We start from the raw sequence: 55,921 nt of genomic DNA, 5'->3' as shown, positions 1-55,921 counted from the left end.
TCTCCCCTATTTTCCCCCAACTGACCCCAGTGTGTGATGCTCCCCTCCCTGTGTCCATGTGTTCTCATTGTTCAACACCCACCTATGAGTGAAACATGTGGTGTTTGATTTTCTGTTCTTGTGTCAGTTTGCTGAGAATGATGGCTTCCAGGTTCATCCAGGTCCCTACAAAGGACACAAACTCATCTTTTTTATGGCTGCATAGTATTCCATGGTGTATATGTGCCACATCTTCCCTGTCCAGTCTATCATCGATGGGCATTTGGGTTGGCTCCAGGTCTTTGCTATTGTAAACAGTGCTGCAGTGAACATTCGTGTGCATGTGTCCTTATAGTAGAACGATTTATAATCCTTTGGATATATACCCAGTTATGGGATGGCTGGGTCAAATGGAATTTCTATTTCTAGGTCCTTGAGGAATCACCACACTATATTCCACAATGGTTGAACTAATTTACACTCCCACCAACAGTGTAAAAGTGTTCCTATTTCTCCACATCCTCTCCAGCATCTGTTGTCTCCAGATTTTTTAATGATCCCCATTCTAACTGGTGTGAGATGGTATCTCAATGGAGTTTTGATTTGCATCTCTCTAATGGCCAGTGATGATGAGCATTGCTTTCTAAGGCTGAATAATATTTCACCATAAATACACATTTTGCTAATCGATTCATCTGTTGATGGACATTTGGGTTGTTTCCACTTGTCCAGATTTGAGGAGCTATTTTCCACATTGTTCCCACTTGTCCAAGTTTGAGGACCTATTTTCTTTTAAAATTTTAAATTTTTGTTTTTGCCCTTTTTTTTTTTTTTGAGGCAAGTTCTCACTCTGTTACCCAGGCTGGAGTGCAGTGGCACTGTCATAGCTCACTGTAGCCTTGACCTCCCAGGCTCAAGTGATCCTCCCACCTCAGCCTCGCAAGTAGTATGTGCCACCATGCCGGTCTAATTATTGTAATTTTTGTAGAACAAAAATACAAATGGTTTAATCATGTTGCCCAGGCTGGTTTCAAACTCCTGGGCTCAAGCAATCTGCCTGCCTTGGCCCTCCCAGTGTTGAGACTCCAGGCATGAGGCTTCACACGAGGTGTGTTTTCGTTATTTAAGACTTTAATCTATCTAAAGTTGATTTTTGAACGTGGTATGAGATGTAGGAATCTGACACTTTTTTCTATGTGGGTAGCTGTTATGCTTTCCGCTTTTACATATTAATAAGTCCCTCCTTTCCCCAACTTAGACTTTCTATTAGTTGGTTTTTAACAAAGTCACAATATCCTGTGGACTAAATATGCCACAGGTAATTTAATTAACCATGAACCATCACGCTGATTATTCAGTTTGTTTTTAAGCTTAAATAATCCTGATATGCTCATTTTACCTTTTCCTTTTAGATTTTTATTTTGAGACAGAGTCTCACTTGGTCGCCCAAGCTGCAGTGTGGTGGCACGATGTCTGCTCAAGGGTTCAACCAATTCTCATGCCTCAGCCTCCTGAGTAGCTGGAATTACAAGCATGTGTCATCACACCTGGCTTTTTGTATTTTTAGCAGAGACAGGGTTTCACCATATTGGCCAAGCTGGTCTCGAACTGGCCTCAAGTGATTTGCCTGTCTCCACCTCTGAAAGTTCTGGGATTACAGGCATGAGCCACCGTGCCTGGCCTCCTTTTAAATTATTTGAGGGAGCTGTTTCTAAGACTGGAATAATTTGGCTAAAAAAGATTATGAATATTCTTTTTATTTTTTAAAGACAGGATCTTATCACCTGGGTTGGAATGTAATCATACGATCATAGTTCACTGTAGGCTCATATCCTGGGCTCAAGTGATCCTCCTGCCTCAGCCTCCTGGGTAGCTGGAATGATAGGCATGCACCACCACATGCACATAAATTTTGTACAGAGAGGGTCTTGCTATGTGGCCTAGACTTGCCTTGAACTCCTGGCCTTAAGCAAATCTCCCACCTCAGCCTCTTAAAGGGCTGAGATTAGACATGTAAGTCACTGGGTCCAGCTTCTTTCCAGTTTTAAACTATTATTTTTAATTATCTAAAATAAATGTGCAGTAAATAGTCTTTTTGTAAATCTTTGTTTTCCTGATTGTTTCCTTAGCATATAATCTCAGAAACAGAACTGATCAAAGGGTATGTGCATTTTCACGGATTTATAAGGCCAGATGCCTTCCAAAAGGTGTTACCAACTTACTGAACTGACAGGATATGAGGGTGCCATACAGTCATTTATTTATTTGAAAAACAAACAAATCTTTATTGTCTAGAAATATATACTTTTAAATCCCCCAGAAAAGATGCTATTCTCTCATTCCCCATCCTCTTTCTCTTCTTCCACACCTCTGAGACAGAGGACAGTATTATACTTTGGTAAAACTTCATCCAGATGTCCAGACAACACCCCAACTATGTATTCTTCTGTATTTGCAAGCTACATGTTCATATAGACATATTTGTAGATCTGGTTCACCTACAGATACCAGTTAGCCTCTGTAATCCATTCCCCACTTAAGTTTCACCATCACTGGCTTCTCTGTTAATCCCTTGAGGAAAGGTTTGGGACTAGGGGGTAAATCCTTTGTAATTTACACTGGAGAAGGCTGCAGGCTATTCACCATTGACCAAGCTGCCACCCATTTCTTGTGACTGCAGCAGGTACCCCCAGGCAGTCACATAAATGGACTAGGCCTGTGTCTGTAGTTCTTTGCTCTGAAAAGAGAGCTGTAGTAGCTTCTTCTTTTTATTTATCATTTTGTGGAAATAATAGGTGTTTCCTTACAATGGTTTTTTTTTTTTTTTTTTTTTTTTTTTGAGATGGAGTCTTGCTGTGTCGCCCAGGCTGGAGTGCAGTGGTGCAATCTCGGCTCACTGCAACCTCCACCTCCTGGGTTCAAGCAATTCTCCTACCTCAGCCTCCTGAGTAGCTGGGATTACAGGCATGCCCCACCATGTATGGCTAATTTTTTTTTTCTTAATGAAGACAGGGTTTCACCATATTGGCCAGGCTGGTCTAGAACTTCTGACCTTGTGATCCACCTGCCTTGGCCTCCCAAAGTACTGGGATTACAGGCATGAACCACTGTGGCCAGCCTATAATCATTTTTTATTTGGTGGTTAAAAGAACCTAGAAGCTGGGCGCGGTGGCTCATGCCTGTAATCTCGGCATTTTGGGAGGCCGAGGCAGGCGGATCACGAGGTCAAGAGATCGAGATCATCCTGGTCAACATGGTGAAACCCCATCTCTACTAAAAAATACAAAAATTATCTGGGCATGGTGGCATGCACCTGTGGTCCCACCTACTCAGGAGGCTGAGACAGGAGACTTGCTTAAACCCAGGAGGCGGAGATTGCAGTGAGCCGAGATTGCGCCACTGTACTCCAGCCTAGCGCTTGGTGACAGAGCAAGACTCTGTCTCAAAAAAAAAAAAGGACCTTGGACATTTAGACCCTGATATAAATGGTTGCATCTTCGAAGGAAAAGATGAAACTAGTTTATCACACTTCAGTGAAGAGGGATTTGGAGAATTTTGTTCTAGATGCCGTGTATTCTCCATAGAGCACTGCTGGGGATTCCCCCGATCAGTAGTACTAAAGGATAACTGAAGAGAACAGAGAGTGACATGTCAGATAAGAATCGGTCTTCTGAGGCCAGGTGTGGTGGCTCACACCTGTTAATCCCAGCACTATGAGAGCCCAAGGTGGGCTGATCTCTCAAGGTCAGGAGTTCGAAACCAGCCTGGCCAACATGGTAAAAACCTGTGTCTACCAAAAATTCAAGAATTAGCCGAGCACGGTGGTGGGCACCTGTAATCTTAGCTACTTGGGAGATTGAGGCAGGAGAATCACTTAAATCCGGGAGGCAGAGGTTGCACTGAGCTGAGATTGCTCCACTGCACTCCAGCCTGGGGGACAGAGCAAGACCCCATCTCAAAAGAAACAAACATGCCTGTAATCCCAGCACTTTGGGAGGCCGAGGCGGGTGGATCATGAGGTCAAGAGATCGAGACCATCCTGGTCAACATGGCGAAACCCTGTCTCTACTAAAAATACAAAAAAATAGCTGGGCATGGTGGCGCGTGCCTGTAATCCCATCTACTCAGGAGGCTGAGGCAGGAGAATTGCCTGAACCCAGGAGGCGGAGGTTGCGGTGAGCCCAGATTGTGCCATTGCACTCCAGCCTGGGTAACAAGAGGGAAACTCCGTCTCAAAAAAAAAAAAGAAACAACAAAAAAGAATCAGTCTTTTGAAAGTGGCAAAAAGGGCTGGGCAAAGTGGCCCATGCCCATAATCCTAGCACTTTAGGAGGTTGAGGCGGGTGGATCACCTGATCAAAAGTTCAAGACCAGCCCGGCCAACATGGTGAAACACTGTTTCTATAAAAAGTACAAAAATTAGCAGGGTGTGGTGCCAGGCACCTGTAATCCCAGCTATTCAGGAGGCTGAGGCAGAAAAATCACTTGAATCTGGTAGATGGAGGTTACAGTGAGCCACAATCGTACCACTGAACCCCAGCCTGGGTGACAAGAGTGAGACTCCATCTCAAAAATATGAAATAAAATAAAATAAATGTTAAAAAGAGTACATAGAGATATACTGTATATCTATGGTATTAAAATTTCATTAAAAGAAGAACTATTAGGGGGAAGTGTTTAAAAGGCTCCTCTAATGAGGCAATAATGAAAAAAGGTTGAGAAACAGTCCCCTACAGACCCTCTTATACATACGCACCAGAAAACATGTTTAAGAATGTTTATAACAGCCCCATTGATAACACAGATTGGGTATTCCTTATCCAAAATACTTGGGACCAGAAGTGTTTCAGATTTTGAATTTTTTCCAGATTTTGGAATATCTGCATATTCATGAGATCCCTTGGGATGGAACCCAAGCCTGAGCGGGAAATTTATGTATATTTCATATACACCTTAGACACATAAGTGTGCCTCAGCTTCCCAAAGTGCTGGGATTACAGGCGTGGGTCATGGCGCGCAGCCCATCCCACTTTTATGACTCAGAATGTTCCTGTATTTTTTACCTTAATTCCTCCCACTTCACTTTAAGACCATTTCCTGTTCTAAGGAGGCAGATAGTAGTCATCATTTACAGATGACCTTTACTTAGAACATAATGTCTGAAGCTTGCATCATTCCTAAATCTTTTCCCAAAGAATAATAATTGAAAAAAAAAAATCCCAAGCATTGAAAAGGAAAGTTGAGCGGACCCTCCCACAGCCTTACCTTCAGCAGGTTTAGGACTTTCTTGCCAAGATCCAGCTCGAAGTTGGCATAATTAGAACCACACATGTCATAGATAAACACCAGTCCATTCCTCTGAGTTTCAAAGCTGTAAATCAACCATTGAACAAAAACGTTTATAAGATGGATGAGGCAGGTGGAAAGCCTAATGCCAAAACAAAACCCGAGAGGATGGGACACATCTAGGATCAAAACAACTGCCTACCTGCACAATGATCTTACAAAAAGATCACTTATCTTTGGTATCTGCTATGTTTATTAATGCAGATTTATCCAGATTTACCAAATGCCACACTCCTCGGTTGAGAATGCGCTACAGCAACTAAGTTATTAAAATCTGAACTGTTTTCTCCCACCCCTCTGGATCTGCCTACAGAATCCTATAGCACATTCCATACTCGACCCCAAAGTTTCCTCTGCCATGAAAGTCTCCCTGATAACTGTAATCAAATATACTACCAAGTGTTTTTTCCCTTAAAGCCCCATAAATTTTCCTGTGGCCTTAACATACTCTGTGTAGCCATGTGATTCTCTCCTAGGGGACAAGAACCTGTTGTTCAACTCATTACCCCCAACAGTCCCTAGCCTGGCCCTTAAAAATAAATGGTCACTGAATTCTTTCTTTTTTTTTTTTTTTTTTTTGAGACGGAGTTTTGCTCTTGTTACCCAGGCTGGAGTGCAATGGCGTGATCTCGGCTCACTGCAACCTCCGCCTCCTGGGTTCAGGCAATTCTCCCGCTTCAGCCTCCTACTGAATTCTAATTCAGTAGACTAGAAGCCCATCTCTAAAACATATTTCAGACCTGTGGAAAGCTTTGTAGAACAAAATGCCTCTAAGCTCACTGAGAGTAAATTTGTTTTTTATGATCCAATGGAGGAAGAGAAGAAACCCACACATGGCCTTTGGAAAGCATTCTTAAAAAGTGGATTAAGGCTGGGCATGGTGGCTCACATCTGTAGTGTCAGCACTTTGGGAGGCTAAGGTGGGCAGACAGCTTGAGCCTAGGAATTTGAGACCAGCCTGGCAACATGACAATACCTCATCCTGTAGTGACCTGTGCCATAGTTCCAGCTACTCAGAAGGCTGAGGTGGGAGGGTCACTTGAGCCCAGGAGGTCGAGGCTGCAGTGAGATCATGCCACTGCACACTGCATTCCAGGCTGAGAGACAGTGAGATCTTGTCTTAAAGTAAGGCCGGGTGCAGTGGCTCATGCCTGTAATCCCAGCAGTTTGGGAAGCCAAGGTGTGCAGATTGCTTGAGCCCAGGAGTTCAAGACCAGCCTGGGAAACATGGCAAGACCCTGACTCTATTTTAAAAACAGAGAGAGAAAAGAAAGAAAAAAAGTAGATGAACAGGTATTAATAGTAAGTCATGGCCAGGTGTGGTGGCTCACGCCTCTAATACCAGCACTTTGGGAGGCTGAGGTGGCCTGAGGTCAGAAGTTTGAGACCAGCCTGGCCAATATGGTGAATTCCCATCTCTACTAAAAATACAAAATTAGCCGGACATGATGGCACATGTCTGTAATCCCAACTACTCGGGAGGCTGAGGCAGGTGAATTGCCTGGGCACAGGAGGCAGAGGTTGCAGTGGGCTGACATTGCAACACTGCACGCCAGCCTGGGTGACTGAGCGAGACTCTGCTTCAAAAAAAAAAAAAAAGTAAGCCTACTCCCAGATCAAACGGAGGAACATTTGAAGATACAGAAAGTATCCCTCAGACCACTTTTCCAGATTTATAAAGATTTCTCAAAGATGTACTTTTCCACCAAGCTGGATCCATACTTACATCTGATTTGCAGACCCAAATGGTCATTAGGAATAAATTATTTGATTGGACTACTCACAGATGACAGCAACAGTTTTCTCATCTATTTAAAACTGAGAAAACTGGCACAAAACACATTCCTGAAATCAGGAATCTCAGTGTTATTGTGGTTTTTTGTTTGTTTTTGAGAGAGAGTTTTGATCTTTTCACCCAGGCTGGAGTGCAACGGCACAATCTCGGCTCACTGCAACCTCTGCCACCCGGGGTCAGGTGATTCTCCTGCTTCAGCCTTTCAAGTAGCTGGGTCTACAGGCCTGTGCCACCACACTCAGCTAATTTTGTATTTTTAGTAGAGATGGGATTTCTCCATGTTGGCCAGGCTGATCTCAAACTCCTGACCTCAGTTGGTCCCACCCACCTCGGCCTCCCAAAGTGCTGTGATGACAGGCACGAACCACCGTGTGCTGCCTCAAATTTATTTTGTATCCTACTATTTTTGCAGCATCACCTCCTGGGAACCTTCGTATCTTCATCCCTTTAACAAATTCCAAGACAGAAGTGCCCACCCATGAGCTAACACTTCAAAAATGTCTAATTCTGAGGTACATGACAGTTTTTGCAGCAGACTTGGTTTCAACTGGCCCCTGGTGTGCTAAATCTGGACTCCTTTTTCTTATTTATTTGTTTGTTTGTTTTTAGTAGAGACAGGGTTTCATTCTGTTGCCCAGGAAGATCTCAACTTTTGAGATCCCCCTCGGCCTCCCAAAGTGCTGTGATTACAAGTGTGAGTCACTGCACCCAGCCTGTGACTCCTTTTTTGTAATCCCAGAGAGGCTATGATTCACAAAGAACCAAGATGCTGCTAAAATGTGTGGAACAGGCCAGGTGCAGTGACTCCCACCTGTAACTCAGAATTTCGGGAGACTGAGATATGAAGATTGCTTGAGGCCAGGAGTTCGAGACCAGCCTGGTCAACACAAAATTTAAAAATTAGACAGGTGTGGTAGTGCATGCCCGTGGTCCCAGCTCCTTGGGAGACAAAGGCAGGAGTATCATTTGAGCCCAGGAGTTGAGGCTGCTGTGAGTTATAACGATGCAACTGCACTTCAGCTGGAGCAACAGACACCCTGTCTCTTAAATAAAAACAAAAAAAAAAGTATGTGGCACAGTTATTGATCAGACTATCCAGATCGAGATACTTCCTGTTTCTCCATGAGCTCCTCAAGGTTCAAATTTAAATTATGGGTTTTCCCCTCATCACTCCAGCTGTGGCAGGGGACTAAAACATAAACAAGTCAGTGAAGGGGCAAAGAGAATTTCAGAAAAAGAAGCTTAGATGCATAATGAGTGATCCAGGTTCTGTATTCCCAGATCAAACTGCTCATCTTGTGAAGACACATAAAACACAAATGCAGTAAGATTTTCACACTTTTGGGTGTAGACTAAATGTGTGTTTGTTTATATATAAATGTGTTTTGTGTGTGTGTGTGTGAATGTGTGTGTGTGTGTGTGTGTGTGTGTATTTGGAGACATCTTTTTACCCAGGCTAGAGTGCAATGGCACAATCTCTACTCACTGCAACCTCTGCCTCCTAAGTTCAAGTGATTCTCCTGCCTCAGCCTTCCAAGTAGCTGGGATTACAAGTGCCCACCACCACACCTGGCTAATTTCTCGTATTTGTAGTAGAGATGAGGTTTCACCACATTTGTCAGACTGGTCTTGAACTCCTGACCTCAGGTGATCCACCCACCTTGGCCTCTCAAAGTGATGGGATTACAGGTGTGAGCCACCATACCTGGCCAGAATATATATATATATATTTTAAGACAGCATTTGACTCTGTCACCCATGCTGGAGTGCAGTGGCACCATCATGGCTCACTGCAGCCTTGACCTCCCAGAGCTCAGGTTATCCTCCCAGCTCTGTCTTCTGTGAGTGGCTGGGACTACAGGCACATGCCACCATGCCTGGCTGATTTTTTATTTTTTGTAGACACGAGGTCTTCCTATGTTGCACAGTCTGGTCCCGAACTCCTGGACTCAAGCGATCCTCTTGCCTGACCTCCCGAAGTGTTGGAATTACAGGCATGAGCCCCTGTACCCCATTTAAGATTGACAATGACAGCTGACTGATTCCCTTCTGAGTGTGATTCCTGAGCTACATGTTACAGAAAAAAACAAGAAGTTTAAACACAGTCCTTGACATTTGTTAAAAAAACAAACAAACAACAAACAAGCCAAGAGGCCAGATGCAGTGGCTCATGCTTGTAATCTCAGCATTTTGGGAGGCCAAGATGGTAGGATTGCTTAAGCCCAGGAGTTCAAGGCTGCAGTGAGCTACGATTATGCCATTGCACTCCAGCCTAGTGAAAGAGCAAGACGTGGTGTCAAAAAAAAAAAAAAAAGAAAAAGAAAAGAAAAAGAAAGAAATGGAGGGTAGGAGATCCATGAGGGGCTACCAGGAAGATGGATGATGGATATGTAGACGTTAATGATACCATTCTCTCTTGATGTACAGAGATTTGGATATTTTCCTTTATATATTTTAAAAAGAAAGTTCCCTGCTCTAAAGGAGCTCACATTCTAGTGGTAGATGAAAAATCTAGTAACAGTGTAAGATGAATGATATCACAAGACTATGTATAATGTAAGTACATAAAGACTGATATTCATAATAACTTCTGTTAAGGTCAGAGGGAACCTGATTTCATTTATGGCAGGTTGGAGTGTGAGGGAGCTAGTCATAGAAGCTGGGTTTTGAAGAAAGGGTAGAATTTAGTAAAGACGAAGGGAGAGGTAAGACCACTGTAGTTCAAGGTAACACAGGAAAACAAGATTTTCTATTCACTGGGGAGAATGTTGTGCTTAGAGAAAAGAGTTCACATTTATTTAGCTTATATGCTCCCTCTGGATAATTGGGAGTCACTGAGGGTTTTTAGGAAAGGAATGAATATCATAAAACCTAAGTTTTAACTATGTTTAGCTGTGTGGTCGCCTTGTGGGATCTAACACTCAAACGCTGAAAAAAGCACGATGTGGCCTCCTCCATGCATCCTGCCATTTTTTTTTTCAGGGTGGAGAAATATTGAATAAAATCAGCGTCAAGAGAAAGTCACTTGTATAATCTGTCTCCCACGTTTATTGCTGGCCAGACCAGGGGCACCTGGGTTGAAATCAGGCTGACCTCTGGACAGCTGCACTAGTGCACTGTGTCTCGGGGGAATCTCAGGGTGACTCTGAGGCTGAGCCCCAAAGGCCAAGGGAGCCAGCCCCACAGGCTGGGGAGCCCCAAAGGCCAGGGGAGCTGTGGCTGTACTGCCACCACCCTGCTGGGTGTGCGCTGCCCAGGCCTCACTCCTTCCGGAGCTTGTGCTTGGCTGTGCTGCTCTTGGAGCAGAGATGGAGGAAGAGGGTGCCGGCAGGAGGGCGGGCTCACAGCTCCTGCAGCTCGTAGTCATGGGCCCACTCAATATTGCCCCACTTCTGGATCTGACACTCCTCCAGGTGTGACAGCAGCACAGCCTGCTCCACCGTCAGGCGCAGGTCAATCAGGTCCAAGGTCAGCACCATGGACTTAATTAAGCTGGGTAGCCACAAACTTAATGCCTTGCAGAGCCCACGTGTTGTAAGAGGCCAGGTGGCTGACAAGCACCTCCCGAGTCTTGGCAGGGATGCTGGGTCCCATTATGCTGGTAGAGGAGCTGATCTCCACGCCATATCTTTTCGCAGCCCATTCTATGATTGGATCCCACTCATTCCTTTGAAGTTCCACTAATGTCTCTGGCTCCTCCACCCTGTAGCAGACGGTGTCCGTGTCCAGAAAGTTCACGGCTGCCCGGATCAGCTGATCCTTATTTCTCTGGGTTGGGTTGTCCAAGGATGTGTTGCACAATGTGGTCAGGTGCATGGTGTAGTACTTGATGGTATCCTGCTGGGAATCCCATTCAGTGGCCACTGCGATGGCCAGGGCCTCGCTGGGCACGGTAAAGAGCTTGGCTTGGGGAGTTTTCAGCTTCCTGTGGTCCAGGTTTATCTCAGAGCCACCTTCACCCTGTGTGATGCTGACATTCTGATAAAACCTCTTCCTTTCTGTCGGCGGGGCGTTAAGCTCGGGCTGGAGACGGGATGGTTGGCCTCGGACTCTTAGAAGCGCTGGGGCCACCCGCAGGCCGATTCAGGAGGCGGCGTCCCCCGTCCCACAGCCGGTGGCAGCTCCTCCACGTCGCACCCGAGGGTCTGGGAGGATGCGCGGCGCGAAACCTGGAGCAGGAAACTGAGCGAAGGGACCTCCAAAGCCGCAGGTTCGGGCTGTACGGAAACCTCTCACCGCCCGCTCAGAGCCCGCAGCCTCCCCTGGATGCCGCCATCTTCCACATGACCTTTTTTTTTTTCTTTTCTTTTTGGGGAGGGAGGGTGTCAGCGCCCTGAGGAACAGGAGGGCGGGCGGCGTCGGCCGGCTGGGGGAGCCCGGGTCCTCTCCTCGTGCCTCCATAGGGCGAGGACCTCGAGGCTGGGAGGGCCCAGAGCTGGGTCCCAGGAGCCGGGCTTCCTGATAGCGGCCTCGCGGTCCTACTGGGCTTCATTTTCCCGCCGGGTTTGCGCGGTCAAGGCTTCGGGTCCCTCTGTGCCCCTCATCTCTGCCATGGGCTTTTGGAGAAGGCGGGTGGGGGTTACACCTGTTTGGTGGAAGGGGACATGGGGGGCATTGCAGAATCTGCGGGGAATGCCAGGGTCTCTTCCCCCCACCCGCAGTCCCGGCGGGACGGAGGCCACAGCTCCCCCACCTTCCCGGCTAAGCTCTGTGCACCTAGCCACGGTTCTTGCCAGGGGCTCAGATTCGGCTCGGGGGTAAACTGGCTCAGGTGTGTGGGACGGGGGACGGCGTCCCTGCCGGCCTCGAATGCTGCAGCAGCGTCGTGTGGCCAGTGGGGACCTGCCCCGAGCAGATGGCGCTCACCGGCGACCTGCCCTTTTGCGTCCTGGCTGACGGGATCCGGGCCGTTCGGTCCCCGCGCGGGACCAGGGCGTGAGTCGGGCGCCATCCCCTCCCTGCCAGGCTTCATGGCGCAGGGCGTGGGGGCGGCCAGGAGCCGCTGCAGCTCTCGCGGCCCCGCAGAGCCAGCCGAGGCCCTCGGAGGACTGGCCCTTCTGTTTTACTGGGCTCGAAAACCAAGCCTGGGCCATTTTCCGCCACCGGAACTGCTGGGAACGCGGCGGGAAAGGGTGACTCGGTCGCTGCCAGCCTTCACCCTGCGTCTGAAGTTTGAGTGGAGTTCTTGGTGCCCAGGCCCCTCCGCCGCGGGAAGGTGACGGCCCTCGCTGGCCCGCTGCACGACCCTGGGCGCCCCGGGCCTGTCCACCGCAGCCTCTCGCGGGCCGGGCCGCAGCATCTGGCTGCGCGCTTCCGGGTCGGGCAGGGAACGGCCAGGGTGGGACAGGAATGGGCTTGGGGACCCGGCACTCCCCACCGAGATGGGGCGACGCCCAGCTCCCCGGCCCCTGCACATCGACCCCCTAGCTCCCTCATGCACTGGCTGCTGCTAAAAACAATGCTAGCCTAAAGATATAGGAATCTCTTTGACAAAATGACCTTCATGTTAAGGGGAAATGCTGTTTATCTACTCAGACATGCATCTGTGATGTTCATCGTCTTGTTTCAGTTATAATAGTTGTCTTGTTTCTTTTCCTTGATTTTGTTAATGTATATATACCTTAACACGGGGTAGGGAGAAGTGGCACAGTGTATTGCATTATATACATTTATCATTGAATTACCTAATGTTACATTGTAGATAAACACTATTAAGTGGTAATACTTGAAAAGGAGCCCTTATACAATAAGTCTTAAGAAATAATGTTTGTAATAAACTTAACTATGTTACATATCAACAGGCAAAAATATAGAATGTTACATAGTGTTATATGATTAAATTATAGTTCTTGCTGGAAAAAAAAAAAAAAAAAAAAAACAACCAACCTGCCTCTCTGCAGCCACCCCAACCGGCAAAAGGTGCTGATCATCGGGGGTGGAGACAAAGGTGTTCTGCGGGAGGTGGTGAAGCATCCCTCCGTGGAGTCGTGGTCCAGTGTGAGATCTTCGAGGATGTCATCCAAGCCTCCAAGAGGTTCCTGCCGGGGATGGCTGTTGGCTATTCTAGCTTGAAGCTGACCCTACATGTGGGTGATGGTTTTGAGTTCATGAAGCAGAACCAGGATGCCTTTGATGTGATCATCACTGACTCCTCAGACCCCATGGGCCCCGCCGAAAGTCTCTTCAAAGAGTCCTATTACCAGCTCATGAAGACGGCCCTCAAGGAAGATGGCGTCCTCTGCTGCCAGGGTGAGTGCCAGTGGCTGCACCTGGACCTCATCAAGGAGATGCGGCAGTTCTGCCAGTCACTGTTCCCCGTGTGGCCTACGCCTACTGCACCATCCCCACCTACCCCAGCGGCCAGATCAGCTTCATGCTGTGCAGCAAGAACCCGAGCACCAGCTTTCAGGAGCCGGTGCAGCCGCTGAGGCAGCACCAGGTGGCACAGATGCAGCTGAAGTACTACCACTCCGATGTGCCCCGCGCCGCCTTCGTGCTGCCCGAGTTTGCCCGCAAGGCCCTGAATGATGTGAGCTGAGCCCAGGCGCCACCACTGATGCCAGCCAGGACCTCGGACCAGGGAGCCTGCAGAGTGCCTGGGCCCCTCCAGCCCTGGGCCAGTCCTCCTGCCAAGTGTTACAAGCACCAGAATGCTGCCCGGCCTGCCCTGCTGGGCGGACTGTCTGTGTGTCTGTCTCTCGGCATTCCACCTCCTATACCAGCTGGTACAGCGCCATCTCTCTGCCTTCTGTTGCCCCTCACTCACCAAACACGTGTATTTATAACAAAGAAAAAAAAAATGAGAGTTCTGACTCCAAGCCTTCCATGGAGGAAGGCCAGTACTGGATTTTCTGGGGAAGGAGCCTCTCATTTTTTCTCCCGAGCTACAGAATTTCTAAGGAACCCATATACTGGAAATTATACCTGAAGGCCGGTCACAGGGAAGAAAGAGCTGAGAAGTCTACACTTCCGCTTGGAGAGTACAGCGCCACTGAGAATGCTGGTCCACACTCCCTGGAAACTTCTCCTCTTTAGAATAATGCTGTGTGTGTGCTGTAGGTCTATCTCCCACTGCGCATCAACAGCAGAAGCTACGTGCTATCAAAGTCACATCAAGAAGGCAGCAACGCATGCACCAGACAGGCATCCACCTCAGACAATCCCTTAGTGATTCCCAATATGTCAGTCCACAGTATCGATCAAGTTATACATCACTGTTTCTCACTACCTCAGGTCTCAGTCCCCAGTATGGCACTTTTTTTGGAGACAGAGTCTGACTCTGTCACCCAAGCTGGACTGTAGTGGCATGATCTCTGCTCACTGCAACCTCTAGCCCCCGGGCTTAAACAATTCTCATGCCTCAGCCTCCCCGAGTAGCTGGGACTACAGGCGCATGCCACCATGCCTGGCAATTTTTTTGTATTTGTGGTAGAGACAGGGTTTTATCATGATTCCCAGGCTGGTCTGAAACTCCTGAGCTCGGACAATCTGCCCGTCTCAGCCTCTCAAAGTGCTAGGATTACAGGCATGAGTCAACTTGCCCGGCCACAATATAGCACTTCTAATCCAGAGGGCCAGCCAAAGATGTCGAGAGCAGTAAGAAACTGTAAATTGCAAACACCAGGGAAAAAAGAATAGCAGAAAGACAGCATGGGAGGATACAAATAACTGCCCAAGTGAAGAAGCCAGGGTCTTAGAACCAGCTGGGCTAACAGGTGATGACTGTCAGAAACTTCCTGGGGCTTGAGTTGAATTGTCCCCTGAATTGTAACCATCCCATTTACCTTAGCAGGGGGAGTGATGACATGCTTATGCACGTGTTTTTATTCAGGATGATTTTTGCTTAACTTTATACTTTTGGACTTTTCCTTGAATTTTTGTTTTTGTTGTTTGGGGTGTGTGTGTGTGTGTGTGTGTGTGTGTGTGTGTGTGAAAGATCTCACTCTGTCACTCAGGCTAGAGTACAGTGGGCATGAGCACAGCTCACTACAGCCTCATCCATTTAGGCTAAAATGATCCTCTTCCCACCTCAGCAACCTCCCCCACCCCCGCCCCATCCCAGAAGCTGGAACTAAAGGGGCACGATACCATGGCCAGCTAATTTTTTGTATTTTTTTTTTATCAGAGACAGGGTTTCACCTTGTTTTCCAGGGTAATCTCAAACTCCTGGCCTCAAGCAGTCTACCTGCTTCAGCCTCCCAAAGTGCTGGGATCACAGGTGTGAGCCACCTCACCCAACCCTCCCCTGTGCGGTGTTCGCGCCAAGGGCTTGAGACAGCAGCGTGACTCACCCCATCTTGGCTGCTGGACCTATCTGCACTCCCCCATCTCGAGGGCTGTCAAGCTGAGACAAAGGCTGAGGGCTGAGTCACTGAAGCAAAAACAGAATACAAAGCAAAGGTCTGTGGTTTATGAGGACATTGTGTTGTCTGCTTTCATGTCCCCATCAGTCTCTGTGTAAGCAAAAAACTCACTGCAATTGAGATGCCTAAGAGGGACAAGAGACCCCTGCCCATATTTTCCCTGGAGCTAAGCCTTTGATCTAACTCCTGTTGGAAAACAGGTTTAAAAAGCCACCTTAAAGGCGCCATTGTTTGTTTGCACTGTGCATCTTTGAAAAACAAACTGCTTTGTAAACTATTATCACAAACCCCTTAAACTACTTTGTGAACGGTTATCACAAGCCCCTGATAACTATTTTTTTTTTAAACCTTTGCTTTTTCTTCTCTCCATCCAGCTTTATTCCTCACCGTCTCCACTGCCCTGATACAAATCCTAAACTCTCGCCTTGTCTGATGCCTTCATTTATTTTTTATTTTTTATTTATTTATTTTTTATTTTTTTTTTTTAGGGAAAAAGAGAAAAAGAAGGGGAAAAAAAGAAAAAGAGGGAAAAAGGAATATTACTTCATTCCTAAAATGGGTTTCAATAATGGCCGATCAATATTTTGAGTGTTTAAAGTGGTTAATGCATATTTTATGTGTTTAAAATGGAGACCTCTATTGTGTTTATTTGTTCTGGCTCTGAGTTCAAATCCTGGATATCGTTATCAATTTGTTGTCTCGTTGAATCTAAATCTCACTATGTGTCTTATATATCTGGGTGTTAAGATCTCTTATTGTTACATTAATCCTTTTACCCTTGTATCCTTATAGCTTTGAAATCTATTTTGTCAAATGTGAAAATTGCAACTCCTGCTTTTTATTTATTTATTTTTGCTCTCCATTTGGTTGGTACGTTTTTTTTTTTTCAACCCTTTATTTTGAGTCTATGTATATCTTTGGATATACCGTTGGATTTTGTCTGTATCTTTTGATTGGGAGATTTGGTTGATTTAACTTTAGGGTTACTGCCATTTGATATTAACTGGCTATTTTGTCCTTTTGTTGATAAAAATTCTTCTTTATGTTAATGCTCTTTACTTTTTGGTGTATTTTTAGAAAAGATCATACTGGTTGTTCCTTTCTGTGTATAATGCTTCTTTTAGAAGTTCTTGTAAAGCAGGCCTGGTGGTAATAAAATCTCTGAGTACTTGCTTGTTCCTAAAAGATTTTATTTTTCCTTCAAATGTAAAGCTTAAATTGGCAGGATATGAAATTCTGGGCTGAAAGTTTTGTTCTTTAAGTATATTGAATATTGGCCCCCACTCTCTTCTAGCTTGTAGGGTTTCCGTTGAGAGATCTGCTGTAAGCCTAATAGGCTTACCTTTATGGGTAACTTGATCTTTCTGTCTGGCTGCCCTTAATATTTTCTCCTTCGTTTCGATCTTGGTGAATCTAACGATTATGTGCCTTGGGGTTGGTCTTCTTGAGGAATATCTTTGTGGTGTTCTCTGTATTGCCTGGGGTTGAATAGTGTCCTGCTTTGCTAAATTAGGAAAATTTTCCTGGATAATGTCCTGGAGAGTATTTTCCAGCTTGACTTCATTCTCTCCGTCACATTCAGGTACACCAATCAAGCGTATATTAGGTCTTTTCACATAGTCCCATATTGCTTGGAGACTTTGCTCATTCCTTTTTATCCTTTTTTCTCTATTCTTGTCTTGTCGTTTTGTTTCATTAAGTTGGTCTTCGACCTCTAATACCCTTTCTTCTGCTTGATCCATTCGGCTGTTTAAGCTTGTACATATTTCACTCAGTTCTCGTGTTGTATTTTTCAACTCCATAAGTTCATTTGTATTCCTCTCTATATTGTCTATTCTTTTCAACATTTCATCGAACCTTTTTTCCAAGTTCTTAGTTTCTTTACATTGGGTTAGAACAAGTTCCTTTAACTCCCAGAAGTTTCTTATCATCCACCTTTTAAAGCCTACTTCAGACAATGGAACACAGTCCCCTTCCATCAGGGCCCGTTCAGTTACTGATGAGTCCCTTTCCATCAGGGCTTGTTCGGTTGCTGATGAGTCCTTTTCCATCAGGGCCTGCTCCGCCGCTGATGGGTTCCGACCTTGAGTATACTCGGCCTTCCTAGGCTGTTTTTTTCCCTTCATTATAGATGAACCGCCTTTCTAATTAGTTTTCTGAGTCGACGTCCGACTTACTGATTCCCAGTGCTGGGATCCGAGCCACCCACTGTGGCAGCCTAAATAGCAGCGATAAGACTGATGGTGCTCTTCTGCCCGGGAATCTGGTCTGGCTTCCCTCTTGAGTCCGCAACAAGCGGCTCTGACTTCCCGGAGCTCCAAACTCTGGTCAGATTAGGGGAAGCAGTCCCGTTGGCTCTGCGTGAAGAGCTGCTGCGCCGAGACGCTGGCAAAACCGCTGCGGCGGCCACAAGAGTCGCGCTGGCGACCCGTGGGGCTCCTCCACTGGGAATCGGCTAATCGGTGAGTGACAAAAATTCGTCTAAAGATGTGGCGTCGTCTCGTTCTCTGAGCTTTCACTGGGAGCTACAATCCTGAGCTGTTAGTGGTCGGCCATCTTGAATCGATCCTCGATAACTATTTTTTATGGAGTTTCTATTTCCTTTCTCTTTATCCCTTTTCTGCTGAGATAAAGTAAATGTAAACAAGAAAAAAGGTATAAAAGCTGTAACCCACAAGAATAAATTTGCTGCATTTTAACCATAAGTTACGCAGACCTCCAGACTCTGCTTTCCTTTATTCTTTCACTTCCGTGCACTCTCTCCCTCAGGTTGAACAAGACATCTACGTTGGCGGTCTCTGGAACTCCCGCAGGTCAGTAGCCCCCCGGCAGACGTGCCGGACCCCAACACTCCCCTGAATGTTGAGTCTCAAAATCCTCTAAGTGGCATTATTCCTGTTATGCAGACAAAGAAAATGAGGCCCTAGAGGGTTCTGATATGAACAAAAAGAACCAGCACAGGTCATCTCCTCCTCATTCTCTTTCAGTAAGTAGTTTTCCCTACACCGAAGACTGCTGGTAATTGACTTTCTCAGCTTCTGTTTTCCTGACCAAGAGCCAAGGTGGTAAAGAGACAGAACAGCCACTATCTTGAGAGTGCCTGGAAACACGCTGAGTCCTGAAGGACATGGACTGTTTTCTATTCATATCATTGCCCAGGGCACATCCTAGGAGAAGGATGAAGGCACTGCCGAATTCAATCAAGTCAAAAACTGTCACTTTCCTACCTGCATGTAGACCACCTAAAAAATAATCTCAATGCTTACCTATCCACAGCTCTGTCTAGCAAGTAAAACAGAGCCTGAAGTCCACATGTTGGACTGACTTGTGGGGATGATGCAACCTGGCAGTAAAGAGGGCAATGGAGGCTCCTGTTGGGTCCCGAACATTCTAAAGCAAATAAAACAAGAAACATTTAAAAATCAAATAGAAAACCAGAGCAGTTACTAAGACATATAGTGGATAAGGGTTTGATACGTGAAGAAAGCAGATGCTAACAGTAATTCCCTGACCTCACCCATTTCTCCCCAGAGGGAAGAATGTTAATATCATCCCTTGGCTGATTCTCTCAGGACTCCCTGGACCTTATTTCTGTGGTAAGAAAAAAAATCACATTCTCTTAGCTCTTCAACTGCTGACAGATCAAAAGATGACTTCCTAGCTAACTTCCCCAGCAGGATGGCCAAAGAAACAAGCAGCAGGAGAGAACCAGGCAACAGGACCATGATTTCCACCCTCTGCCATTAAAAAACTTGTTGGGGCTTGAGTTAAAAGTGCCATTAAATGTTTACTTGAAAGGCTGAGGTCTCAGCTAAGTGGAGGGCTTGTGTTAAATATGGAAGCATGGGTGTCTGACACATCGCACATCTATCGCAAAGACCACGACTAACCTTAACGGACAAAATGAAGAAACTTTTTAAAGTCTACTGCATGACTGACTTTCCATAATTCAGTTATTCAATTATCATTAGCAACTCTAATTACTAGTAAGTATTAGTAATTCAATTATTACTAAAATAATTTTATAACAAACTGCATGGCTGTTTCACATCTGCTCCTAACTCTGGAGACTCTCTAGATTCAGGATAACGTATGCAGGAACAAAGTCCAAACATGACACTGGTCAAAAAAAGGCAATAATGAAGCCCTACAAGATAGGTCCCTAAAGACTCACTAAGATGGTGAATTTTCCACTGAGGATCTCAGAACGAAGAGGTTCCTCATGAGGCTTCAGCTTCACAATGCCTTCCCTCCTTCGAGTTTCCTAAAAAGGAAGCACAGCAGAATGTAGTAATATGAAAATACTGTATATCCAGGACAGCTCCATGTAACCACCAAATCTCAGAGGGAAGGTGGTTATCAGTGAATGAATTATAAATTTCATATCTAAATAAATTTCAGAACTAATTTCTTAACTAATACTACTTCATTTAATTGAATTATAATTCAACTAAATGGGACAGGTATGGTGGCTCATGATTGTAATCCCAGCACTCTGGGAAGCCAAGATGGGCAGATCACCTAAGGTCAGGGGTTCAAGACCACTGGGCAACATGGTGAAACCCTGTCCCTACTAAAAATTAGCTTCATATTGTGCTGGGCACCTGTAATCCCAGCTACTCGGGAGGCTGAGGCAGGAGAATCGCTTGACCTGGGAGGTGGAGGTTGTACTGAGCCGAGATATCACCACTGCACTTTAGTCTGGGCAACAGAATGAGACTCCATTTCAAATTAAAAAAAAAAAAAAAAAGAATTCGGCTAAATGAATAATAAAGTCAACTAAATGAATTATGAATTTCTTTGTAACCTGCTTCCAAGCCAGCCAACCATTTTCAGAATTCCTGTCCGAAGATCCTTTATCAGCCCCTCAGGTAGGGTATTTTTCTCTGAATTAGTAAGAATCATAATCCTGAAGAGTAACCAGTGTGTTACATTGAGGTTCAGGATCAAGGTCCTTAAACACGCAGCAGCACCAACATGGTACCAGGACACTAAAATATGAACCTCAAAATGTCTGGATGCATTCATCGTCACACATCTTCTAGGTTTAGGCCTCTCCTATGTTTGAATAGGAGTCCTCTCTCCACCTGATATAGTCTCCAACGATAGCTACCATGACTTCATTTTCCTCCCTCTGATGGCCAGATTCTTTTCTTCCTCCTCTTTCTTTCTTTCATTCTTTCTTTCCTTCTTTCTGTCTTTCTTTCTCTCTTTCTCTTTCTAATAAGAGACAGGGTCTCACTATGTTGCCCAGGCTGGTCTCAAACTCCTGACTTGAAGCAGTCCTCCTGCCTCAGCCTTTTGAGTACCTGGGCTTACAGGTGTGCACCACCATGCCCAGCTTGATGGCCAGATTTTTATTTATATCTTTATTTTTTATTTTTTTGAGCTGGAGTCTTACTCTATCGCTCAGGCTGGAGTGCAGTGGCACAATCTCAGCTCACTGCAACCTCCGTCTCCCGGGTTCAAGAGATTCTCCTGCCTCAGCCTCCCAAGTAGCTGGGATTATAGGTGCATGCCACCATGCCTGGCTAATTTTTGTATTTTTAGTAGAGACAGAGTTTCACCATGTTGGCCAGGCTAGTCTCAAACTCCTGACCTCAGGTGATCCACTCACCTCAGCCTCCCAAAGTGCTGGGGTTACAGGCATGAGCCACTGTGCCCAGTCTTGACGGCCAGATTTTTTACTCATCCCCATTTCCCTAGACATAGTCCATTGCATTCTGGTTCTATCCCAACCCAACTGCTACACTGGAAGCTCCTGCTATAGTAACCAGGATCTTCAAGTCATTGAATTCACTGGACATTTCAGTCTTCCTTTCTTTTTCAAAAAAATTTTTATTGGCACTGAGTCTCACACTATTGCCGAGGCTGGAGTGCAGTGGCATGATGTTGGTTCACTGCAACCACCATCTCCAAGAGATTCTCTTGCCTCAGCCTCCTGAGTAGCTGGGATTACATGTGCATGCCACCATGCCTGGCCAATTTTTGTGTTTTTAGTAGAGACAGGCTTTCACCATGTTGCCCAGGCTGGTCTTAACTCCTGGGCTGAAGCCATTTACCTGCCTCGGCCCCCCAAAGTGCTGGGATTACAGGCATGAGCCACTATGTCAGCCTCCAGTCCTCCTTTTAAATGACAAGATTCACCACTTACATTTCCTTTTTCTGGAGACATTCTCTACCTTTGTATTCCATGATAACAAAAAAATATCGTGGTTTGTCCTCTTTTATCAACTGCTTGTTTTAAATCTTTTAGGCTGGGCATGGTGGCTCATGCCTATAATCCCAGTACTTTGGAAGGCCGAGGTGGGCAGATCACTTGAGATCAGGAGTTCAAGATCAGCCTGGGAAACATAGCAAAAGCCTATCTCTACTAAAACAAAAAATTAGCTATGTGTGGTGGTGTGTGTCTGTGGTCCCAGCTACTCAGGAGGCTGAGATGAGGCAGGAGGATCAGTTGAGCTTGAGAGGCAGAAATTTGCAGGGAGCTGAGATCATGCCACTCTATTCGTGTCTGGGTGACAGAGCAAGACTTCGTCTCAAAAATAGAAAAGTGATTCCACAGAATCCAATGCTGCCTTATCATAACATTTATATAATTGTTGACTTATTCTGTTTATTTTCTTTTTATTTTTTTAAACAGAATCTCAGCCGGGTGCAGTGGCTCACACTTGTAATCCCAGCACTTTGGGAGGCCGAGGTGGGTGGATCACGAGCTCAGGAGTTCGAGACCAACCTGGCCAAGACAGTGAAGCCCCATCTCTACTAAAAATAGCTGGGGGTGGTGGCGCACGCAGTTGCAGTGAGCTGAGATCGTTCCATGGCATTCCAGCCTGGCAACAGAGCTAGACTCCATCTCAAAAAAAGAGAAGAATCTCACAGAATCTCACTCTGTTGCCCAGGCTGGAGTACAGTGGTGTGATCCTGCCTCACTACAACCTCCACCTCCTGGGTTCAAGTGATTCTCCTTCCTTAGCCTCCCAAGTGGCTAGGAATACAGATACCACCACGCCCAGATAATTTTTGTATTTTTAGTAGAGACAGGGTTTTGCCATTTTGGCCAGGCTGGTCTTGAACTCCTGACCTCAAGTGATCCTCCTGCTGTGGCCTCTTAAAGTACTGGAATTACAGGTGTGAGCCACCACATCCAGCCCTATTATCTCTTTCTAAATACTAATCTCTGCACCTGGAACATAGTAAGTATAAAATAAATATCTGTTCAGTAAATAAGTGAATATTGAATGAGCTGGTCCACAAGACAGATGTAACTGAGCTTCAGTTAGGCTAATCCTAGTGCTTGTTATCTCATTGCTTTTTTAAATTTAGGGAGATTTTGTATCTCTTTAGGAGGATTCTGACCCCAAAGTAATGTGCTGTATAGTATTTTATCAAAGACACTACTGGCCAAGCATGGTGGCTCACACCTGTAATCCCAGCACTTTGGGAGGCTGAGGTTGGTGGATCACAAGGTCAGGAGATCAAGACCATCCTGGCCAACATAGTGAAACCCCATCTCTACTTAAAATACAAAAATTAGCTGGGTGCGGTGGCAGGTGCCTGTAATCCCAGCTACTCAGGAGGCTGAGGCAGGAAAATCACTTGAACCTAGGAGGTGGAGGTTGCAGTGAGCCAAGATCATGCCACTGAACTCCAGCCTAGCAACAGAGTGAGACTCCATCTAAAAAAAAAATTAAAAAGACACTACTAACTGAGAAAGCAAGCATAAGCACAAAACCAAATTCCATACCCCCTCAAAAAACAAAATTCAAAACAAGGTAAAATCCTGATGCAGCTACATCTGCATAAAGATACTTTAAGATAATGGACCTAGCTAATACACAGTTGCTCTTTTTTTCCAGGGTTAAAACTTCCCTTCCTGAACTGCCCACTAAGCTCAGCATTCATCTGAATGGCCTTTCTAAAAGCCCTAGACATCTGAAAACCAACAGATTTTCATGTGGCCAGAGGCCAATGAAAAGAGCTAGGATTAAAATTCTAGGAAGGTGGAACCCCTCTCCCACCACCAGGATGCTGTCAGGCTTCTTCCTCAGTCTCCATCAGTAGAAGTGGCATCCTGGTCTATAACCAAAAGTTAGGTACAAAAGTAGTGCCTTCCAGCAGCTGCCTTGCCCAGCTTCAGCTATCACAGGGGCTCCTGGATATGGATCCATTTTTTATGGGAGTGGAGAGGACACTTAGAGAACCAACGTGTGTGTTGAGCATGACAGAGAGAACAGCAACACTTTGCCCAACTGCCACAGGTCTGGTCCACCCCAAGCAACATACTCTGAAGGAGTGGAACAATTCTATGGCACGGAGCACATCAAACTTCCTGGCCATGAGAAACTTGACAGCCACATTCCAAGACAGCGGGGAGACATTGTACTGAGCTGTCCACTTGTTAATCTCTTCGAGAAACTGCTTGGTAGCCTGTTTGACAAAGAAAGAAAGAGCAATCAGTAAGAAGAGGACATATTTATGGAGTCAAAAAACAAACAAGGAAGTAAAAACTATCATTCCTCCCCCCAAGGAAGTCTGAACACAATTTACTACAGGGAGCAGGTAAAGACAAAATATATATAGAAAAGTAGCCAAATGGCCAGGTGCAGTGGCTCACGCCTGTAATCCCAGCACTTTGGGAGGCCAAAGTGGGAGGATCACTTGAGGTCAGGAGTTCGAGACTAGCCTGACCAAAGAGGTGAAACTGAATCTCTACTAAAAATACAAAACTAGCCCAAGGTCATGGCACATGCCAGTAATCTCAGCTGCTTGGGAGGCTGAGGCAGGAGAATGGCTTGTAACCAAGAGGCAGAGGTTGCCGTGAGCCGAAATCATCTCACTTCACTGCAGCCTGGGCAACAAGAGTGAAACTGTCTCAAAAAAAAAAAAAAAGGAAAAAAAGAAAAGCGGCCGGGCCTTCCGAAGGATTACTGCCTGATGCACAGTGTGGTACAGCAGTCTCAGCTGCTGCTTTGGTCCCACAAGCCAACTGGACACAGTAAAAGAATCAGAAAATGGTTTTGCCTTTGGAATTTGAGAGTAGCAAAACTATTAAGAATTTAACAAATCAAAAGAGCAAATATTCTTTGTGCTGACTGACCCCACTGAACAAAAGATGAGTCACAGCTTAGAAAATATTTCAACTCCAGGTCAGTGGTTTGAATCTGTCTGTGCTTATGAAACACACGTTGTTAACACCTGGCAGCTAAGGAAGAGCTGGAGTTCAAACAGCTCTGGTCTTCCTTTGGGATAAGGTCTGAACTGATATATGGAGAAACTAACATTACCACTTACAACCCTCCTTAACCAGCTTTTCAGGTAAGGGTAAGATTTGTTTTGTTTTGCTTTTTTGAGACAGGGTCTCGCTCTGTCATTGAGGATGGAATGCATTGGTGGGATCACTGCTCACTACAGCCTGGACCTCCTGGGCTCAATTGATCCTCCTGCCTCAGCCTCCCAAGTAGCAGAGACTACACAAATGCATCACCATGCCTGGCTAACTTTTGCACTTTTTAGTAGAGATGGGATTTCTCCATGTAGCCCAGGCTGGTCTTGAACTCCTGGGCTCAAGCAATCCACCTGCCTCAGCCTCCCAAAGTGCTGGGATTACAGGTGTGAGCCATTGCGCCTGGCCTCAAGGGTAAGATTTGTTCCTGCATAGTCAAAAAGCATATTATAATTACATACTTATCCCACAATCATGTTTAAATAAAGAAAAACAAGACTTGACTATGGCCATGAAGATAAAGATACTAGAGAACTTGCTATGAAACACCTGAGAAGGTTGTCAATTAAGCAGGGTATGCTCTGGACACCATTCACTAGTGTTGAAATAATGGTATCAGAGAGAATAAAACCAGCAACACAGACTCCATGTTACATCAAACTCCCAAGAGCAGCTATACTTTTGAGATGAGCTTTGGGCAAGGAGCTAGCCACTCAAGAGATCAAGAATAATGTGCTGACACTCTCAGTTCCACAGGTAGCACCTTAAATCCTGTGTCCCAAGACAACCTAGGAGAGAGTAAAAAGCCAGACCTATAAGCTACACCTGCTCTTAAAATAAACAAAAAACTTCTGTCTCCGGAGATGTCAGTCACCTAACCCCAAAGGAGAAAGTTTAGTGTGGTTTGGGATTTATAATTTGATGTTACAATGGTGCAAAAGTGGTAAGCGTTTAGCAGAAACTGTATTTTGAATACCCAAACAACTATTTCATTTTTTGCTTTCGGTATTTGGTAAACTACATGAGATACTCAACACTTTATTATAAAATCAGCTTTGTGCTAAATTGCCTTGCCTAATTCTAGGCTAATGTAAGTGCTCTGAAATGTAAGTGCTGTGAGCATTTTAAGGCTCAGATATGAGCTGAAAATCATAGCTCATATGATGAGCTATGCTCAGTAGGTTAAGTGTATTAAGTGCATTTTCAACTTTTACTGGATTTATTGGTACATAACCCAACAATTAGCCAAAAAGCACCTAGGCCGTCTTCAGTTCTCAGTGCTAAACTTATAAGAGTCACTGGCAAACTAGATATGGTCCCACAAAATATTTAGACAAGGTCACTGAGTCATGCTGACCATAACAGAAGGAAAGCCTCTAGCTAAGAGAACAAACATATAGTAAAAATAGAACACAAATTGGAAAGATCAAAACTGGATGGAGCAATGGGCTAGAATGGTACTCAGAAGCCACACAGACTTTGGAGTCAGACAGCCAAGGGTATGTACACCAGCTGTTACCACTCACTGTTCAGAATCCAGGTAAGTGACTTAACTTCTTTGAACCTTAGTTTTGACATCTATAAAATGGGGGTAATACTACATAAAATCACAAGAGGGGAGAAGAGGTAATATTTGTAAACTTCTTAGGACATAAGCCTCAACAAATTGTAGCACACATTAAATCTAACAAAATGAAATTTAAGGATAAGTGCAAGTAAATCAATTTTAGAAGCACCAGATGAAACTTAACAGGAGTGCGGAAGAAAGAAATGAGAAATCTTAGTTGGCTTCAATCTATGAGTCAAAACTTGCTAAGACTGCCAAAAATTATCATGAATTTGGAGCCCATTACAGAAGCACAATGTTCAAAACAAAGAGTCCTATCAGACTTCATTCTTGATACTATCTTTAGTCCCGAGTGCTAAACTTTAAGAGGTCACTGGCAAATTAGAATCAATCCAGGACAGATGAGAATGGTTAGTAGCTCTGAAAACATAGTAACTAGCCTCTTTCTTCCTGGCTCTGTTCCCTCCACTCCATCCAAACAAAGCTCCCTGATAACTGCTTCCATCTCTATTCCCCAGTAACACGTTCATGTTCACATATCCCCCACAACATATTCACATCCCTCACACTCAATTTTGCCTCAGTCTCAAAGCCCCAAATGAATCTGACAGAAGTGACTTGTTCACTTCTAGTCCACAATTCTAGGATGTGGCATGTCAGCCTTGCTGCTAATCTGGCCCTGGCCTGCAGATTAGACTCGATGCTAATCTGTACCAAATCTAACTGGCCCGCAAGTTCTTCCTAAGGCTGAGACCCAACCCTGTGCCCTAGGTAACTGAATCAATCCTGAGTCTGAGTCACATACTCAAGAAACCAGGACTCTTCCTGAATGTCTCCTTGACCCACACCTCCATTACTCCCTTAAGGGGATGCAGCTGGTCAGGAATATACAATTAGGCAACATCAGTCATCTCAGACATTGTAAACCTGCCAAACCAATGCTTCTTTTATGTTTTATGTTTTAAAGACAGAGTCTCACTCTGTTGCCCAGCCTGGAGTATTGCAGTAACAAAATCATGGCTCACTGCATCCTCGACCTTCCAGGCTCAAATGATCCTCCCACCTCAGCCTCCCAAGTAGCAGGGACTACAGGAGCATGCCAGCATGCCTGGCTAATTAAAAAAAATTTTTTTTTGAAATGGAGTTTTGCTCTTTTGCCCAGGCTGGAGTGCAATGGCACCATCTCACCTCACCACAACCTTCGCCTCCTGGGTTCAAGTGACTCTCCTGCCTCAGCCTCTCAAGTAGCTGTGATTATAGGCATGCACCACCACAGCCAGCTAATTTTGTATTTTTAGTAGAGACAGGGTTTTTCCGTGTTGGTCAGGCTGGCTTGAACTCTCAACCTCAGGTGATCCCCCACCTTGGCCTCCCAAAGTGCTGGGATTACAGGCATGAGCCACCGTGCCCGACCTTTATAATTTCTTTGTGTTGCCCAGACTGGTCTCAAACTCCTAGGTTCAAGTGATCTTCTTGCTTTAACCTCCAAAAGTGCTGGGATTACATGTGTGAGTCACCATGCCCGGCCTAGATCAATACTTTAAAATCCAAAAAGGCCCTCAGATAAACTCAGGAAAAAAACTTATATCGTCTAATGGTACCTATATTGTAAAATGGTACAAGATGAGGAGCTTATTGTACCTAAGAGACTATTTGCAAACCTACAAAGGATGAAGTCTTAAACAGCTGCCTGTCATCTGGACGTCCTCACTGCAGTGTCCAGTTCTAATTCCAGCCACCGTGCCCAGCCAGTGAAAATTTGCATGTTTAACAAGCTCCCAAATGATGCTGATGTTGGTGGTCAGGGAAACACACTCTAAGAACCACTGCTCCAGCCAGGTGCAGTAGCCCACACCCATAATCCTAGCACTTCGGGAGGCCAAGGCAGGAGGATCCCTTGAGTCCAGGAAATGGAGGTGGCAGTGAGCTATGACTGCACCACTTCATTCCAGCCTGGGTGACAAAGTAAAACCCTATCTGAAAAAAAGAAAAAAAAAAAGCCACTACTCTAGAGTGACTCAATTTTTTTTTTGAGACAAGGTCTCATTCTGCCACCCAGGCTGGAGTGCAGTGGAATGTTCGTGGCTCACTACAGCCTCCACCTCCTGGGCTCAGGTAATTCTCCCACTTCAGCCTCCAGAGTAGCTGGGACTACAGACATGTGCCACCACGCTTGGCTAGTTTTTGCATTTTTTGTAGAGATAGGGTTTCACCATGTTTCCCAGGCTGGTCTCAAACTCCTGAGCTCAAGTGATCCACCTGTTTCAGCCTCTCAAAGTACTGGGATTGAGGTGTGAGCCACAGCACCTGGCCTCACTTTTTAAAAATTGTGGTACAATATACCTAACAATATTTATCATTTTTACTATTCCTAAATATGCAATTCAGTTGCATTAAATAAATTAACATTGTTGTGTAACTAGTGCCACTCTCTATAACCCAAAACAGTTTCATCATACCCAGCAAATACTCTGTACCCATTAAATAATAACTCCCCCTTCCCAACATTCTCCAGCCTCTGGCGTTCTACTTTCTGTCCCTATGAATTTACCTCATGCAAGTGGAATCATACATCAGCTGCCCTCCTGTGTCTGGCTTATTTCATGAAGCAGAATGTTTCCAAGGTCCATCATAGTAGAGCAAATATCAAGACTGCCTTCGCTTTAAGGCCGAATAATATTCCATTATATGTATATGCACCGTCTTGTTCATCCGTTCATCTACTGCTGGACACTTGGGTTGCTTCCACCTTTGGGTATTGAGAAGAGTGCTCTGACCAGGCATGGTGGCTCACGCCTGTAATCCCAGCACTTTGGGAGGTCAAGGTGGGCACATCACTTGAGGTCAGGAGTTTGAGACCAGCCTGGCCAACATGGTAAAACCCTGTCTGCACTAAAATTACAAAAATTAGCCTGGTGTAGTAGTGCATGCCTGTAGTCCCAGCTACTTGGGAGGCTGTGACAGGAGAATCACTTGAACCCAGGAGGCAGAGGTCGCAGTGAGCTGAGATCACGTCATTGCACTCCAGCCTGGGCAACGGAGTGGTACTCTGTCTCCCCCCAAAAAAAAGAAAAGAGAGAGAGAGAGACAGAATAGTGCTGCTATGAACATGAGTGTACAGGTATCTCTTTCAGGCGCTGTTTCAATTCTTTTAAATATATACTTAGGAGTGAAATTTCCAGGTAATACGGTAGTTCTGTGTTTAATCTTTTGAGACACTGCTAAACTGTTTTCCACAGCGGCTGCACCATTTTACATTCCTAACAGCAACGCCAACACTTGCTGTCCATTTGGTTTGGTTTTGCTTCTAACCATCCTAGTAGGTAGCGCTGAGCCGTTATTATCATCACAAGTTTTGATGTGGGCTTTTGCCAATACTTGTAGCATTGTAAGGGCAGCATGACAGCAGAGAGAGGTTCTGACCACTTTCCAGCTTCACATGCTCCTAATAGTTCCATTCAAAACACAAGTTTTCACAGTTGCTTCTAATTTTTTTGAAAATTACCTCCGAGGCTAGCATTTACTGAGCTTCATGTCGACTAAGAAAATGGGCTGGGCATAGTGGCTCACACTTGTAATCCTAGCACTTTGGGAGGCCAAGGTGGGTGGATCACCTGAGATCAGGAGTTCATAGACCAGCCTGGTCAACATGGTAAAACCCCATATCTACTAAAAATTTTTAAATTATCCTGGCAGTGGGGCTCATGTCTATAATTCCAGCTACTTGGGAGGCTGAGGCAGGAGAATTGCTTAAACCCAGGAGGCGGAATTTGCAGTGAGCTGAGATTACAGCACTGTACTCCAGCCTGGGCAACAAGAGCAAAACTCCATTTCCAAAAAAAAAAAAAAAAAAAAAATTACTTAAAAACAAACTTGTTTTGGAAATTTTCTTCCTCAACTTTCTTATACTTGACACAAGTTGAAAAAAAAGCTTAAAAACAGAAAACAAACAAACAAAAAAAACAGGCAAAGTGAAAGTACCATCGAAAAACAGTTTCCTAAAGCTGTTGCCTTGTCCCAGATATTTCACATGCTTTCCCACTATACTCACTGTGGTACTTAAGAGATTAAACTGTACATATATAAGACTATGGCTCCAGCTGGAGTGCAGTGGCACAACCAAAGCTCATTGCCGCCTCAAACACCTGGGCTCAGGTGATCTTCCTATATCAGCCTCCCAAGTAGCTGGAACAACAGGTACATGCCACCAAGCCTGGGTAATGTATTTTCATTATTATTACTTCTGTAGAGGTGGGGTCTTGCTATGTTGCCCAGGTTGGTCTCAAACTCCTGGCCTCAAATGATCCTCCTGCCTTGGCCTCCCACAGTGCTGGGATTACAGGCATGAGCCACTGAGCCTGGCAAAGATGGGTTTTCATAAAGGCCAAGAGCAGAGCTTCTATTCTGAGAGGTACAGCCAGAGGCTTATATAAACCCCCCAACTGCATTAACCTCATTAACTCATATAATTTCCATCATATGGAAATGTTTAGATCCCACTTATAAGTGATAAAGTGTGGCATTTGTTCTTTTTCTTCTTCTTCTTCTTTTTTTTGAGACAGAGTCTCACTCTTTTGCCCAGGCTGAAGTGCAGTGATGTGTGATCTTGGCTCACTGCAATATCTGCTTCCCAGGTTCAAGCAATTCTCCTGCCTCAGCCTCCCAAGTGGCTGGGATTACAGGCACCTGCCACTATGCCTGGCTAATTTTGGTAGTTTTAGTTGAGACAGGGTTCACCATGTTGGCCAGGCTGGTCTCAAACTCCTGACCTCAAGAAATCCACCTGCCTCAGCCTTCCAAAGTGCTGGGATAACAGGTGTAAGCCAGCACACCTGGCTGCCTCAGCATCTCAAAGTGTTGAAATTAGAGGCTTACACTACCACGCCTGGCCAAAAATAGTAATTTTTAAAAAGAGAAACATTTGAGAGGGAGAAATTAAAATGAAACCACATTATGATGCCATGGCAAGGCTCAACAGTGTTCTGCCTATAAAATTCCTTTGTCCAGTGCAGCGGCTCACACTTGGAATTCTAACGCTCTGGAGGGCAAGGTGGGAGGATCCCTTGAGCCAAGGAATTCGAGACCAGCCTGGGCAACACAACAAGACCCTGTCTCTATTAAAAATAAATACAGGAGCGTGCGGAGCCGGCCCCGCCGTGGGGCAGCGCGGGAACAACGCTGGTGGACACGGGGACCGGAGCCTCGACGGCTGAGTAGGGCTGCATGCCTCCTGCCAAGCCCGCCCCCTCGACCAGCAACCAGGGGCTGCCCCGCGCCTTCCTGCAGAGCCAGCGCACCCTATTCTACATCCTGGACGACCGGCGGCGCGGCTGCTGCACTTGCGCGAGATCGAGTCCCGCTGGCAGGGTGCCGACGCGCGAGCTGCCCCGCCGGGTGCTCCAGGGTCTGTGCCAGGTGGCCCTGGCCAGCAGCGAATTGATCTTCCAGCGCTTCGTGGCCGGCCTGTGCACCTCGCTGCTGAGGCTGACGACGGCCCCGGGCCCCAAGCGCACCACGGCCCCCCAGGAGACCAATCGCCGCTGCAGCTCCTGGTGTCGGTGCCCCCCTACTAGCCGCGACCTGTACTGGAGAGGAAGCCGCTGCCCCTGGGCGTGCTCGTTCTCCGGCCGGTCCCAGCAGCACGGGCCCTCAGCCCAGAGCAGCTGTGCCCCCGGTCCAGGGGGCGCCCTGCCCCGCGGAGACCTAGTAGCCCCACAGCGAGGCGCGGGAACGGAGCCCGAGTGCGGACGCAGGTACAGAGGCCTGCAGGCCCTGGAGGCTGACTCAGGGGATGCCCGGCGGCCCCATGCCCGAGGGGAACGTCGGAGGCTCACCATCACCGGCGGCGTGGGCTGCGGCCTGCCGATGCAGGTGAAGGAGCTGGAGCAGGAGGAGGTGCTGCTGCAGGGTTTGGAGATGATGGCGCGGGGCGGCGACTGGTACTAGCAGCAGCAGCAGCAGGAGTGCCGGAGCGCCAGCGCCGCCTGGGCCAAGCAGAGCCCGCGCCGACTTTGGGGCCGCGGGGAGCCCCCGCCCACTGCGGCGGGCCCGGGGCCTGGGGGAGCTGCTGGCTGTGGCCTGTGCCAGCCGGGCCCTGCCCATTCCTCCTCCGGGCCCCCTTGCCCTGCCCTGACGTCCACCTCGCCCCGGGCTGGCAGCAGCAGACCATCCTCATGCCGAAGGAGCAGAACCGACTCCTCACCCAAGAGGTGGCCGAGAAGAGTGAGCGCATCACGCTGCTGGAGCAGGAGGAGTCACGCTCATTAAGCAGCTGTTAAGGCCCGTGCCCTGAGCCAGCAGGACGGGGACCTCTGGACTCCACCTTCATCTAGCCGGTGTGAAGCCCAGCGAGCCCCCAGGGCCGGCCTGGCACTCAGCCCTTCGAGAGCAGGCCCCCCGTCGCACTCATCCTCTCTGTCTGGAGACCCCCGTCAGGCCCAGGCACAGTCCCTGAGTGGGCGCCTTCCTGCCCCCCTTGCCATCCGGCTCCCCAGGCCTGCCCCAGGCTGACCTAGCGCTGAGCCCTGGACTCGGTTTTGGCCCCTGGTGCTGACATGGGCTGGGGCTCACTTGAGTCAGCATGGCCTGCAGCTGCTGCTGCCGCTGTCAGTGGACACGGGGGAATCCCTCTACGAGTTAGCAGATCTCTGGCTTCCCCAGCGGTTTCCAGCGGCTTCCAGCGGTGCCGCCCTGGGTCGCTTCTCCAGGGAAAGGCGCTGCTCACGCCAGGCTGCACCTGCGACAATGGCCAGCAGAGGGCGCCGCGCGGCTGCGATGCGGGTCCAAGGCCAGTTTTCCCGCTTCCCAGGACACCAGGACAGGGTGGCTGTCGCTTGGATGGGAGCAGATGGAGGGGGTGGGGATGGCCTCTAAGCAGGGTATGCTAGCCTGGCCGGGATGGCGGTCGGATTTCCGGTCCCGGCCAAGGCTTAGGGAGTCTCGCTGCAGCAGATCGGGGAGCTTGGCCTGCATGTGCCTCCCGCAGAACCCCCCACCCTGTCCTGGCCTTCCTCATCCTGGCCAGGACGCTGCCCCACGTTGAGTCCCACACAATAACCTGTGAGCCTGTCTCCCCAGGAGGGCCTGTCCCCAGGAAGGGGGTCACTCTGCGCCCCGAGACAGCTCCCAGGCACGTCTTAGGCAGAGCCTGTTGCCCCCCCTCCCCCACACCATTCAGGATTCCTAAGGTCTGGGGTCCTGCTCACCCCTCTTTTTTCCCCACGCCCAGCCTGACCCCAGGTTTCAGGAGAAGCCACTTCCCTGAGCCAAGGACAATGAGAACCCCCAGGGTAGAGGAGGAGGCTGGGGCAGGTCCCCCTGGGTGTCACTCCCTCTCTCCCACCCAGGCCCACTCTTGGTATGCTGGGGTAGGTACTGGTGGGGGGCCCCTGCCCAGCCTGGCCTGGAGGTACTGAGTGCCACCAGAGCCAACAACACAGATGGGTTCTGCAGTCCAGGGCCCCTGACGCGGGGTCTGTGTGTGTGGGGTGAAGTGACCCCATGCAGGGTCAGTGTGTGGGCCCCAGGGACCCCAATGTGGGGTCAGCGTGTGGGGGCTCAGGGACCCCAATGTGGGGTCAGTGTGTGGAGGGTGCAGGGACCCCAATGTGGGGTCAGTGTGTGGAGGGTGCAGGGACCCCAATGTGGGGTCAGTGTGTGGAGGGTGCAGGGACCCCTCATGCCCAGGGAACTTTGGAGCACTGTCCCACAAGGCACCCCTGTCTCAGAGGAGGGGTCCTGGTGGGCAGTGGTCAATTCCTTTCCACAATCCAGCTCCACACTCACCTGCCCACTGCAACCCCACAGAGCCACGTCCCCACCTGCACCCAGTCTGCAGGGGTGTCCCAGGACAGACTCAAGCCAGTCTGGCATGCAGCTGCCCTCCTCCTCTGAGGATAGGAGTGGGCTCTCCAGGGGACATAAAGACTCCAGGACTGGACCTCCAGGCAGGAAAGGAAGCGGGTCCTGAAGGCCTGTGCCCCACAGCCTCAGTACCAGGTGGTCTGCAGCGTAGTGGGTGGGCCAGTGGCAGCCAAGGAGAACCTCTCCCCCACCCTGTTAGGAGGCTGGGGTCTGCCCACCAGCGCTGCCCCATGTCTGCCTCTGAGGGTGCCTGCCATGCCCAGAGCATGGGGTTTCCTGGCAACTTTACAGGACTGGAAGCAGGAGACAGAACAGTGTCTGTCCCAGGGTGACCTCATCAGGAGACCGCCCATGCAGAGCTGGACCCCGCAGCTAAAGCAGAACTGTGAGACAGGCTGGGATCTCTGGAAAAACTGCCTCTCAGCCTTGGGGTTCCATGAAAGGTGAAAAAAAATAGATCCTCCAAGTTTACAGCTTGAAATCAGGCTACAGTGTGGCCCTGGAGACCACGAGGGGAGAAGGTAGAGTGGTCCCCGGTGGCAGGGTCTATCTAGGTGGCTGGCGGAGGCACAGGCAGACCCTGCCTGGAGCCCGCCCTGGTGACGCTGGTGGATCAGTCTCTTTGCAGGATGTGAGCAGCATCCCTGCTCTCAATCCACGAGGTGTCCACAGCGTGTACAGGGACATACATGTGCGTGCACACACAGCTGTGACACCCAGAAATGTCTCAGGACATTGAAATGTGTCCTTGGGGGCTGAAGTGTGCCTGGTTGAGAATCTGCCCCAGGGGAACACACCCACCAGGCCTCAGGATTTTGTGTTAAGTTCCAAGGAAAAGGAACATCTCGACTGGGCATGGTAGCTCATGCCTGGAATCCTGGTACTTGAGGCCAGGAGTTCGAGACCAGCCTGGGCAATGTAGGGAGAGACCCCCATCTCTAAAAAAAAGAAAAAGAAAAGAGAAAGAAAAAAGAAAATGAGTCCTCCAGTTTAAAAAAAACTCATAAACACCACAAGGAAACAATACACTCTGAGACCAAGCAGAAACAACAGATAGACTCTGTAGACACAGATACTGGAATTATCAGAGAGAACATAAAGTAGCAATGCTTTATATATATACAGAAACAGAGATTTCTGAAAATATGAAAAAAATACATAGGCTGGTCGCGGTGGCACATGCCTGTAATCCCAACACTTTGGGAGGCTAAGGTGGGCGGATCACGAGGTCAGGAGATCAAGACCATCCTGGCTAACACAGTGAAACCCTATCTCTACTAAAAATACAAAACATTAGCCAGGTATGCTGGCACGTGCCTGTAGTCCCAGCTACTCGGGAGGCTGAGGCAGGAGAATCACTTGAACCTCGGAGGTGAAGGTTGCAGTGAGCCAACATTGCATCACTGCACTCCAGCCTGGGCGGCAGAGAGAGACTCCATCTCAAAAAAAGTGGGGGGGGGGGGGCTAGATTTGCAATAATATTAAAAACTGAGATCTCAGCATTTAATAGTGTAATCTTAAACGTGTAAAGAACACACAGTACTTTTCACAAAATGTTATCTTCAGTATAAAAGAAATCGATGGGGCGGTGTGCAGTGGCTCACACCTGTAATCCCAGCACTTTAGGAGGCCGAGGCAGGCAGATCACCTGAGGTCAGGAGTTCAAGAAACATATGGGCTGGGTAGAGTGCTTCATGCCTAATAATCTCAGCACTTTGGGAAGCTAAGGCAGAAGGATAGCTTCAGCTCAGGAATTTCAGATCAGCCTGGGCAATATACCAAGGTCCTATCTCTACTTATGGAAAAAAAAATAGCTGGATGTGATGGCACGTGCCTGTGGTCCCAGCTGCTCAGGAGGCTTTAGTGGGAGAATTGCTTGAGCCTGGGAGGTCAAGGCTGCAGTGAGCCATGACTGCCACCAGGTTCCAGCCTCAGCAACAGAAACATGATCATTGCACATCATCTAAATCACCCATGGTTTTTTTTTCCTCATCTGGAAGCAGGGACACTGTCCCCCAACACACGCACTTCCCGAGGTTGTCAAGAGACCACGTAAATGTTTGGTAAACTGGGAAGCCCCAGCAGAGATGCTGGAGCCAGGTTATTACCGCCCTGCTGTTTGCCATTATCTTCCAGGCCTGTGTCTCTCTGCCCAGCTAGCCTGGGTCGCCTGCTCCTGCCCCCAACTGGATGGGGTGGGATTACAGCCTTGGCTAGCTACAAACCCCATAACCTGAGATAGCAGGGCCCAGGCATAGATGGCCTAGGGCATGGCTTTGCCCATTTTGAGTGTCTGAGACACCCAGTGGGGCCACCCCAATGCTGGCCAGGCTTTATTTGCCAGACAAGTTTGGGGTGACCATGTTGGGGCCCAAAGGGACCCAGTGACAGTGAGAAGTGGGTCCTGCAGCCTCAGATGCCCTGGGCCAGGAACGAGGAGTGCTACAAGGTGGGAAACAAGGAAGGAGCCACCCTGTCCTCCCTGTGAGGAGCCCCACACACCCCTCCAGCTGCTCCCCAGCTCTGCCCCTTCTCCCCTCCCCTTGCTCCCCTGTGGACCCATCTGTCTATCTGCCACCTCCCCTCCTCCTTCTGCCCTTCTCTCCCTGCTCCTGTTGGTGACAGGCAGGACCCCCCACTCACCACCCACTCAGCCTCCTAGAGGCAGAGCTGGTGCCCCTCAGATACCCTGTCCCCCGGCGGGGGCTTGTCCTACAGACAGCCCTGGACCACCCCCGCCACACCTCCTCGTCCTAGCACAGATGCCTGGCAACAAGGGAAGTTCATCAATTGGTAAGTTAGCCACGGGCAGGGCAGGGAACAGTCAGGCTGAGGCCTGAACTCAGAGTCCTCAGCGCTGTGAGGATTTGCAGGCTCCTTCCCTGGTCTCTGTCTCCCCCACAGTCTGCAGATCAGCTTTGTGCTCTCACAGCAGCTTCCTTCACAGGGTTGGAATCAGGCTGTTGGCAGCGCGAGGCTTCCATCTTCCTGGCTTCGGCCCCAAGAAAGGATGGAGCTCCCCTCCATTAGTTCCTATTCAGAAAATTCCAGAAGCAAGTTTCTGCTTGGTTTGGTTTGGTCTGGGCTGGCTGGGTAGCTGGCACACTAAAATGGCCAGGCCCTCTAGTGTCACGTGGTTGCAGTAGGATGGGGAGATGTATTTGTCAGCTCATGGTGCCACGCCAAAGTACCATAGCCTGGGTGCCTCAGACCACAAACACTTATTTCTCACAGTTCTGGAGGCTGGGAAATCCAAGATCAACGTGCCCACAAGGTTGGTTTCATTGTGAGGCCTCTTCTCTTGGCCCATACGTGGCTGCCATATTGTGTGCTCAGGTGACCTCTTCTTTGTATTTGTGCGGAGAGAGAGTTCACTCTCTGGTGTCTTGTCTTATAAGGACACGAATCCTACTGAATCAGGGCCCCATCCTTAGGACCTCATTTAACCTTAATGACTTCCTGAGAGGCCTCATCTCCAAATACTGCCACACAGAGGATTAGGCTTCAACATAAGACTTTGGAGGAGAAAGAGACATTCCGTCCATGATGGGAAGAAAAACTATTCATGAAAAAGCGGTGCAGTGGCCAGAAAATGGGACAGACAAAACTACAGATGCCCCCCATTTCCCCCAATACATCACACACACACACACACACACACACACACACACACACACACACACACGGCCTGCCTTTGCCCCTTCCCCACAAGGCCACTCCCCACCCCATGATTATTTACCTCCCTCCTACCCTGCTCTCTGGAGCTGCCCCTTCCCCTAGTGCTCCTGTGGCTCACCTAATGCCAGGTGCAGGTAGATGCATGTAAATGTAGCCCGGGGCTGGGGGCCTCCTGGACCATGTGTGTCCTGGGCCCCACATGGGACTGGGCAGGAAGTGGGTCTCACCCATGTCTACTGTCCTCAGGCAGAGCCTGGCCCTGGGACATGAGCTCAGTGGGTGCTGCAGCTTTGTTGAATTCACCTCAGACCCCCACTTCCCCACCATCCACTTATAAGGTTCCCAGGGCCTTGATACCTCTGTCCTTGCAAGAATAGAATGCGATTATGCAGCTCACACGAACCTGCTGGTGGCTTCCTACAGTAAAACGATATAATTTTCTAGTTAAAGAGAGTCTACCAAGCGACTAGCACAGTGAATGAAGACAGACCTACAACAAGGCACAACATTGGGAAATTTCAGAAAAGGACTAAGGATAGAGAGAAAATTCTGAAACCTTCCAGAGAGAAAAGACAGGTCATATACAAAGAAGCAAGACTCAGCATGACACCGACTTCTTCCCAACAACACTGGGAGCTAGAAAATAATAGAGCAACATTTCCCAAGTGAGGAGAAGTTACACTTAAATTAGAGCATTATTTCCAGTCAAACTATTAATCAGGAGTGGGGATAAAACAATGACATGATAAATATGCGAAGGTCAGAAAGCTTGACTTCCATTCACTCTTTTCATCTCTAGTAAACACTATTCTAAGCAAATAGATCTTAAATGTTCTTACCACAATAATAATAAGTATGTGAGGTGATGGAAATCCTAACTTGATTTAATCATTTCCCAATGTATGCATATATCAAAACATCACACTGAACATTGTGTAAATATACACAATATTTACAAAAATACACAATAAAATTGAGTATTTTTATTTATCAATTATACTTTAATACTGTTGGAGGAAGAATTCAATATAATATTAAAACAAAAAACAATTGCAAAACCTAAAGAAAATCATTAGGCTGGGAGTGGTGGCTCACGGCTGTAATCCCAGCACTTTGGGAGGCTGATGTGGGTGGATCACCTGAGGTCAGGAGTTCAAGACCAGTCTGACCAATATGGTAAAACCCTGTCTCTACTAAAAATAGAAAAATCAGCCGGGTGTGGTGGTGTGTGCCTGTAGTCCCAGCTATTTGGAAGGCTGAGACAGGAGAATTGCTTGAACCCAGGAGGTGGGGGTTGCAGTGAGCCAAGATCACCCACTGCACTCCACTCCAGCCTGGCTGAGACTAGATTAATGATTTTTTTTTTTTTTTTTTCGGAGACTTGAGTCATTAGTCCAAACCAGCCTTTTACAGATGAGGTCAGTGAAGTACAGAGGGGTGAACTGAGTTGTGTGATCTTAAGCAGCAAGCCATCAGCAGAACTTGACCTGAAATCCAAAGCCAAGCTGTCTTCTATTACCTCGAGGTCCTTCAGTCCAGCCCTCCCGGTCTGCCTTGGGAATCGGTATTGGTGATAAAGGGAATAGAGAGGAACATCCATAGCGCTCTCCATTTAGATTGACATTCACACTGAGCCAGGGCGTCGGCAAGAAACGGTGCAAGTCCCAAGAGTGCTCACCCCAACCCTTTTCCCCTCCCCATCCTCTCTCATAACCAACTTCAGCTAAAAGGTCTGAGAAGAACAGGGAGTGTTAGATGACTCTCATTGGGTGTAAATGACTCCCACCACGATTTCTGTTTTATCAAGATGTATCTCCAATAACAGTTTGTTCCCGCACATAACCTGCAGGTGGCACCAGAGCAGCGCGGGAGCCGAAGGTACCACTCCAGGCTTCCTGGAGACCCGGGCAGGGCGGGGTAGGGCGAGGCAGAGGTGGTGCACACCACTCAGCTGGGCTGCGGATCAGTACACAGCGTTTGCAATGGACACATGGGCCTTCTGGCTAATTTCCTCTCTTTGGTAAGTTGATCACATGCTTTAGCATCCAAATCCAGAAGCTTCAGAGAGTGAAAGGGGCACTATTATAATTGCACTGGGACAGCAGACATAACCTTAGCTGTATCCTGCAAACCAGAACATATGGTCCCCTATCCTCTGGTCACTTTTCCTTCCTTGTTCCATTCTTCCTTTTAATTCTTTTTCTTTTAAAATACACAACATTCCTTTCTCCAAGCACCACCGTCTTTGAAAATGCCCCTGCAATCGGGATATCTTCAACCACGCAACATCTGCTTTCGCTTCTTGAGTCTGAACAGACTCTCTGAACCCACCCCAAGTGGGTTTTAGCTTCCAGTCAGAAGACTCTGCTCCCCGGCTTACCATCCCCATGACTCAGGAATTAAAAGTATCAGACGTGGAACACTGACCCTTATCTCAACTGTGGTGCCTCTTTGCTAAATTTATTCCTGTAATTTTGCTCTGAGTGCTCATGTCCTTTATCTCTTTGAATTCATGTATATTAGTTTATCAAATTGCAAGTAGACAAGCCCCATTAGGCAGGATTCTTATATTTCAAGATCATCCCGTTACTCCATTCAACCCCAAATTAGCTGCCATTTATCCCCTTGTTTCTGAACCCTCTTCACTTAATAGTCTCACAAACATCCATCCACTGCAAAAAGGACTCAAACTGTTCTCACTTCCATTTTTAGTTGATTCGTTGCTATCCAAGTAATGATTAGTCTGCGGGAGTCATAGCAGAGAACTGTGCCCTTAAATTTATTTTTATAGTTGGATTCTGCTAGTTGTGGGGATCAAGGGAGACAGTGGCGGCAGGGATGCGGTGTTAACTGCAGGTGCGGCCGTAGGGGAACTTTGCTAACTGCCCATGTGAGTTCAGTCTCTTGCGGTATTTGTCACCCAGGTCTATGGTGAGGTGTGACATACGGGAGGTAAGGTTTGATGCCTGCTCCGACTCCAGTCTCACTGACACGCACGAGACATTTGGCAACTCATGGCCCTGCCTTGGGGAAAAGAGCAGTCTGGGAGAGCTTCTTCAAGGCAGGCTGACTTCACTGTGGTCTGGGGTGTGACTGAGACAGGCTTACCTGGCAAGAAACTGGAGGGTATCTGGGTAAAGAGCTGCAGTGTGGGCAGTGTGGGCAGAGGTGTAGTGTGGGCACTGAGGACAGCTGCTGGCCAAAGCAGGTAACAGAGACAGAATGAGGAAGAGCTCTGTGGGAGGGTGGGCATAGGGTGGAGAACTTTCAAATTCCAAAGAATGTGACTTGTTGAGGCTCAATCCTGTAGGCAGTAGAGAGCCATGGAAGGTTCTTAGGTGGAGAAATTGCTGGAGATTAGTGAGCAAGCCCTGTCTCCATGAGCAGCATGGGTGGTCCACAGGCATGACTGTGCAGGGAGCCGGTGCAAATGCCTCTGTGTGCAGTGAGCTTCTATGTTGTGACACTGCCCACGTGTGTGCTTCAATGAGCCCAGTGGCTGCACACCCCAGATCTGTGCTGCACGTACCTGCCAGTGAGGGTGCCAGGCACTGGGCACTGGTAGGGAAGGAGGCGTGTTAGGGCGCAGTCTCCAAAAGCCCTCTTGTGAATCCACATGTGCTTCTGGAGGAAGGAGCCCTGCACACCGCAGAGAGCATGCGTCGGTAAAAGAAACACTCAACTGGGAATCAGGCGGGCTGGCCAGCGCCACGGCCCCAAATGTCTCTGTCCTCCAAGAGGCCGGATGTGAATCACAGGAATTTGCAGCCCAGCCTGGAGTGGGATTTATGAGTCTGCCTCCAGCCCGGGCTGGTGGGGAGTGGCCGCTGTCAGCCCCCCATTGCCACTGATGGATGAGGCTGTTTCCTGCAAGACAAACTCCTCTCTGTGGCAGGCAGCGAAGGGAGACCCATCCAGGCCCTAGGACCAGCCCCATACCTGTCCCAGAGCTGGATCCCTCGTGCCCTCACAGTCCACGCCTCCCCTCGAGCCCCAGCCCTACACACTGACACACAAGCAGGAGGTGCACCCAAGGGGCCCAACGCCCAGCCAGAGCTCTGCCTCCTACACTGCCATCTGCATCTGCTCTGCATGCCCTTCAAAACCCTTCCATCCCAAGGCCCAAGCCTCGGGACCTGCCCCAAATGGGGCACACTTAAAGCCAGAATGGATCTCTGAGGTAGCCCAGAACACACACACACACACACACACACACACACACACACACTACTCAGATGAGGAACCAGGGTCCAGAGAGGGATGGGCCTGGCCTGAATCACCCACCAGCACAGCAGTGAAGCTGAGACCCCAGCCCACAAGCCCCCTGGACTGGTTATTTCAGTGTCCGGTCACACTGGGCTGTCATACGGCCATGGGGGTAGTTTTCAACTCCAAATGCCAGCGCCTCTCCAGAATACAGACAGACCTGGGTTTGAATCCTTGTCCACCATCTAAAAGTTATAATTTCTCTGTGTCCCTTTCCTCACCTGGAAAATGGGGATCAAAATAACCCCAATTTGCTGAGGTTCTTATGAGGTTCAAGTGAGAGGACGCAGGTAGAGCCGCAGCACAGAGTGTGCCCCTGGCACATACTCCCTGAGTGGTGATGATGGTTCTCCACCATCCCCCGTGCCTGGGGGGGCCCTGCCCCCAATTTGCTGTGGGCAGGACAGTCAAGGTTGGTGGGGGCAGGAGCAACGACAGTTCGAGTGTGGGACTGCAGGGCAGGAGTGAGACCACTTCCTACTGGAGAAGACCCTGGAAGCCTCCCTGGAGGTGGTGGCATCAAGCAGAGGATGCAGAACTCTGTCTCTCTTGCTCTGAAGCTGACTGGGGGCTTTTTGAGTACCGCAGGGCTGAAGGGAAGCACCCTAGCCTGAAAGCCAATCCCGGCCCAGCCCAAGCTTCTGCCCTGGATGACCTTGAGGAGGAGTCCCTCCCTTCTCTGGGCATCCGAAAAATGGGGCCAGAGAGGACCAGACAACACTCCCTCAAGGCGCCTTTCTGCTCAGGGGCTTGCGCAAGCGGAAGAAGGCGGTGCAGACCCACCCTCGGCAGTACCCAATTATTGCCACGGGGCGGCAGCAGGGAGCGAAGCTGCGGTCGGGCCTCCTTTCCCTGCGGCCAGTCCCTCCCCAGCCCCCGGTGGTCTTTGCTCCCCGACCCCCAGCCAGCTCGCCCGAGAGCCAGAGCTGAACGTCCTTCGCATCCAGACATGCGATGCTCCCCGCAGCCCTGCAGGGCGTCAGCATGCTGGCCGCTTTCCAGATGGGGAAAATGATGGCCCAGAGAGGGGAGCACTTGCTCAAGGCCCCGCGGGAGCCAAGTCTGCCCGGCCGAGGCGGTGTGAAAGGAGACGGCGATCACACGGACCTGGCTGGGATCCCGGTCCCCTCACCTCCCGCTGTGTGTCCTCGGGCAGGTCACCCACCCTCTCTGAACCTCAGTGGATACGAGTGCTGATCACAGAAGCCACCGCTTTGTTTCCGGTAGAGTTAATGCCCCATGAGAGCGGAGACATGTCTGTCACTCACCTCAGCGCCCCCAGAGCCTGGCGCAGGGTGGGACACAGAGAATAGCGCCTTCCTGGCGATGGGCAGATGCTGTCTGTCCTCAAACCCCGCCCCACAGCAGCCCCGCGTCAGCCCCGCCTTGCTCCCCTCCCGGCAGCCGTTCCTGCAGGACGCCCACCCTCCCCCCGGCCTCGAGGGGCTCCTGCTCCACTCCCCGCGTGTCCTCTGACTCCACCCGAGCCCGCAGGCCCCTGTCTGGGTCCCGGCCGCTCCCTCGCGTCCCTCCCTCCTGCCGAGCCCCCGCTCCGCTCTACACTGTTCACAAGACAACGAGGACGGTTTTTATTTCTCTTTTGTCTCCCTTCCTCCCCTGAAGGGAAACGTGTTTCCAATCTTCCAGGAAAACATGAAGGCTCCGGATGAGAAAAAGCAAACAAAGGCCAGTGGGACCGTGGGCGCCCCCCGCCCCCCACGCAGGCCCCGCACGCGAACCGGCGCCCGCGCCCGTGCTGCCCTCCTCCGCCAGGGCCCGAGAACCGCTCTGTTATTTTGGGGGTAATTGAAAATGTCGACCTTTATTCTAGAGGATAAGCAGGTCACAGGGACACAGGGAGCCAGAGAGCAGAGAAAGGAAAGCCGGGCGGGCGTGGGGGAGGGTCTGGGGGAGAGAGCGGCCGGCGGGGAGCCCGTGGGCGGGAGAGGAAGCGGGAGCGGAGGAACGGGAGGGGCGGGTGACCCTCCGCCAGTGAGCGGGGCCGCGCGGCCTGGACCCCCAGGGCTCAGGGGCATGTGTCCTCCCGCCAGCCCTCACCCCACCCGCAAGGAGCCGGTGGCAGGAGCTCTGTTTAGTCTTCCCGAGGTGGGCGTCTCTGAGTGCTGGGAACAGGGGTGGGGCCCCGGCTTGTCTTCGTGGGCGCCGTCTCCCAAGCACGTGCACAGCGCCCAGAGGCCGGGGCCCAGACTGGGGGGCGCTGAGAGCAGCCAGCGGCCACCGCTTCTGCGGGAATGCAGGGACTCCCGTGACCGCCCTCCCGAGGCACATCCTGCCTCTCTCTGCCTGTGGGAGCATCTCAGTGTTTGTAGACTTACTTCTCCAGGGCAGTGGGGGGCGCCAGTGAGCCTGGGTGGGCGCGTGTCAGTGCAGGAGACGAGGAGAAGCCTGGGAGAGAGGGGCAGGCGGGGCGGGAGGAGGCGGGGAGTAAAAGGTGTGGCCGTGCGTGGCGTGGGGCCTGTGCTCATGCGCGGTACAAGCGTGGGTCGCATCTGCGTTTTCCCTGTGACTGTAGCTTGAGGCATGTGTTTGAAGGAGGTGGTACCAGGTGTGTGTGTGTAGAGTAATGTGTGGGTCCGCGCATTTATGTGTGTGTCTCGCGCCACGTGTATGCAGTAAGGGACACATGTGTGCACCCCCTACCTGTGTGCCTCCGTATGATGTGCCCCCGTGTCTCTGCAGGCAGGGTCCCTCTTCTGCTCCTGACCCGGGGTCACCGTCACCCCAGGTCCTGGGAGCAAGAATCGTGATTGGCCTTGGGGTTCCCTCCAGCAACAGCAGAACAGAGACCAGTGCCCACCCCAGCCAGTGTCTCGGAGGCTGGTGGGACTGCGATGTTACCACCAAGCCCTGGCTGAGGTAACCCAACATGGAGTCAGGCCTGTCTTGCCCCCTAGAGAGAAGGGCAGAACCTCAGGGGGGCCTCCTGCCAGGCCTTGAGCCTCGTCCGCCTCCATCTACTGCTCGTGGCAGGAGAGGGCAAATTCCCACCCTCTCGCTCACACAGCCTCCGACCTCTGCTGGAGGCCAGGGTAAAAACCGATTCTCCGTACCCCGGGGCCCAGCCAGGGCCTGGCACAGGGCAGGAGCTTAGCAAATGTTTGTTGAATGAATGGATGGATGGGGGCTTTGTGTGTGATCAGGTGCCAGCTCTGGGGCCTAATGACCTGAAGATACCGATTCAAGTCCTGCAAGGATCAAACCAGGGCTTCCTGCAAGGTCAAGCTAGAACCCCCGGAGTTGTTCAGAAGGGGCTGCGTCAGCATTCAGCCAGACCTGGGAGACCGCTCCTGACCTTGTGCAGGTCACCCCTCTGGGGGCGCTACCACAGGAAAGGCAAGGCCAAGAGCTGGGACCACTTCATCCAAAGGTCGAGCCCAAGCTAATGACCCTGTCATTCTGCAGGCGGAGGCACAAAGGAGGCCCCGTTCATCTTCCCTGGAGTTGGCATCCCTTTGTTGGCGGGGCCATCTTCATCCCCCAAATGTTCCTTCTGAACCCTCCATCCTCCTTCTCCCCTTCCCTTGGTACCATAAACCAACCCCAAGAGTGAGTCTCAGCTTTATGGCTCGGTTTCAGTCCTGCCCCTGTCTGGTGGCAGCTGGGGCCAGGCTGAAGGTCTGTCCTAGACTGAGACATAAAGGCAAAAATAGGGTTTAGTCCTAATAGAAGTAAAGCACTGGCCGGGCGCGGTGGCTCACTCCTGTAATCCCAGCACTTTGGGAGGCCGAGCCAGGCAGATCACAACATCAAGAGATCGAGACCATCCTGGCCAACATGGTGAAACCCCATCTCTACTAAAAATACAAAAATTAGCTGGGCCACCTGTGTCCTAGCTACTCAGGAAGCTGAGGCAGGAGAATCACTTGAACCTGGGAGGTTGCAGTGAGCTGAGGTCACACCACTGCACTTTAGCCTGGTGACAGAGTGACTCTATCTCAAAAAAAAAAAAAAAAAAAAAAAGAAGTAAAACACCTCACCCCAGACAAGTTCTGACCCTGGTCACCCACTGAGCCCTGGTCCTGGTCACACACAGAACCTAAACCTGTATTTAGAGATGGGTCATTAATTTGTCACATGGGATGGGCATGGTGGCTCAATCATGTAATCCTACTTTGGGAGGCCAGGGCAGGAGGATCACCTGAGGCCATGAGGTCGAGACCAGCCAGAGCAACATAGCAAGATGTCTCTACAAAAAATGTAAAATTTAATCAGGCTTGGTGGCGTGTGCCTGTAGTCCCAGCTACTACAGTGAGCCAAGATTGTGCCACTGCACATCAGCCTGGGCAACAGAGCAAAATCCTGTCTCAAAAAAGAGATTGTCATGTGGCCACAGTTATTTCCAGGCTCTGGGACTCAGCCTCCTCATCTTTCCAACGGAGGGCCTGCACCTGGGCTAGGTGTTAAGTCAGAAAAGCCCTATTCAGAGATTGGCCTGCAGTTCCCTGACCTGGTCATGCTGGGGCATTGGCTGCTGCCACCTGCTCCCACCCCCACCCAACACCGACAGCCCAGGCATCACTAATTTTTGCAGCTGCCGTGATAAATGGCACTGTCGGCAAAATGACATCTTTCTAATCTGCTGCAGGAGAGATGGGTGCCCGAGCTCCCGCAGCCTCCCGAGAGCCTGCCCAGGCCAGCCTCGTTGAGAGGGTGGGCAGACATAAAGCCCAGGACCTAGGGGCAGGTGGGTGGAGAGGGGACCTCAGGGTCCAGAGTCAAGGACATCCCTAGAGGGGTTTACCACAGGCTTTTCTAAGTGTTTAGCTGTACATGTGCTTTTTAAAATAGTCCAGCTGGGCGTGATGGCTCATGCCTATAATCCCAGCACTTTGGGAGGCTGACGCAGGTGTATCACCTGAGGTCAGGAGTTCGAGACCAGGCTGACCAACATGGCAAAACCCCATCTCTACTAAAAATATATATATTTTTTTGAGACGGAGTTTTACTCTTGTTATCCAGGCTGGAGTCCAATGGTGCAATCTTGGCTCACTGCAACCTCCGCCTCCTGGGTTCAGGCAATTCTCCTGCCTCAGCCTCCCGAGTAGCTGGGACTACAGGCGCACGCCACCACGCCCAGCTAATTTTTTGTATTTTAAATAGAGATGGGGTTTCACCATGTTGACCAGGATGGTCTCAATCTCATGACCTCATGATCCACTCACCTCGGCCTCCCAAAGTGCTGGGATTACAGGTGTGAACCACCCCGCCCAGCCTAAAAATAAATTTTTAAAAACATTTACTGGGTGTGGTGGTGGGTGTCTGTAATCCCAGCTACTTGGGAGGCTGAGGCAGGAGAATCACTTGATCCTGGGAGGTGGAGGTTTCAGTGAGCTGAGATCTCACCATTGCACTCCAGCCTGGGTGATGGAGCAAGACCATCTCAAAAAAAAAATGTATATATAAAGAATATTCTCTGTTTCTTTCTGTCCAAAGTTAGGTCTTCAATTCAATTTTCTTTCTTTCTTTTTTTTTGGAAACAGGGTCTTGCTCTGTCACCCTGGATGGGGTGCAGTGCCAGTCCCAGCTCACTGCAGCCTCTACCGCCTGGGCTCAAGCGATATTCAAACCTCAGCCTCCTGAGTCGCTGGGACCAGTGCACACTAACATGTCCGGCTAATCTTTGTATTTTTTTGTAAACACAGAGTCTTGCCATGTTGTCCAGGCTGGTCTTGAACTCCTGACCTCAAATGATCTGCCTGCCTTGGCCTCCCAAAGTGCTTGGATTACAGGATTGAGCCACCACACCAGCCTCAATTTTCACTTTAAATTAAAACCTGGAAATTGCTCAGGGTTACAAGGATGAGCCGTTAGACGCTGGTTCTGAGGTGGTGCTCACTTCCCGTCTCCCTCTCCTCTGCGGAAGAGTGTGCTTCTGCCTGAGTCATTGGACCTGAAGGCTCTTCTCACCCCCCACTCCCTCCATGGCTCCCACTCTCCCTCCCAGCCCCTGCACCGACCTCAGCCACATCCCCTCCATGCCTCACACTGACCTCAGGCTGCCAGGTCAAGGTAGAACTCCCCTCACACCCTCCTATGTCCAGGGGTGGAGGTGAATTGGGGCTCTGGATGCCAAGAATGGAGGAAGGACAAATGCCAGCCCCAGAGACCCTAGCCTCCTCAAAGAACAACGGGAGATGGCGCCTGTTTGCCCAGCAGCAGCCAGGCCAGAGCAGGTGGGGGCCGGGGTGGGTGGGCACAGGCCTGGGCTTGAAGATCGAGGCAATGCTGCCCCCTCCTGGCTAATTCGGGGCTGCTTCTCTGACAGGCACTGCCAGGCTAAGCTGCTGAGGTTGGGGACACAGCGAGTGACTCTCCAAGAACAGCATGTGACAAGCAGACCCTTCCTGGCGGTCGGCCCGGCTGAGAGCTGCCTCCACTGCCCATCCTGTCCAGGCTTCTCACTGCCCAAAGCATCTTCTGGCCCTCACACCTTCAGGGCAAAGCCTGAGACCCCTCCCAGCTGCCCATGATGCAGCCCCGGGAGCAGCCCCACCCCTGCACCCCGGGCCCCTGCCACTCTGCATCTCCCGAGTTCTCTGTCCCTTGTCCTTTCGGGGGCACCTACATGCTTTGCTTTCACCTTGACTTCCATCTTCGCCCTCGCCAACACACTGTCTCCTCTTGTCCTCCTTGGTCCCTCCCTGAGGAAACTTTCCTCTCCCCCACTTTCAGCCAGAGAAACCCCACTCCTCTGCCCACACCCCCACCTGCCCTGCCCCGTCTCAGGGACTGCCCACTGTCATCAGAGTCCCACAGTTCTGGAACTTGGGGCAACTTGGCCCTCTTCCAGGCCTACTCCCTGCACTCTCTAAAGGGCGATCCTGAGCCCAGAGAGGGGCAGGAGCTGCACAAGGCCACACAGCCTGTTAGTGGCAGAGTTAGGACTGGAACACAGCTCTCCCAAGTCCCTGCCTGGGGCTCCTTGGAGGACACATGGCTTCCCTGCCTGGTGAACCAGAATGGAACTCTTCAAGGACAGGGACTGTACCATTCCTTCCAGTGTCCCCTGCCCCTCACCCAGAGCAGGACCCACAGGAAGCAACTGTGAATACAAAAGGTAAAAAGGAATAATTGAAAATATATCTCTAATGCCTTCTGTGTGCCGGACATTCAGCAGGCACCAGCTCTGCTACTAGAAATCTTGGTCAAGTTGCTCAATTTGGTGTTGAAAAACAATTTCTGGGGATGGGGGGCAGTGAGTGCCCCAGGAGGGGCCTCAGTCATGAATGTCGACGATCAGCGGGCACAGGTGGGGTGAGTGCTTAATGCCCATGGTGAAAGCAGGGGCATGGGGCTTGTGCACAGTGACCTGCTGGACCTCGTGGGAGCCAGGGCCAGGCCGAGGTGTGTGGTCCAGCGGGTAGGCGAAGCGCTTGGCCATGCTGTAGCTAGGACTGCGGTTCTGATAGGTGGATGGCTCCGGCTGGGTGTGCATGGTAGGTCCAGGGCCTCCTGCCACATCCTCTTTGTAGAACCAGTTCTTGTCCCTGGAGGCCAGACTGTAGCAGGGAGCAGCTTGGCTGACGGGGTTGTTAGGCCCCAGCAAGAGTGGCAGCTGGTACTGGTTGGGGGCCGGGTTGGGGTCCATCACTCTGTATGGGCGCCGGTAGCCAAAAGTGTACTGGGGAGCCCTGCGTTCCCCAGCTGGGGGGGTCTTCTCAAAGTAGTACTGGCAGGATGCGAGGGTGGGGTTCAGGCCTGAAAGGGAGTGGTAGGAAGGGAGGGTCTCAGAGCAGGGACCAGACCTCATTCTCTGCTAGCCAACTGATGGGTCCTCGTTATCCTGCTGTGACCTGAGGCTGACCACCTCAGCAGTAGGGCAGGAACATTAAGATGGTCACTTAGGCCATCCTGACATCAGGATGATGACACAGTGGTCATCATGTAAAATCCATAATGTCATCATCCAGACACTGTCCCTCTGACACAGAACATCCTAAGATCACTGCGGTCTGTGAGCTCATTCGCGTGACAATATTGCATCCACAACAGGAGCCCATGTCATCACAACATCACCTGGTGACATGCTGTGTGTCGTAACACTGACTTCAAGACGTGGTGGCAGCATCACAATGTCAGTGTCTTGCAGGGAGATACTGGCATCCAAACATTCCCAGGGAAGGAGTCTTGACCCTTTGCCCCTGCTCAGGTCCTAAGGGTGCACCCCATCCCCCAACCTTCCAACCCCCAACATCTGTGCCTAGCCCCATCTTACGCAGGTTGGAGATGCGCTCCTCCATGGGGACCTGCGGGCAACTGGACATTCCGAACCGAGTTATTTTGGGATCCAAGACATAGCAAGGCCCAGGGCTGCTGTGATCCACGATCCCTGCAGGGCAACCAAGGAGAGGGCCTGGTCAGCCCCAGAGGCTGCCCTGCTGAGCACCTGGCCTGCCTCCAGTGAGATTCCCTCCCCCTTCAGATCCTTTGGCCCCTGGGTATTTGGGAACCCTTGATTTCCTCATCTGTAAAATGGGACTTTTAACACATGACCTGATATTCTCAAGAACTTGCTCAGAGGAACAATAAAATAACAGCTGGACAGCGGCTTGGACAGCCACCCACCCAATCGGGGATTGGGGCTGAGGGGAAGTAACAGCCCTGTGGCTGCTGCTGGCATTCAGAAAAGGCCCAGCCAGGCCAGGGGCTTTCCCTGCTGAGGTGGGTGTTCTCTCCAGGGAAAGGCCTGGCAGGCACCCCAGATCTCAGACCCTCGGCTGCATGCCACCACACGTTGGCTAGCAGCCCAGGTCATCTGTGGCCTCTGCTCCTGCCCTTCCAGTGACTACTAGTCCACCTGGGAAGTTCTGGGGTCCACCACTGCCCCACTGGCCCCCTAGCTGTTCCTGTCTGGCCACAATGGCAAGTGACCCCAGCAGAGCATGGTGACCAGAGCTGAAGGGCCCCAGCCAAAGGCCAGATAGAGGGAGACTCTGCTGTGCCAGCTGGACAGGGCCAGCATCTCCTACAGGCTCCCTTGGGAGAGGCAGCTGGGAGATGCCCATGGAGTTACCCTACTTTCAATCCCTGCTGGCTTCCTATGGACCTAGGGGATCCCTCCAGTGTCCCACTCAGATTCCCAGTGGCTACAGAGAATGGCTCTATGACTCTCGCCTCAACCTCCAACCACAGCTCCAACCCCAGGGCGATGACTGGGGTGGCAATGCTCACGCTTCTCTGAGTGCCGGGTATGCAGGGTATAAACCGGCGCCTTGAACATGGAGATGTCATGATTCATGTAGCCTGTGCAGGATGGCCGGAGGTACTTGGCGGGCCCGGGACCTGTGAGGATGAACGGGACAGCCCTCAGCATGGGCCCACCAGGTCAGAGGCAGGGGAAGCCCCAATACAGGCACCGTGGGAACATTGGAGGTCTTTGGTCTTCCTGCTGACACACTGCCACGACGCCCATCATCATCCAGCTGCTTCGCTTGGGCGAAGGCAGTGTTTCCAGATAAAATGAACTTTCCCTTGGACAGACAATGCATAATAAGAAAGTTACAATTAATTTGAGAGCTTATTCTGCACCAAGTTCTACACTAGGCATCTGATGTGGATTATTTCCGTTAAGCTTCCCAACAACGCTGTAAGGTAGATGCTCTTGTTTTTTCCATCTTACAGAATATTGAGGCTTAGAAATATCAATTTATGCCGGGCTCGGTGGCTCATGCCTGTAATCTCAGCACTTTGGGAGGCTGAGGTGGGCGGATCACGAGGTCAGGAGTTAAAGACCAGCCTGGCCAACATGGTGAAACCCCATCTCTACTAGTGGCAGGTACCTGTAATCCCAGCTACTTGGGAGGCTGAGGCAGGAGAATCGCTTAAACCCGAGAGGCAGAGGTTGTAGTGAGCTGAGATGGTGCCACTGCACTCCAGCCTGGGTGACAGAGCAAGACTCCATCTTGGGAAAAAAAAAAATATGTGTATATATATATGCCACCCTCCCCCTGGCAACATTGCCTGTAAGGGTCAGCTTGGAGGCTCAGGGCTTTGCAAGGAGCAGGCTAGAAGGAGCCCTGGAGAGAGGGGAGTGGGCCCAAGCCCAGAGTAGGAATGGCTCTCACCTTTGAGCATGGCCATGATGACAGGGGTCTGCTTGATCTCCTGCCATGAGGGCAACGGCTCTTTCTCTGGGTGCTGCACAGGGCACACGGAGTTCCTGGTCCTCTTGGCCAGTTTCATGGCTGTGGCCGGGGAAGGAGCAACAGCAGCTAGAGCAGGGTCTAAGCAGCAGGTAAGGGGCTGGGGAAGCCCTGCCTGAGAACCCCCTCACTCTGCCCTAGACACCGAGGAGGCTGGGAAGGAAGGCGGTTCTCCAGCTTGAGCAGCTGAGACTGTCTGGAGCACAGCCAGCACAGGCCCCAGCAGTCTAGAGCTAGAGATGACGTCACGGCAGAACTTGGACTGTGAAGCTCCAAGTGTTTATTTCCCCGGTTGCTGTGGCACCCGAATTGTGGCATAGAAATTCTATGCTGGGAGCTTAGTTATGGAACCCTGACTATCCCACTTCCCCCACCACCAACCAGGACCCTGGGTCAGGGAAGGGAAAGGGAGAGGTGGCATCACATCCCAGCCCGTGCTTCCCTCCCAGTGGGTGCCCTAAGGTTGGGGAAAGGAATGGAAAGTGTGGATGGGTTATGGGTGAGGGGTTTGTGTAGCACATACAGTCCCCTGGGGGCTCCCTAGCCCCTGCCTCTCCCACCTACCTCCCCAGGCTCTGGACATGCCCTCCCTTCTGTCAAACCTCCCCAGGCTCTGGACATGCCCTCCCTTCTGTCAAACCTCCCCAGGCTCTGGACATGCCCTCCCTTCTGTCAAACCTCCCCAGGCTCTGGACATGCCCTCCCTTCTGTCAAACCTCCCCAGGCTCTGGACATGCCCTCCCTTCTGTCAAACCTCCCCAGGCTCTGGACATGCCCTCCCTTCTGTCAAACCTCCCCAGGCTCTGGACATGCCCTCCCTTCTGTCAAAGTCTGTTTTTCCCTTGGCAAAGGATCAAGTCAACTCTCACTAAGGTGTGACTGTCTGATAGCTCCTTCCCAGCAAATAATGGAGGATGGAGGGGTGGTGCTGGGCCCTCAAGGGCTTACTTCCTGTGCATGTGACAGAGAACACTCCTTTGGCAGGGGAGCAGTCAGAGTTGGGGGGTGATGTGAGAGGACACGTGGAAGGAGAGGGAAGGTGGCCAGCCCGGCTGACTGATAGATGCACCCCAGGCCTGAGGAGGTGATGGGAACCTCTCCATTCCTAAGAACCCAGGAGGCTTTGGGGCCCTGGGGCCTGTCACCTCCACTGGTTCCTATCTCAGACTGGGGATTTGATCTGAACCGGGTGAGCAGCGTCCAGCTCCGGAACCAGATGCCTGCTGGCTTTAGACAGGGTGCCTGTCACTACCCAGGACACAATTAAGGAAATTAGGGCTGGGAAATGATCAGGGACTTGCCCAAAGTCTCCTATTACATCAAAGTAGCAGAGAGAGAACCAGCGCACAAGACCCAGGGCTCTCCTTGGATCACAGTCTCTGACTGAATAGAAACCAAGCCGTGCTCAATGCATTCCAGCCACAGGCACAGCGAGGGCTCAGAGCAGCAGGCAGGACAGGCATGCAGGCGTCCAGAGGTCCCTGAGGGGCTGCAGGCCTCACAGCAGAGGACGGGGGCCCACCCCCTCCCCAGCAGCAGCAGCAGACCCTCTGTGTGCTCCACATGCCCATGGAGCAACCAAGCCTCTGATTTCTGGGAAGGGAGGCCTGGGCCAGGCTGAGGGTGACCCAGCCTCCGTGGCCTCTGGCCGGGGCCAGTGCTGCCTCCTCAGCTCCATCCATGTCAGCTTTTCCTGCAGGAGATTGTGAGCCCTGATGGTCCGCCAGTGCAGACAGGGCCAGATCTGGGGCTGGGACCCCCACCTTCCTGGCATTTCAGGCCCGGGGAGCCCCCTGCCTTCCTCCCCAACTGCTTCTTCCCGTCATCCTGGTGCACAGCTCTTCGGGAAATCAAGTCACCCCACACCCCAGCAGATCACAAGCCACTCCAATTTGTTCCCTGTGCTCCCTTCCCTCCAGCTCTGACAGACCCAGCTCACCCCTGGAGGTGGCCCTTGGCCCTCACATCCCTTGTGCCTCACAGTTCCAAGTTGCGTGGGTCACTGGCCACCTTGGACCCCAGACTCTGCCCTCCTATAAAATGCATCATTCCTCTGGGGCCCCGGTGTCCAGGGGTGCCCCCCCAATGCCTCCTCAGGGCTGCTATGGGTCCCTCACCTGTAAACCTAGCAGCCACGGCTCTGGGCCACCTCCAGCCCACCCCAACTCCTGCCATTACCTTGATGGCTCAGGCCTCCCAAGAATGCCCTGGCCTCCCTGATCCCAGACCTCCCCATGTGCAGACCCCTCCACTCTCTCGAAGTCCGGATCCCACTGCCATCCTGGGCTTCCCACCACCTCCTGTAGCACTGAGCCGTCCCCTGCCTCCCATTGCTGAGACCCTACCGCTGACCCTGCACTCCCTACACTTCCGCCTCGCCCTTCAGGCCCCTCCAGCCTTCACCACCCTCCTTGTCCAGCCACTTTCCTGGAACATCCTAGCCCTGTGTCCCCCAGGTCGGCCTTGTCCATCTGCACCAGTCAGCTAAAGCTGCTGGGGACAGTCTCACGGCTGGAACCCTGGACCTGCCCTCCTTGCCACCTGCCAGCCACCTCATCTCTGGGCAGCCCACCCTCCCCGCTTCCGCACCTCCAGGGGTCACCCCAGTGTGGCTCACTCTCCTCTGTACACCTGGCCATCCCTCAGTCCCCATCCACTTGCCCCATCAGGCTGGGCTCTGACAATCACCCGCCACGATGGCCTCAGAACCACCATGTCTGCTGTCATCACTCCCACTTTCCACCTGGGACGCTGTGGATTGGACAAGCACCCCCCACGACGGCCTCAGAACCACCGAGTCTGCTGTCGTCCGCTCCCACTTCCCACCTGGGACGCTGTGGATTTCACCCCTCTCCTTGGACTTGGCGTCTCTCATCTGGCTCCCTCCTGTCACACTCTGGATGTCCTAAGTCCCCTCCATCTATTCAAAAGCATCCCCCCTGCCCACATGCTTCTCTGTCCCCACCTGTCCCTCTCTGCCCAGCCACAGACCACCTTCCCCACAGAGGCGTTTCCCGGTCATCTCTATTCCCGCCTCCTTCTCACACTTGCTTAGCAGGACTTGGCTCTGGGCCCATTGCACCACCCGAACCAGGCTTAACTCCATGCCCGCCACCTGTAGGTGGCACCTGCCTCCCAGGGACACTCTTCAGCTTCTTCTGCACGGCCTCTTGGCCTCTCTCGACAGCACTGGCCCCAAATGCTGGCCCCGTCCCCTCCTGCCGCCCCTCCTACTTTCCTCAGGTCTCTCAGCTGCTCCTGCTCCGCCTTCTTACTGGCTTCCTTCCTCAACCTGACCTTTCCCTGTTGGTGTTTGCTATTCATTGCAAAGGGGAAACAGTAACTTTACAGGGGAGAGGTCTGGCAGGCATCACCTCAACCAAGTGATGCAAATCAGCATCCCGATGATGATGCTACAGACGGGTGCCTCCGTTTGTTTGTTTTTCCAGGGTTTTTTTTTTTTTTGGAGACAGAGTCTTGCTCTGTTGCCCAGGCTGGAGTGCTGTGGTATGATCTAAGCTCATTGCGAGCTCCAGCTCCTGGGCTCAAGCGATTCTCCTGCCTCAGCCTCCTGAGTAGCTGGGAGTATGAGAGCCTGCTACCGTGTCCAGCTAATTTTTGTATTTTTAGTAGAGACGGGGTTTCACCGTGTTGGCCAGGCTCACCTCAAACTCC

At 50.3% G+C, this 55,921-nt stretch overlaps 3 protein-coding genes and 4 pseudogenes across 12 annotated transcripts; 3 read left to right on the top strand and 4 right to left on the bottom strand.

Annotated features, from left to right (window-relative positions):
* Positions 1-2,239: 2,239 nt before the first annotated feature.
* On the bottom strand, positions 2,240-5,310 carry LOC100396407 (small nuclear ribonucleoprotein F pseudogene; annotated as a pseudogene).
* LOC118145082 (tyrosine-protein phosphatase non-receptor type 9-like) lies at positions 5,242-32,991 on the bottom strand. 5 transcript variants are annotated; one of them, XM_078333785.1, is made up of 5 exons: positions 32,847-32,991; positions 23,770-23,913; positions 19,658-19,747; positions 18,750-18,873; positions 5,242-5,350 (listed from the first exon to the last, which is right to left on the bottom strand). In XM_078333785.1, exons 1-4 carry the CDS (start codon positions 32,856-32,858, stop codon positions 18,766-18,768), a joined length of 354 nt encoding a protein of 117 aa, XP_078189911.1. In that variant the 5' UTR covers positions 32,859-32,991; the 3' UTR covers positions 5,242-5,350; positions 18,750-18,765. The 5 variants fall into 5 exon arrangements, with proteins under 5 accessions (XP_078189911.1, XP_078189910.1, XP_078189912.1 ...); XM_078333784.1 differs by lacking the exon at positions 5,242-5,350 and adding an exon at positions 17,968-18,103; XM_078333786.1 differs by lacking the exon at positions 5,242-5,350 and adding an exon at positions 17,983-18,106.
* Positions 10,235-11,079, bottom strand: LOC128928938 (ATP synthase mitochondrial F1 complex assembly factor 2 pseudogene; annotated as a pseudogene).
* LOC128928937 (spermidine synthase pseudogene) lies at positions 12,992-13,840 on the top strand (annotated as a pseudogene).
* LOC144577521 (suppressor APC domain-containing protein 2 pseudogene) lies at positions 26,211-32,700 on the top strand (annotated as a pseudogene).
* Positions 32,992-42,622: 9,631 nt separating the features above from the next.
* Positions 42,623-49,182, top strand: LOC108593387 (uncharacterized). 6 transcript variants are annotated; one of them, XM_035261922.3, is made up of 4 exons: positions 42,623-43,306; positions 43,707-43,885; positions 44,784-44,960; positions 48,370-49,182. In XM_035261922.3, the coding sequence occupies exons 1-4, from the start codon at positions 42,734-42,736 to the stop codon at positions 48,572-48,574; spliced, it is 1,134 nt and encodes a 377-aa protein (XP_035117813.3). In that variant the 5' UTR covers positions 42,623-42,733; the 3' UTR covers positions 48,575-49,182. The 6 variants fall into 6 exon arrangements, with proteins under 6 accessions (XP_035117813.3, XP_035117815.3, XP_054096472.2 ...); XM_035261924.3 differs by lacking the exon at positions 44,784-44,960 and adding an exon at positions 48,146-48,277 and having other exon boundaries at positions 42,624-43,306; positions 48,370-48,725; XM_054240497.2 differs by having other exon boundaries at positions 42,625-43,306; positions 43,731-43,885.
* Positions 49,173-52,481, bottom strand: CIMAP1C (ciliary microtubule associated protein 1C). Its single transcript, XM_002753357.7, has 4 exons — positions 52,169-52,481; positions 51,276-51,386; positions 50,320-50,433; positions 49,173-49,802 (listed from the first exon to the last, which is right to left on the bottom strand). Exons 1-4 carry the CDS (start codon positions 52,284-52,286, stop codon positions 49,321-49,323), a joined length of 825 nt encoding a protein of 274 aa, XP_002753403.3. The 5' UTR covers positions 52,287-52,481; the 3' UTR covers positions 49,173-49,320.
* Between the last annotated feature and the right edge of the window lie 3,440 nt (positions 52,482-55,921).

The sequence above is a fragment of the Callithrix jacchus genome, chromosome 8 (assembly GCF_049354715.1).
Source record: "Callithrix jacchus isolate 240 chromosome 8, calJac240_pri, whole genome shotgun sequence".
In the NCBI taxonomy this organism is placed as follows: Eukaryota; Metazoa; Chordata; class Mammalia; order Primates; family Cebidae; genus Callithrix; species Callithrix jacchus.
This window is presented reverse-complemented; position numbering and strand designations above follow the sequence as displayed.

Excerpts from the sequence above, each read along its gene's own strand:
- LOC108593387 (XM_035261922.3), top strand. The coding sequence starts at position 42,734 with ATGACCTTGAGGAGGAGTCCCTCCCTTCTCTGGGCATCCGAAAAATGG. Across the intron at positions 43,886-44,783 it reads ACCGCTCTGTTATTTTGGGG|GCAGGGTCCCTCTTCTGCTC; the intron begins GTAATTGAAAAT and ends GTGTCTCTGCAG. Across the intron at positions 44,961-48,369 it reads ACCACCAAGCCCTGGCTGAG|GCACTGCCAGGCTAAGCTGC; the intron begins GTAACCCAACAT and ends CTTCTCTGACAG.
- CIMAP1C (XM_002753357.7), bottom strand. The coding sequence starts at position 52,286 with ATGAAACTGGCCAAGAGGACCAGGAACTCCGTGTGCCCTGTGCAGCAC. Across the intron at positions 51,387-52,168 it reads CATCATGGCCATGCTCAAAG|GTCCCGGGCCCGCCAAGTAC; the intron begins GTGAGAGCCATT and ends TCATCCTCACAG. Across the intron at positions 50,434-51,275 it reads TACCCGGCACTCAGAGAAGC|GGATCGTGGATCACAGCAGC; the intron begins GTGAGCATTGCC and ends GTTGCCCTGCAG.
- LOC118145082 (XM_078333785.1), bottom strand. Across the intron at positions 19,748-23,769 it reads AATTGTTCCACTCCTTCAGA|GAAACTCGAAGGAGGGAAGG; the intron begins GTATGTTGCTTG and ends CTTCCTTTTTAG. Across the intron at positions 18,874-19,657 it reads GTGGAAAATTCACCATCTTA|AATGTTCGGGACCCAACAGG; the intron begins GTGAGTCTTTAG and ends TATTTGCTTTAG.